The sequence below is a fragment of the Heterocephalus glaber genome, unplaced genomic scaffold (assembly GCF_053883595.1).
Source record: "Heterocephalus glaber isolate CG9 unplaced genomic scaffold, H.glaber_assembly_v1.0 deba00001126, whole genome shotgun sequence".
Classification (NCBI taxonomy): Eukaryota; Metazoa; Chordata; class Mammalia; order Rodentia; family Bathyergidae; genus Heterocephalus; species Heterocephalus glaber.
The window spans coordinates 327,036-399,124 of NW_028258199.1; the positions used below are offsets into that span (position 1 = coordinate 327,036).

At 35.5% G+C, this 72,089-nt stretch overlaps 2 protein-coding genes and 1 pseudogene across 2 annotated transcripts in view; 2 read left to right on the forward strand and 1 right to left on the reverse strand.

Annotated features, from left to right (window-relative positions):
- The first annotated feature begins 13,201 nt into the window (after nucleotides 1–13,201).
- LOC101696782 (vomeronasal type-2 receptor 116-like) lies at nucleotides 13,202–17,496 on the forward strand (annotated as a pseudogene).
- A 5,303-nt stretch (nucleotides 17,497–22,799) lies between these two features.
- LOC101697158 (vomeronasal type-2 receptor 116) lies at nucleotides 22,800–43,718 on the reverse strand. Its single transcript, XM_087210206.1, has 7 exons — nucleotides 43,713–43,718; nucleotides 41,443–41,612; nucleotides 32,470–32,758; nucleotides 31,272–32,078; nucleotides 30,347–30,574; nucleotides 29,879–30,002; nucleotides 22,800–23,722 (listed from the first exon to the last, which is right to left on the reverse strand). Exons 1-7 carry the CDS (start codon nucleotides 43,716–43,718, stop codon nucleotides 22,800–22,802), a joined length of 2,547 nt encoding a protein of 848 aa, XP_087066332.1.
- Nucleotides 43,719–69,966: 26,248 nt separating this feature from the next.
- The window catches only part of LOC101716014 (vomeronasal type-2 receptor 116), a 67,261-nt gene continuing 65,138 nt past the window's right edge, over nucleotides 69,967–72,089 (forward strand). The window contains exon 1 of the mRNA XM_087210207.1: nucleotides 69,967–70,001. Within this exon, the coding sequence (XP_087066333.1) occupies nucleotides 69,967–70,001 (35 nt within the window). The remainder of the gene's footprint in view (nucleotides 70,002–72,089) is intronic.

Genomic DNA, 72,089 nt, shown 5'->3' on the forward strand with positions numbered 1-72,089 from the left:
GTGGATATATATTTACATTATCCAATAATCAAATCAGGAGGTTAAAATATTCAACACTTACTGTCCTGATCCACTTGGTTGAATGAATACTGACAGCGATTTTGTTTTACATTCAAATAATATTAATAATATTAATTTTAAATATTTCTCATTATTTTCCTGATAGTATGAAATTGTCTCTGTATTTGAATAAGTGTATTTTTTTATTCTTTGCAGAAATGTGAGACTTTTTCAAAAACTACTACTCACTTTTGTGATGACTCATTTAGGATAATTCTTTGCTCAAACGTTTTTTGAGTATTTACAGCAAGCTCACATGAATTTTATTATAAACACACTTTAACTGTTTTTCATATATTCAGTTTCTAGTAAAAGAATTACTAGAGGAGTACACTTTTTTCAATAGTGGGAATTGAAGGCCAGGTGTTCATGCTGAGCTGGATCACTAGCCTGTTTTAATTTTTTCATTTTAAGATACACACTTGGTGAGTATTGAACTGTTCCTACTGGTTATGAACTTGCAATAATCCTGCTTTACCCACCCTCCCTATTCCAAGCTAAGATTACAGGGGTGCCCTACCATGTCCAATTTCTATTCTGACATTTTAGAAGTAACTCATCTGTAAACCTATTCACTCAGTATGTATTAGACTTTCTGTTTAAACACTGTTTGTATAATTTCACCTTTATTTTTTTAAACTTCAGTCACTTGCATAATTTTTTCAGTTTATTTTTAAGTCAAAATAAAAAGTAGCTTTTGTTTTTAATTTGATTAGTACAGGTCTGCTGTACATAATGATTGCATTCACTGTGGAAAATTGGTACATGCACATAACACATCTCAATTCTTTCTTCTTCTCCATCCCCCCTTTTTTATTTTTCCAGCACCAGATTTGCTTATTTATCTTCTCAGTGTATATAAAGTTAATTATCATATATACCAGTTCACAACCAGACTACCAGGACAAAAAAGTAAAACACATGAGACAATTATACTAAATCAAGACCACATAATCTTTTAGAAACATTGTCCATGCTGGATTGCAACTCCTTTACTTCTCTCTTTCTCTCTTTTGTTTCATCTGTCTTTTATTTCACACTTTATTTATATATTTAATATTTTACAAAAGAGAAACAATAGGATTTTTAAACTCATGTGTTTGATTTCCTTCACTTAATATCATGATCTCAATTTGCACCCATTTTTCTACAAATGACTCAAGTTGATCCCTCCTTACAGCAGAGTCATACTCCATTGTGTATGAATACATTTTCTTTATCCATTCAACTGTTGATAGGCATATATAATGTTTCCAAGATTTAGCAATGTATTATGTGACTATAAACAGGGGTATAAGATGTCTTTACTCTTTTGCTAAGATAATGAGAAAAGGAATAGCTCAGTCAATGGAATTTGTACTTTTACATTTTTGAGGAATCTCCATACTAAGTTCCATAGTGGTTGTATCAGTTTTCACTCACACCAACAATGAAGAAATGCTCCTTTTTCCTGACAGGCTTGCTAGAATGTGTTATTATTTGCTTTCTTGAAGATAGCCATTTTTTTTCTGGGGAATGATGGAATCTCAGTGCTGTTTCAATTAGCACTTCTAAAGTGGCCAGTGATGCTCAACATTTTCTCAAGTATTCTTTGGCTGTTTCAACTTCTTCATCTAAGAATTGTTTATTCATTTCAATTACCCATTTTTTGATTGGGTCTTTTAAATTTAGGGCTTTGTTTTTGAAGTTCTTTGCCTGTTCTCTATATTAGTCCATTGAGGAGTAGCTGGAAAAAAATTTCCCCATTCTGTAAGTTGTCTCTTCACTCCATTAATGGTTAATTTGCTGTGCAGCACTTTTAAATTTGATGTAATCCCATTTGCTGCTTCTTGGTGATATTTCTTGTGCAAATGGAGTTTTGCTCAAAAAGACTAGGACCACACCTAGGTCTTCGAGTGTTTTACCTATTTTGAATTCCAAGAGATTGTTTCTCTTCTATGATGAGATGAGAACTTTGATCTATTTCATTATACTTTAGTACATGGTGAGATATATATGTGTAAGTTCAATGGTTACCATGTATACAGTCAGATTTCCCAGCACCATTTATTAAAGAGGCTGTCTATTCAGTGAAGGGATTTATTCCCAATCAAAGAAGACATAGGTGAGCGTGCACAAACTTGGGGCAAGTGGAATGGATAAATTGGAACTGAAAATCTGCTCTGACTAAATCGATGTTGGGAACTGGTGAAGGGTGGGTCAGCCTGCTGCCTTTGGCTGTCCTTAGAGCTGGATGCACCCCCTTTTAAAGCAGGTTTTACTCCTTATGAAATTATGTATTCAAGACACCCCTCCCCAAGGTTAAAAGTGAGGTACTAGAAGAATTTTCTAACTAGTCCCTGTTAAAGTACCTACAGTCTCTCCAACAGGTATAGAAAACTGTTCACTCCCAGATATGAGCTACTCAGCCCCTGCCCAGATCTACACCATGCCACCCATTCCAGCCTGGGGATACTGTTTTCATCAAGGCTTTTCAGAGTGAAGGACTGACTCCAGCCTGGATGGGACCCAACACAGTCATCCTCGTGATGTCCTCAGCTGTCAAGATTGATGGAATCTCGACATGGGTTCACCATTCACATGTCAAGTGGGTGAAACTGTGGACTGATGATCTGGGACCTAATTCTTTAAAGCTAAGACTAGTCTGATCATGATTGTGACACTTGTCCTTATCGTCTTTGGGCTGACGAGGATGAACTCTGGGGAAATGCAATAAGCAGAGTTGCACTCTTTTCTCCTCACATCCTTTAGCTCAGGAGAAATTCTAGGTAATGTCACTTTTGGTACCTTCCTCCCCTGGCAACCTCTCAGGTTGCCTGAGGTTGATCTCTGTAAATTAGAAGAGACTGGGGAAGCTACTACTATCAGTTCCTAAACCTGGGAGGCCAGGACTTTTATGGGTGTACAGGGTTTGATCTATTTGGACAGCAGGGTTGTTGGTCCCCAACTAATTTCTACTGCCCTAACTGGTGCTGTGTAAAAATTGCCTTCTATAGTGGGGGCCCAAATGTCACTAATGATATCATAGTTTGGAAACATGGGAGCCAAGTCACAATTCTGATACAAAGGCCTTGGGACTCTAAATGTGGCACAGGATGGAACTTGGGATTCTGCTTCTGTATCCCTGGAGGACCAATTCCTGATGCGGGGGAAATCATTACCTTTCAAACCTGGTTGCTAAGCCAAGCACTGAGACAGCCAATAGGACCCTTAATGAAGGTAAAGGACCCCTTACTTGAGCCTCACCCTATTATCCCTCCTTTGAAGCATCTGCTCTTAGCTACCAATAAAACAGACCCCCGACATGTACTGCCTCCCTCCCTTTTCTCCATGCTGGGAGCCATCCACACTATGTTAAACCTGACTCAACCAAACCTGGCTCAGGACTGTTGGCTCTGACTAAAAGCAAAGCCTCCTTGTTATGAGGGTGTGGGGGTTGGGGCTCAATAAAAGCCTCAAATACTGCCTTAGCACGCACTTCTGCAAAGCCCTCCTTGACAATTGGTGAAGATTATGGAAATGCAACCTGTCTAGTAACTTCTTATGATATGAGTAACTCCATTTTTCATGACGTGTGTAGCCAAACCATGACTCTGGAGACCTTGAACCCTTATTTGGCCCATAACAGCACTTGGCTAGCTTGTACCTCAGGACTCACTAGGTGTGTCCGAATTCTTGAGGGAGATACTAGAGTCTTGTACATCCTGATGTGAGTTCTTCCTCAAGTTTATGTGTACAGAGGACCACAGGGATTTGATTTCATAGCACCCCTAGAACTATCGTACAGACAGAAATGAGCAACCCCCGTAGTCATTCCAATTTTGTTGGGATTAGTGGTAGCTGGATCAGCAGCACTTGGAACTGCTGCACTGGGTAGAAAAGAACTTGGACTCTCAGCTTTGGCAGAACAGGTAGACATTGACCTAAGAAGCCTGCAATATGCCATTGAGACTCTTCACTCCCAAGTAAAGTCACTAGCTGAGATGGTCCTCCAAAATCAAAGGAGAATTGATATAGTGCTCTTGTCACAAGGAGGATTATGTGCTGCTCTACAGGAGGCATGTTGTTTCTATGCCAACAAGTCTGGTGTAATCCATGATACCTTTCAAAAGGTCAAGGAAAATCAAGATAGATATCAGAAAGAAAAGGAAAATAAAAATTCATGGATTCAATTGGAGCCCTTGGGTAGCTACCCTTATCACTGGACTGGGTAGTCCCCTCATCCTGCTTTTTCTTGGGCTCTTGATTGCCCTTTGTGTTCTTAATTGGATAATCACTTTGAAAACTTTGTAGCCTCTGTTAAACTGATGTATATGAGATCCTACTACAATCCCTTGTATAACCCCCTGCCCAATTAAAAGGGTCTCATTGAGTCAATGCTTTGACGTTATGCTTAGAGGAGTTAGGAATGTGATAGCCAACCTTAGTTCATCTTATGCCTCAGTGCCATTTTGTACCTGTGCTTGAACAAAGTGCTTGTGCTTGAACAAAGCACCCCAAACCCCCACAACATGCTTGGCAGTAAACGTGCTGTGGTTGCAGGATGTTTTGTAGCTCACCTAATGTCCAAAACTTCCTTATACAACCCCCCCCCCACTAACCTGGCATGGTTCTGCTTCTGTAAGATTCTCCTTGCTCTCCCCTGAGTTCTCCCCAATTGAAAGCATAATTTAATAGGAGAAATCAAAATGCTTCCCATTGCTGAGGAAACTTCTGGGAACTAGCGCCTCCTTAGCCACCAGCTATAATAAATGGGCTGGAATCTGGCACAGAGTGTTGTGCATCTCTATTATTTGAACTAGCTCATCCATAATAGGATTAAAGATGTGTGATTACTAAATCACTCCACTGATTGGTTTGGCACCACCATGATCCCACTTGACTAGGTAGAATATAAAAGGGATAGGAAGATGCTGTTAAGGTCTCTAGTTGCTTTTGCTGTCTTCTCTTGCCATGAATGGTTGACTCTCAGTGATATGTACACACTCATGTTTATAGCACCATGGTTCATAAAAGCTAAATCTTGGAAACTGTATAGTTGCCCATTAATGGATGAATGAATATAGATGGTGATATTTTTATCTACAGCGGAGTATTACTCTGCCATAGAGAAGGATAAACATGAGACACTTTAGGGTCAATCCATGCACATTGAGACTATAATTTTAAGGGCAATATGTCAGACACATATGTTTAAATATCACATTGTTTCTCTTATGTGAGAATCTAAAAGTGTAAATAAGGCAAAAACATTGGAAAGTAGGAGGGAGGAAGGGAAAAGGAAAAATGAGAAAAGAAAGAAAAAATGCAAATAAAGCTTTTGTAAATTGAGAGTAGATTAGGGTTTGAAGGGTGGGGAGAGAAATAGGAAAAATGAATTAAGGTAAATTATGTACAGTTAAAATTCCCTATGGATGAAAATAACTGCCAAATATGTACTAATAAAAAAAGTTTTTAAAAAATGAGAAAATTGTATAATCTAAAAGGAGTACAAAGAAACTAGTATAGGTCACTCTTATTGTAACTGTCTACAACAATGAAGAAGAGAAGGAAGTGGACAAAGATGTTTTCTGGAACCTTGAATCTAATTAATTATTCTCTGAAAGGCTCTTAAAGAGTGAGATAATTAAAAGTGTAGAATGAACAAATATCCCCTTTTATCATTTCCAGCTCATGATTAATGTACTTCAAATTTGAGATTGTGCTTTCTACCAATCTCTTCATCATTTTACTTTCACTTTTCTTTTCTTTGTAGCTGAACTTTGGCTCTTTTGATCCTATGCTCAGTGACGATGGCCAGTTTCCTACTCTCTTATCAGATGGCTCCCGAAGACATATCTCTAGCCCTTGGCATGGTCTCATTGATGCTTCATTTTAGCTGGACATGGGTGGGATTGATAATTGCAGAGGGTCAGGAAGATCTTCAGTTTCTCTCAGACTTGTGGAAAGAGATGTACAGGAACAGAATCTGTGTAGTATTTGTGAAAATGATCTCAATCAGTGCCATACTACACTCATCAAATAGACCAACATATGACTTATGGACCACACAAAGAAACATTACCAGAAAATGGTGTTATTATATACTTTGATACTAATAGTGTAAGTGCTGGAGCATTTTACACTAGGCAGTATTTAGTGATGCGGAGAGTCTTGGTCACAAACTCACAATGGCATTCTGCAACCTTTGGGGAAAATTTCATAATTGACTCATTCCACTCATTTTTTCAAACCAATATGAGGAGATTTATGGTTTCAAAACTTTTATCCAGACAGCTACCCCTTCAAAATACCCAGAAGATATTTACCTCATTGTATTTTGGTCCATGAAATTTTACTGCACTTTATCTAGTTTTGATTGTGCATTGAAGAACTTCCAATCCAATGTTTCTTTCACATGTTTGCCTGCGTTGTTTTTATCCAGCCATGTGTGACAAGAGTTACAATACCTACAATGCTGTGTATGCCTCGGCCCATGCCCTCCATGAGATGTTTCTTCAACAAGTTCAGATGCAACAAAGGAAGGTTGGAGAATTGAAGGGATTATTCCCCTTGGCAGGTAATGGCTCTTGCATTAGATGACAGGTACTGCCGCAGTGTGTTTAACTTGTGAGGTTCCACAGGTGTGCAAATGACACAGTGTAGAATATTTTATCCAAAAGAACAACAGACTGTACATCATTTTCATTGCATCAGTTTCATATGTCAAACTTATAGCAATCTGAGTACAAATGGTTATTTAGAATAAGGAGAGACTAGCAAGGGGGAAATTAGACATGAATCATGATAAGTTCTGTGCACCTAATGTTTTCAACTAAACAAATCTGAAATTTTCCCATGAAGATTTAACAGACTATAGGTAGCATATTCCTTACATACTAGGTAAATATATGTATGTACTTATTAAACAATAATAAGCATTACATGGCATATATTATTTGAATTAGTATTGAGAATATTGTTTTTCATGTTTATCCTCTGGAAACAATAAGACAGAAAATGGATGTGGAAGGCTTTCACTGTACAGCTAAATTGTTTTTTGTTTTTAAATAATATTTAGTTGGGCTTTGTTGTAGGATTTTTCATGAATATTGATATTTCTGGGACATTGTGATATTTTACTTTTTCACAGCCTTTCATTCATTCTACTTCACTGGAGCATGTGCAAAATAATCATTGAAAATCGCAGACTAAAGACAATCAAGGACCTTCCCTGGTGCACTTCTGATCATTAACTATGGGCCCAAGATATTTACAGAGGTGTGCATCTCTTGTAGTTGCACCACTTTCTGAAGGAACTTCAATTTACTAATCCTGCTGAAGACCAATTCAACATGGATGAGCAAAGGAAACAGGGCACAGAGCATGACATTCTCAACTTTTGGAATCTTCCAGGGGGTCTCAGACTTAACAACAAAAGTAGGACTTTTCCCCACATGTTCCACATAGTCAACAATTGTCTTCAAATGAGGATATGATAGAGTGCGACACAGGAATTACAGGGTAGTTTGGATGAAATGGTAATGCATTTCACTACTCATAAACAGTGAAATTATGCTGTGAGTGTTTTGTCCTCTCCTTAGCTTAGGAAATGTTCATTCACAGAGATTCAAAAGTTGCAATTCAGTTTCAAATTTATCTCATTAATTAGTTTTGATGAATGGAAAAGTATTTAAGTTCTTTAACCATATTTTCAAAAAATTTATATATTCATATCGTTTAGTAAATATGAGATTTATGCCTATTAAATTTACTCTACTCCTCTATATTTGAAGTATTAGGTAAAAGTCCAATAAGTTGCTAACACATATATGATTCCCTTCAGACTCACCATTCTGTATGCAGTGACTCCCCATTCTGTCATCCTGGATTCAGGAAATACCCTCAGGAAGGACAGGCTGCTTGTTGTTTCCATTGAACCCCTTGCCCAGAGAATGAGATCTCCAACCAGACAATTAAGTACATTCCCTTCCAGAGAAAGTCTCCATTTATCACTTTATTCTGCCTTCTCCCTAGAAAATGGAAAATAATTGAAGAGCTTGCCAAAATATAATTCCTCCTTCCATTTGTATCTGATTTAATGATTGTACACAATACAATATCCCTTGTCAAAAATTCATTCTCTATTCATAGCAGAATGAGCCAATGTAAATATAGAATATTAGGTATAGAAGACAGGACTGCTGTTAGTGACCATGAAAAGAGAGATTTCTTAAAAATACTAAGGGACCATGAGAAATAGATCCAGCAGCTGCAAGATGATACAGAGAAGGATAACATAAGCCTGATAAGAGTACATGAAAAAGCAGGAGAAACTACAAATGACATTTAAAAAAACTCATAGAAGTAAAGGCAGAAAACTTCAAAAGCAGAGGAAAAGAATTTGACAGATAAGTGATGCACATACGACTCCAACTAGCCATGATCAGAAAAGTCTACACATAGACATATAATAGTCAAGCTCCCAGAAAACCAACAGAAGAGCAAAATCCTACAGGCAGTTAGAGAAAAGAAACAAATCACCTACAAAGGAAAGCCCATCAGAATTGCAGCAAACTTTTCAACACAAACCCTTAAGTCAAGGAGAGCCAGGTGCAAAGTCTTTGAACCCCTAAAAGAAAGTAACCTCCAACTTAGGTTGCTGTATCCTGGAAAATTAACTTTTAAGTTAATGGGGAAATTATATACTTCCATGACAAAGAACACCTGAGAAACCATGAATCTCAGACCAGCACTCCCAACAATTCTAAGCAATGTCCTAGAAAAAGACAATGAGGGTCACAATTCCATGAGATCCAACAGAATGAAGCCATCAGGCAAGGCAAGAAATTAAAGGGAAAAATTAAAATTAAAGTGGAAAATAAAAAACAAAAGAATCGACAACAGGAAAATATTATGACAAGGATAAGTCAATACGTATCAGTTATAACCATCAATGTTTATGGTCTCAATTCAGCAATCAAAAGAAATAGACTGGCAGAATGGATTAAGAAGCAAAATCCAACAATATGCTGCATACAAGGGGCATGCTTAATTAAAAAAGAAATTCATAGACTGAAAGTAAAAGCATGGAAAACAGTTCTCCATGTGACAGGAACCCAGGACAAAAGCAAGGGTAGCAATCTTATTTTCAGACAAAGTACATTTCAAACCAAAACTAATTAAGAGAGACAAAGAAGGTCTCTACATCCTTGTAAAGGGAACAATCAAAAAGGAAGAGATAACAATCCCAAATATATATGCACAAAATACTAGTGCACCCAACTATATAAAACAAATATTAATGGGCATGAAAGACCAAACAAGAACTAATAAAATTGTAGTGGGGGACCTCAGTACTCCACTATCACAAACAGAGAGAATATCTAGGCAGAAAATCAACAACAAAATAATAGAACTGAACCAAACTTTTGAACAAATGAACTTAATTGATGTTTACAGAGTATTTCACACCACAAAATCAGAATACACTTTCTATTCAGCTGCACATGGGCCCTTCTCCAAAATAGACCACATTCAAGCTCAGAGAATATGTTTAAGTAAATACAAAGTAAGTGAAATTATCCCCTGAATATTATTAGACCATAGTGCAATTAAACTGGAGATCAATAGCATAAGAAACCGCAAGAACTTCAGAAACATATGGAAATTGAATAACACTCTCCTGAACAACCAATGTGTCACAGAGGAAATTAAACAAGAAACTATACAGTTTCTACAATTAAATGTTAATGCCAATACAATATACAGGAACATTTGAGACACAATGAAAACAATTCTATGAGGGAAATTCATAGCAGTGAATGCCCATGCTAGGAAAACAGAGTGAGCTCAAATAAACAATGTAATTCTGAACCTCAAGCTCCTAGAAAAATAAGACCAAGACAAACCCAAAGCTCATACAAGGGAGGAAGTTATAAAGATCAGAGCAGAAACCAGTGCAATGGAGACTGAGAATGATAGAAAGAAAATCAATGAATTGAAGAGTTGGTTATTGAAAAGAATGAGTAAAATTGGCAAAACCTTCACGAAACATCAAAAAAAGGAAAGAAAAGGCTCAAATCCATGCAATTAGGAATGAAAAGGGTGAGATCACAACACATTCAGTAGAAATCCAGAGGATCATCAATATCTGCTTTGAGAACCTGTACTCCAATAAAATTGAAAACAGAAGAAATAGACAGATTCCTAGATACATATCAATTATCAAAGCTGAACAAAGAAGATATAAAAATTCTAAACACTCCAATTTCAATCAGTGAAATTGAAAAATATATAAATTTACCATCAAAGAAATTCCCAGGTCCTGATGGCTTCACTTCTGAATTCTGCAAGAAGTTTAGGGAAAAGCTAATGCCACTATTTCTCAAACTCTTTAATGAAATTGAAAGGGAAGCAATACCCCCAAATTCATTCCTGGAAGCAGCCTATACTTTGATTATTAAAGCAGAGAAAGACCCACACAGAAAAGAGAACTACAGGCCAATCTCCCTAATGAACATAGATGCAAGAATCCTCAATCACATACTGGCAAACAAAATACAGAAGATTATCAAGAAAATCATACACCCTGACCAATTTGGATTCATCCCAGGGATGTAAAAATGGTTCAACATATGTAAATCAATAAATGTAATACACTATATTAATAGAGCCAAGGACAAAGACCATATGATCATCTCAATATGCGGGAAAAGCATTCAACATAATCCAACACCCATTCATCATAAAAACACTACAGAAAATTGTAATAGATGGTCTTTATCTCAATCTAATAAAGGCTATCTATGAAAAACCAACAGTGAACATCATAATAAGTGGTTAAAAACTGAAAGCTTTCTTGATAAAATCTAGAACAAGATAAGGATATCCACAGACTTCTGTTCAATATAGTTTTGGAGACATTATCCACAGCAATTAGACAAAAAAAAAGAAATAAAAGGAATAAAGATAGGAAAGGAAGAAATCACACTGTCTTATTTGCTGATGACATGATACTCTACATAGAAGAACCAAAAAACTCTGCTAAAAACCTTCTAGACTTAATTGGAAGATGCAAAAGAGTACCTAGACACAAGATCAACAGTCGAAAATCAATAGCCTTCTTGTACACAAATAATAGACTCACTGAGAGAGAAATTGGGGAAACAATTCCTTTCACAATAGCATCCAAAAAACTGAAATAACTAGGAATCAATCTAACGAAGCAAGTAAAAAACCTCTATCTTGAAAACTGCATCACTCTCAAAAGAGATTGAAGAGGATATCAGAAAATGTAAAGACATTCCTTGCTCCTGGGTAGGAAAAACCAATATAGTACAACTGGCCACACTTCTAAAATTGCTATATAGATTCAATGCAATCACAATTTAAATCCGAAAAATATATTTCACAGAACTAGAAAAAACAATCCAAAAATTCATTTGGAACCAGAAGAGACCTAGAATACCAAAAGCAATTCTAGGTAACAGAGACATGCCTGGGGGTATCACAATACCCAACTTTAAACTATACCACAAAGCCACTGTGATAAAAACAGCATGGTACTGTTAAAGAAATAAACCTGGAGATCAGTGGAATAGAATAGAAGATGCAGAAACAATTCCAAACATACTCAGCCATCTCATCTTTGATAAAGGAGCCAACCACCCTCACTGGAGGGAAGATAGCCTCTTTAATAAATCATGCTAGAAAAACTGGATTTCAACCTGCAACAGATTAAAACTAGAACTATATCTTTCCCCATGCACTAAATTAAAATCAAAATGGATCAAAGATCTAAATATTAAAACAAGAACACTAAACTTGCTGGAAGATGGGTTAGGTAGAACTCGATGACATTAGCATAAGAAAAGACTTCATGAACAAAATCTCAGTAGCATGGGAACTAGCACAGAGAATCAATAACTGGGATCTCATCTTATTAAAAAGCTTCTTCACTGCAAGAGAAACCACCAAAAAAGCTAAGAGACAGCCCATAATGTGGGAAAAATTTTTACTAGCTGAACCTTAGACAAAGGACTACTATCTAGAATATAAAAAGAACTTAAAAAAATCAGACCCCCCAAATTTAAAGACCCAATTAAAAAATGGGCTTTTGAAATGAACAGGCATTTCTTGAAAAAAGAAGTAAAAGGAGGACATAAACATATGAAAAAATGTTCAATAATCACTGGTCATTCAAGAGATGCAGATGAAAACAACACTGAGATTCCATCTCACACCAGAAAGAATGGCTGGTATCATGAAATCAACCAATAACAAATGCTGGTGGTGTTGTCAGGGGGAATGGAACCCTTCTTGATTGCTGGTGGGAATGCAGACTGGTGCAACCACTGTGGTGATGAATATGGAGATACTCAAATAACTAGGATTAGAGGTCCTATTTGACCTAGCTGTTTCCCTGCTGGGTATCTTCCCAATATAATTATACCACAGTGATATATGTGCACCCATGTTCACAGCCGCACAGTTTGTAATAGTTAAAACTTGAAAATAGCCCAACTCCCCATCACCTGGAAACTGGATAAAGAAAATGTGTTTTATTTTATAAAATGGAGTACTACTCAGACATAAAAAATGAGAAACTAGAGACATTTATAGCTAAATGGAGCACATTGAGGTGATACTCTTAAGTGAAATAAATAGGACACACGTGTAAATACAGACTAGTTTCTCTGGTGTGAGAAACTTAAGGTGTAAATAAGAATCAAAATGTATAATAGATAATATGAAACAGGGAGGAAAGGTCTAAAGGGGAGGAGGAATCGTGAGGAGTAGGGGAAAGGAGAAAATTGAGAAAAGGAAAAAATGGAAACCAAGTCTTTGTAAATAGAGAGGAGTGGAAGGGTTGAAGAGAGGGCAGAGAAATGAGGAAAAAATAAGAAACCAGATATATCATGTAAAGTTACACATTTCTAATGATGAATATCATCACATTATATACCTAAAGTGTACTAAAAAACTTAATAAAAAAACACACTCACTGACCCTTGAACATTCTTTGATTCATTTTTCTGGAATCATCAAAAGCACTAATTTCACAATACCCCATTCCTGAATAATTTAGCTTTTTAAATTCCATCTTATTTATAGATTTCAATACACATAGTTCAGCAGTAATGAGTGTCAGTATAATGATATGACTGAGGTTCAGTAAGTGATGCTATATATATAATATTTTGGAATAGCACTTTATTTAGCTTTTCTTTGAGGCAAGATTTCTCAATGTAGTACAGGCTACCCTTGAACTCACTGTATAGCCTAGGCTGGCCTAAAGCTCACCACGATCCTCCTGTCTCAGTCTCCTGAGTGCTGTGATTATAGGCATGTGACACCATGCCCAATAAGAATAATGTTTTAAACTTCACTGAAGAAGTAATATTAACATTATATCTGATGAATAAGTAAATAAAAATTCTTATGAAGTTCAACAGAAGTGTCAAAATGGCACATTCCCACTTATATAATACTCAAGGGAACTAAGCTTCAGTGTTCAATGTTATGAAAATACTCAATGTGGGAGGGTACTTGAGACATGAAATAGAGACGGTACAGAAAGCCAATACTGAAGATTTTCTGTATCATAATTACCCCTTTGTAAATACTTGCATTTATCATATGAAATCATGACAGGTTGGAATCATATCTCTGCTTAGCCTTTTCCATATTTTTGATCACTGATATATGATTTATTTTCACCTCACTGTATGATATCAATATTTTGAATATGTGCCAAAATTAATATTATCTTGTACCTTATAGTTAATTTGCATCCTATATATACAAAATATACATATATATTTCTATAATATATATTTTTATACTTATTTGGTATATAGTAGTTTCATTGTATGTACCACGTGCACATTTAAAAAGTGTACCAAGAAATAATTATTTTGTTTTAATAAGTAACATTCTCAAAATGATTACTAGAAAAGAAATTAGGAGAAATTACAAGCAGTTGAAACTGAAAATACCATTCATTAAATCTAAGTTAAAGCTAAAATTATCTGATGAGACATATATATGTATGTATTTTACATATGTGTTTACGCAAAGCTAAGCTGAAATTCTGCATCTGAAATATTCAACACCAACAAGAAATCAAAAAGAAAAGGAAACAATGAAATTGGAAGATAGGAAATAAAGGAAATAGAAGAACATAAATGTCATAAAAATTAAAGTTGATTTTGGTAACAAAATACAATTGATAGCTCTTATAAAATTGACCACAAAGAGATCAATTGCGAAACCAAATATACAAACTCTGAAAATAGACACATCTGAAAATAATACAAAACATTTTATAAGAAAATATAAATAGCTCCACATCAATGTAGTTAGAAATCTTTGTAAACTTCATGAATTTACACATAAATACTGAACAAAGTTTTTCAAAATAACACATCTACTAAAACATTGAATTTATATGCCATTTTTTTCTCACAATTTTTATGTTGATTCAGAGTTTAACTGGTGAACTTTACAAATGTTCAAGAGAGTGCCATTGCTAAATTACTCAAACTCCTTCAGATAAACAGGGAAGGGGGAAATCAATGCATTTTACGAGCAAGCTTGAACTGTGCTACTCATGCATGACAACAGAAAATCAAACATCACAAGCAACTTTTCTCTTTTTTGTTTGGTTTGTTTGTTTATTTGTTTCAGACAGGGTCATGCCATGTAGTTCAGACTGGTCATGAATTCACTATGTAGCCCAGGCTGTCCTGGAACTTGCAAGGATCCTCCTACCTCCTCCTAATTGCTGAGATTACAGGTGTGCATGCCCACACCCAGCTTGTAACTTTCTTTCTTCCATCAAAATCACATTTCCTGTTCCTATTTGTGCTATAGTTTAAGGAGGCTACATGAAGGCCAAATTTTGCTTACTTGATGTAATTCAGGGCACTAGATTCTAGAAAAAAACATTAAAAATGTCAATAAATGAAGTAATAGATAAAGAAATTGAATGCTTATCTACAATTTATAAAAAAATGGCAACAAATTATATTAAATCAGAAATAGAAGGAAACTTTGTTAATGCTACAAAAATGTTTACAGAATCCTTCAATGTTAAAAACAAACATGAGGCAGGAGGTCTTCATTTTACATCTATCTCATGGTATGGTAGAGATGCCAGCCAATTCAATAAGGTCAGGAAAAGAAATAAAAGTAGCATATATTGGGAAGGAAAAAAAATAGCAGTGTTAATTTGGAATGATAAAGGTGTACAAGGATAAAGTCCAGGTAAATTAATCATCAATGGAACTGATTGGTGATTGAATATCAGGAAATGTTCAAACAACACTTTGTTCACCCCATTCATAATTCAGAGCATGAATTTTAATAGACATTATATCATAACTATGCAATATTTAGAAATAAATTGTAAAGTTTTCAAAAGTTTCTAACAACACATATGTAACAGGAAATCATTACAAACAACCTGAAATGAGTTGTTAGATAAAGATTTCTGAATCAAAAGGGTCAAGAATAATACGTTAATACTTTACACTGTTCTACTTATCCCATTCAATCGCAATGAAAATCCCACTATGTTGTGAGACCTAAATAATTTTATTTTAAAATTTGACTCTATCTTAGAATAAGGCAGTAAAGTGGCCTAGACATAAATTTTATTTTATTAAAGTCAACTATTTCCCTAGTCTCTTTTGTGTCTGTAAAATAATGATAAAATGTCCTTGTTCTGAGACAACAGATAAAAAAAAGACACAGCTCTTAACTCAATCTTCTGTTTGTCCAAAAAACAGATGCTCCCAGGCCCATTATCTATGTGTTGACCATAAACATTCTGTCAATGAGCTGATTGTTCTTTTTTTATAAAATCTATATATAGCCGCCCCTCAACCCCCCCATACACCCCATATTTGTTAAATATCAACCAATCATATAACTGTTAAATAAAAACTCTCCAAACCTTATTATAGCCACAATAAAAACCCTGTTGATTTAAAATTCGGGGCTCTCAATCTTGATCTATTGTGCCGGTGACAGTTGTGAGTCCCTGCTCGAGCTTAAATAAACGACCCTCGTGTGTTTACATCAAAATCGACTCCTTGATGGTCTTTAGAGACTTCGCGATCTGGACACAACATTGTTTTGTGGTAAAAGCTGCAAATACTCACAGAACTTACTGTAATTCATAGAGTGTTATGGCACATATTATTTCCCTGAAAATTAAAAACTACAGCTCATGGTGGTTTCCCAGTGAGTGCTCCCTCATTGAATGAATACATATCATATTGCTTTCACTTTTTTTAGTTTTGGCAGGTAAATCTTTAAAGGTTTGAGAGAATGGAAAAATTTTCTCAAGAACATGTCATAAAAATAAAAAGAATCAATATTAGTACCGTTTACTGCACTGTAATGAAGAAAATCAGTATTGATTTGGAACTTTGGGGTCTATAACAACACAAGAGGATAAGTATGACTCAACTATGCCAGTGTGCTACTTTGGGTGGAGGGTATGAAAAAAGGGAATTACTAAACCTACACTGAGAAAAATTTGCATTTTTTGCTAGATATAAAGTGTGAAGTGTCCAGTTTATCAGTATGCCAACACTCAGTGAAATCGCTGCCTGCAATAATCTGGTGACTTTTCTGGCTCATGAAGACCCCTTGGGGAAGGCTCTGTCTGACTGGCACTGCTCTGAGTCTCACTATTCTCACAGCCACTGTTCTTGGGCTCGTTGTGAAGCATGGAGACACTCCCATCACTAGGCCAGCAACCGGGCTCTCAGTTACAACTTGCTCCTTTCCTCACCTTCTGTTTTCTCTGCTCCTTACTCTTCATTGGCCACCCCAACACAGCAACCTGCATCCTCCAGTAGAGAACATTTGGATCTGTGTGCACTGTGGCTGTTTCCACGGTCTTGGCCAAAACCATTACTGTGGTGCTAGCCTTTAAGGTCACTTCTCCAGGCAGAAGGATGAGGCAGTTGCTGGTATTAGGAACACCTAACTACATCATCCTCATATGCTCCATCATCCAACTCACTCACTGTAAAGACTGGATGGCAAGAAATCCACCCTTTATTGCCATGAGTGCACATTCTGAATATGGCCACATCATCATCATGTGTAACAAGGGCTCACTTCCTTCTACTGTGTCCTGGGATGCCTGGGCTCCCTGACCTTGGTGAGATTCACTGTGGCTTTTCTGGCCAGGAACCTGCATGACACATTCAATGAAGCCAAGTTCCTGACCTTCAGCCTGCTGGTGTTCTGCAATGCGTGGGTCACCTTCCTGTGTACCTCAGCACCAGGGGGAAGGTCATGGTGGCCATGGAGGTCTTCTCCATTTTGGCCTCTAGTGCAGGGCTGCTGGGCTGCATCTTTACCCCTAAGTCCTACAGTATTTTCTTAAGACCAGTGAGAAATTTTCTGCATGGGCTCAGAGATGAAACACAATGACAGAACCTTTTTAAAATAAAAAAAATGTGTTTTTCTCAAAATATGTAATTAGGCTGGAGCAAAATCTATACTATTATTTTCAGTTACAAATTACATTACAGCGTGGAATTTACTTCCATTATCAAGGGTCTCATTTCTTTCAAAGAGTCACTAACAATTGTTAACAATAACTTTTTCTTTTTCTTTATTTTGGTACTGGGGATCGAACTTGGGTCCTTGTGCTTGTGCAGCAGGCAGCGAAACCACTGAGCTAAATCTCCAGCCAACTTTTTCATTTTGAATAGTAGTCTGAAATTTTTTTGTTCCTCTCATAAAATCATTAATAAATCCTTGTATTTTTGCTTGTTTCATTTCTGTTACACTTTTCATCTTGTGCAACAGTTGACCTCCTTGATTATTTTTACTCACTGTTAATATGGTAACTTTTGTCTGTAGGTCAGCATATTTCTGAATTCCCTCATGTATTTCATTAAATTTTTCCACTTCAAGAATGACCATGCCTTAACTATGCTGTTTATATTTTATTTTGATAAATGGTTTTGTATTTCCTTGCTCACCCATGCCTGAAAATTCTTCTGAAGCTATTTTTGCAGAAATTCTCTTTCTTGTTGTCTGTAGAATCCTAGGATTGTCTGATCACCTGTGATAACAAATAGTCTTGAATTTAAAATGGCACCGAATTGAATTTACGGGTTAAATTGAATTTATGTGTTAAATGTAGAGATGATTAGTGTTCTGTCAGTTAAATATTTCTACTTATCTTGTTTAAACATTCTTTTTCAATGTGAAATATGTCCATATGTCTGTTTGTTTTGTATTTACTACATATACACATAAATATCATGTGGAATATTTTTCTTCTATTTACTTTTGCATAATTTTAGTATTTGTTGATAATGTAAACATAGTTTTATCTATAAAATATGTACTAAATATTTTGTAAGGAAAGAGGTGCTTGTTGAATCAGATGGTCAAATTTTTTATCTCTATAATTGTCCTTGTTGAATCTCTTGGATTTGTAGTCCATGTGATATGGTAATAATATATTTTTCTTCTTTATTCTATTGATGTAGGTTTTTTATGCTTTTCCTTACATTGCTAATATGGTGCTTTATTTCAAAAATGACCAAAGACTTCTTTCTATTACTTATATTTTCAGTGATCAATACAAGGATTTACATCAATTATTATATGTTTATTATTTTTGAGTCTATACTTTAGAACATATAAAAATGGGTTTGTAGATTTCTAAATTACTCTTAATTTGTAACCAATATGTGGTGAGACTAATTTGAGTTTGAATTAAATTCATAATTTTGTCAGTACTCATAAAGATTAGAAATTCAATTAATAATACATAGTACTTATCAGGAAAAAATTAATATTTCATGATGTACTGAACTTTTCTAAGACTATTTTGAATATATTTAAATTTAGAATGTTTGCAAATATTTTAAATGAATTAGTAGATGTTATTTCTTTGTAGTGCCATCCTTGCTGGATTTTTAAGTTTATAAATGCAATAAAATATATTTCATAAGTTGAACATTTTTTCATATGTTATTTTCTGTTTCTACTTCTTTGCCTAAGTGAAGAGAGGAACTAAATGGAGACATGGACTGGTGGACAGAAGGATAGGTAGATGGGTGGAAGAGTGTTAAAGGCAAAATATTGGGAGGAGTACAAGGAAAAAAATGAATGGAAGGTGGAGGGAAGGCAAGCACATGAAATAAAACAGAGAAGTGGAGAATTTTTAAATTTTTGTATAGGTTTTAAAGCTTTTAATTATTTTCTATCTAAACTTTAATACAGTTGACATTTAAAAATATTTAAAACTGGCCTATTTGACCTAAACCTACAGAAGCATAATTTTCTTTGTTAGCTGCTAAATCTTGCAGACCTCTCAAGTTTGGCCCTGGTCTGACTGACTCATTTGTGGAAAATAAGTTTCATGTTACCCAGAAATTTATCTTCCACTCTCTTCCTCATCTTTGTTTTCTTTTTGTCAAAAGTTAAGGCCACTGTTTGCATTAAATTAAATATTTAATTGTGTTTTTCTCATCACATTTGGTCTAAGGAGAAAAAGGCAAAGGAAATTCATATTTCTAATCAATATACTTTTAATATGGCTGGGAACCAATCAGAATGAGTTGTACAAAACCAACTATGTGTGTATGAATCTGTGGCACACTAATCATCAGAGTGCTGGAGAATCCTACCAGGAGGTCACATCCTTGAACATTTCTTGACCACATTGGATGATTCCGGCCAAGAGAACAGACTTCTCCATCTGTTGGCCATAGAGATAATTTTAGGAAACATTCTAGGTCCCTCCTTACTTGGGAATTGCTTGTGAAGAACTCATCTCCATCCACTTTCCTCTGCCTGAGCCACAGGCAGAGCTGACCAAGAAGGAAGAAGTGAAATTCAGTTTTGTCCACTATTGCAGATGCTTCAGTTCTGAAGACCCAAATCATCCTCTGAGATTGGCCCCTCCAAACCCCAGCCTCTGTACTTTCAGACTGTTAAACAGAGGGGCCCTCTTCTCTTCCATGGAGCAAATTCAAACTTTGGCTCTTGCTGCTCATAAAGCATATGTTCATCAATGCCTGGATGTACATGACTCCATTGACAGATTGCTGCCATGCTGAGGCAAGAGGATCACATGTTGGAGACCAGCATGGGCAACTAAGTGAAACCTTGTCTCAAATTAAAAGAAAATTGGTGCTGGGGTTATAGTTCCATGGTAGAGTGCCATCGAGTTTTACCTTAGGTACCTATAAATGTGACACATTTGTATCACCATTTTACATTTAAAGAAATGTAAAGTATACTTTTATTCATTAATTTTTCTTATAGTTCTACCTTTCCTCTTGACACTAAATCCTAGGATAAAGTGATGTGTGTGGTATATAGCTATTGTTCTCCAAATGCAAGAAGGAATTTTTTGGTTTTCGCTCAAATTTATTTATTCTTGGTTGGACACACAAGCACTTTTCCCCCCTCACTCATTCGAGAAGCTTAGACCTGGTACACTGTTCACACTTTAATGTTTCTTTGTGGACAACTTTAGTAATTTCTCTCCTTTCAGGTAAGACATTCAGACAATGTTGTTTCTTCTATCTCACATATACCTATTTCCATACCACTCTGTATACGGATTTCTACCGAGACTGGTACAGAATCCACTAAAGATTAGGTGGAACCTGTTGTGGGAATAGCAAGTCCCAAGGGGCAAGTGTGCTGTAAAATATCTTTCCAGTAAAGTCACATCTATGACCAGGCCACAATGTCAGTGTTGTGTGCCATGACCCTGAATGGCAGCAAGAATCATAAAATATAAAGCAAAGGAGCCTGGAAAAATTTCTTTGGCTCTGATGCACTAGGAAAGTAGTGTTTACTTCCTGCCATTTGTTAATAATCCTTATGAAGAGCAATGGTCCTCCATTCACACTTGTGTACATGAGACACTTATAAGCTACAGTTCTAATAAGGTTAATAATTAAATATACTGCATGATAGATAAAGGATGATAATGTGTCATAATATGAAGTAAGATTAACACAATTCTTTAAACCTATGGTATCTGAAAGAAAACAAACACACGAATGATTCTAATAATTGAGAATATGTTCATGTTTTTACATAAGGAATATTTAAACCTCAATATAAAGTTCTGCTTAGGCATTAGTTGCCTATTTCCAAATGAAGATGCCTGCATTTCTGAAAATGTAGTAACAGAGTAAAATTCATGAGTATAATAGGACATATGTCTCCTTCTGAATCTAAAATTTCTAAACATGTTCCATTTCGATGGCCCACACAAGGCCTGTTTGTCCTGGAATGTTTTCTTCTAGATGATTCCCACAATTGCTGTGAATGATTCATTTTGATCACCAAAAGAAAACGTCATCTATCAATCTCACCATCCCCTCCTTCTTACCCTCCTGCTCACTCCAGTTGCTCATTATGTACGTGAACTGTGATTGAAATACAGTGAATATTTAATTTAAAAGTTTATTAGCATAAAAGACACATGGTCATTAATCCATACTTGCTCTTTCTTTAAACAGTCTTGTGCTATCATTTATGTGACTATCTGAGCAGCTCTGGAAGTCATCTGCCCTCAGTGTCTTTACAAGATGTGATTAAAAAATACAATGAATGTTACTCCTTAGTGTCATCTGATGGAAATATAGGCTCAAAAAATTACTCTATGTTTTCAGAAGTCTTACTCACCAAACATGGCACCATTTCAACTCTGGCTCTCACCCAGAGTAAAAATAACCATGAAAGACAAAAATTTTTATTAGCCAGTGCAGAGCAGATAAAGACATTCATAAAAAAAAGGCCTTCCAGAACTGCTTCAGAAAGATGGAAGAACAATGCGGTGTCCCTCAGATGTGGTAGAGTCTATGGGGTAAAATTAATGGCAAAGTATCTTCTATTATAATTTGTTTTAATTTAAGCATTGACTACAGGTTTTTATCACACCATATTTATAAATCCAAATAAAATTTATGACACATATTCACATAATATATATGACACACACATATATAACACATTTTGTGTGTGTTTGTTATTTTTTAAATACAAGTGGGTTCTCAATATGGTTCTCAGAATACTCTTCAATTTATGAGCTCAAGTGATTCTCACATCTTAGACTCAGAAATACCTGAAATTACAGAAGTCCACAACCATGCCTATCACATTTAACCATATTTTACCAAGACTGCATATTCTTGTGTCCTTTAGTTTTTCTTCACATACACTAGTTAGAAAACCTGCTTGGGTTCCTTTCCCATGTCTACATCTTTCATAGCACTTGATTAGGATATTGACCCTAGAATAATTAGATGTACTATTCTCTCCATGATTTTGAATTGGAAGGATTCAAGTTCAAGGCCGCCCTTGGCAACTTAGACTTTACAAGAATTTTCCTCAAAATAAAGAAGGAAATTACAAAGGGGTAGGGATGTATTTCAGTCTGGAGTCCTTGGGATCAACCCCAAGTACTGCAAAAAAAATAGTTTCAAAAATCAAAGAAGAGACTAAGCAAACATAATAAAAATGCAATTAGATATTATTGGAGGAATAAAATATATCCAGAAGAACTTTACATTATAATGATGATGGCTATATGTTGTACTGAATGTTAAACTACTACACAAAGAAGTAAAAGCCATTGGTTCATTAAAGTGAAACCCATATTGCTATTTAACATTTCTCTAAATGAATGGTGCTGATTAACCTCAGGGTCCTCCATGTATTTCAGAAAAAAATACATTATTAAATTAAATTTAAGAAGGATTTTTACTTCTAGTATATATTGTATCTTTGAATTTAGGCAAAGAAAGTCTATCTTCCCTTAATAAAATAATATAACACTTGGGGGCAAAAATGCAGGCCAGCAACCCTGCACCAGAGGCCAAGATGGAGAAGACCTCCATGGCCACCATGACCTTCCCCTTGGTGCTGTGGTACACAGGGAGGAACGTGACCCACACACTGCAGAACACCAGCATGCTGAAGGTCAGGAACTTGGCTTCATTGAAGGTGTCTGGGAGGTTCCTGGCCAGGAAAGCCACAGTGAAGCTCACCAGGGCCAGGGAGCCCAGGTAGCCAAGGACACAGTAGAAGGCAGTGAGTGAGCCCTTGTTGCACACGATGATGATGTGGCCATGTTCAGAGTGAGCATCTGTGTCAATGTAGGGTGGATTAGTGCCCATCCAGACTCCACAGAGAGTGAGTTGGATCAGGCAGCAAATGGGAATGATGTAGTTAGGTGTCCCTGATACCAACAACTGCCTCATCCTTCTGCCTGGAGCAGTGACCTTAAAGGCCAGCACCACAGTGACAGTTTTGGCCAAGACGGTGGAAACAGCCACAGTGAACACAACTCCAAATGTGGTCTGCTGGAGGATGCAGGTGGCTGTGTTGGGACGGCCAACAAAGAGTAAGGAGCAGAGAAAGCAGAAGATAAGGGAGATGAGCAGGATGTAACTGAGATTTCGGTTGTTGGCTTTGACAATGGGAGTGTCTCGGTGCTTCACAAAGAGCCCAAGAACAGCAGCTGTGAGGACAGTGAGACTCAGGGCGGTACCAGCCAGAGCCTTCCCCATGGGATCTTCAAAAGTCAGAAATGTCACAGACTTTTCAATGCAATGGTTTTGCTGAGTGTTGGCATACTGATGATCTGGACACTTCATACACTGCTCCTTATCTAGTGTGGAATGCAAACTGTTAGCATTCCAAGTTTATTCTTTCACATTATTTACATCTCTTCCCCAATGCAGAAATTCACTGGAATAGTTGATGTGAACTGTCCTACTTTGTTGTTCTGGGCATTAAGTAAAAAATTACATAGACCGTAATTTGCAATTAGTACCAATCAGCTTCTTCATGGTGAAGAGAACCAAACAAATTTTTCCTCATTGTATATCTACTTTAGCCATCGCAGTATTTTTCTCTTCAAGACCTACCTTTCTAAACTAAACCTCTGTAAACAATGGTCTTGGTATTCAGTCAAGGAAAAAAATATAGGGAGGATTCCTCACCATATTTTTTATTAAGATCTAGGGAACCAAATATTAGCAATTCTGCTCAAGGTCAAGCATAGTAAATTCCTTCACTTTCTACAATTATCATTTTTATTCCAAGTATAATGGAATTTTTGATTACAACTAGATTGAATTGCTAGACAAATTGGATGAGCACATACAAAAATCTTTTCATTATTGAGTCTTCCATCATAAATATACTTTTACAACCACAAGTTTTAGTTCCTTTGGTCTAAACTCTTTTCAATAATTTATTGGTAGAATCATTCAAAACCTTAATAGACTTTATTGATGAATATTTCTAAACTTAAGATATAATAAATATCATCTTTTAAATTTTCATTTTGAATAGCTTATGAGTGAGATATAAATATAGTATTTGTGTATTAACCTTGTATTTGTTCAGCACTAAATTCAATTGTTTATGTTTGTTTACCTATTTCTTATCCTTATACATAAGTATAGTCACAAAATAATACATCATATTTCTTGGGTAATGGAATTAATATGAGGAAGTGAAAAAATGGAAACAAAGTCTTTCCATTAAATATTTGTTTTATATATTTTATGACAATATTTCTTTAGTCAAGACCTCCAGCATATTTTCAAGTAGAAGTGATGATATGGAACATGCTTGTCTCATTTTTTATTTCAATATTAAACCAGAATACATGATAATTCCTTTAGCATTGTTTATATCTAATTAATGTAATTAAGACACTTTCATTCTGCTCCCATTTTAGCAATGGTTGATTTGCCATTTCTTCTTTATAAATCATGGAAAGATGTTTGATTTTAGGATGTTTTCTCATTTCTGAGATTATTGCTTATTCCACGTACTATTACCAGAAGTTATATTATGTACATTAAGTATGGTCACAATATAACCCCCCTAAAGACACCTCTAAGCTAAGATTTAAAAATGTGAATTTAGTAAAAGATGGAAAACCTATAAGGGTTTTTTTTCTGAAACTTGCATTGTAAAGTGTGGTTAGCAAAGTGTATCTTGTTTCATAAAATAAAATGAGTTTTCCAAAGTTTTATTTTTCCAACTTTCTAAAGTAAATTGATATGATATACCACTGAAAGCTTCTAAAGTTCAATGATAAAAATATTTACAGCTCAATAATTGTGGAAAAAAATAATTGGGAATTCAATTTTGATAACTGACATGATGCTATGGGAGAACTTATTTTTTCTTTGGAAAGTTAACTGTCTTTAAATTTGTAAGTTTTATTACATTTTCAAATAGCTTAATGTGAAATTATTTATATTATATTTTTGTAGAAGATTTTCTCTGTATCTGTAAAACAGACTATGTATTCTGTTTTATGAATTTGTGTTGTTTCTCTTTCTACTTGATGCATCTTTTTAAGGATTATCTAATATTTTTTACTAGAATAAACATTATCTCTTATTCTATTTCTTTTTGTTTCGTTTTCTCTTTTTATCCTTTGCCCAGATTTTTTGAGATAGTGGTTCCTCTGAATGTTGGCTTACTGATGATCTGGACATGTCACACACTACTCCATGTCTAGTGAGAAATTCAAATTATTATCACTGTGATTTTAGTTTTTCCTTCCTATTCCCAGCCCTTACCATAAGATGCTCATGGTTAGTTGAGGCAAGTTTCTCTGGTTTTTTTGTAAATATGTAAAAATATTATGTAAGAATCAGTTACTTATTGATACTGGCCATCTTATTTATGATCTCATGGATGACACTTTATTGTCCTTATTAATCTGGCACATTCATAACAGCATTTCTTTCTTTTCACAAAGTAGAATGCCTTCTGTACCTAAAATAAATCTCTGTAGGTGTTGTCCTAGGTTTTCTTTCAATCTGCAAGAAATTATTGACAAACCACCATAATCTGACAAGTTCTGTGAAGCAGGTATTGCCAATAGTACTTAACATCAGGATGTGTATGAATTGTCACCCTATAAAAGGTTGTGAGTTTCACTAAAAGACATAATTGAAGGGCTGGGGATTTAGCTCAGTGGCAATGTGTCTGCCTTGCAAGTGCAAGGTCCTGAGTTCAATCCCCAGTACCACAAAAAAAAAAAAACACCCCACAAAATTGAATATTTACCAAAACTGCATAGATTAACACATCAACTTGGTAAGTACTGACATTTTTCCAACATTGAATCTTCTATCCATGAGCATGTTTTATTCACAATTTATTTCAGTTTATTTAGTATAAATTTTTTTCTTTCATTTCTAAACACTAGATATCCAAACATTACAAGAATCTTTGATTAGTATTTATTAGTATTTAACACTTTAAATATAGTTTAAATTTTTTGAATGTTTTGTTAGATTCATAAGTATTTTAACATAAATCATTGTCATGGAAAAGTAAATTCATTAATTTATTAATTCATTAATATCATATACATACTACTAATATTGAAAAATAATATCAGTTATACTAAATCTTTACTGAGAATTTCATATTTTAATTTTCCCCCCAAAATTGTAATTGAGTAGAAGAAGTCAAATGAATTCTTATCACATTCTTGATTTCATCAATATTATGTTTGCTTTGCATTCTGTACATTATTTATGGAACTAAGATGGTTTCCTCCTATTTCTAATTTTGTAAGCATCATTATTGTCATTGTTTATTTCTAAATTATCAAAAGGTGCTCAATTTTATTGTATTTTTCTTTAGTTATTTAATTTCTATTTTATGGGAAACAACTGTATTGAGTTATGTTGCAAAAACCAAATCTAGTCATGATGTAGCCTCTATCACATATTGGAGTTTTCTTTACACAGAGTAGCGTGAAATTTGTTTTATTAGTGACATTTTTGGCTATGACTGCCAAACTACCCCATCATACAAAATGAATATTTTTTCACTTTTCCTTAATATGCTCAGTATTAGTATGTTTTTGAATGCTTATCAATTTTTCCAATGAGGCTACAAGTACCGTAAAAATTCTAGGAAAATATTAATTTATAAGCTCATATTGCTAACAGATATTATACTGTGGATATTTTTCATTTTTTCCTTAGGATTATTTTGCTATTTTCTTGTGAATTTCTAAATTTCAAGCACATTTTCATAGACTGAAATAAACAAATTCTTAGTAATTAAATTTTATTATTCTGCAATTCTTTCTTTCTGATCAAATTTATTAAAGGTTATAAGGGTTGTTTTTTACTAGAATCAAGTTAGATTTTTAAATTTGTTTTCTGCATCTATATATTTTCTTAAAATTTCCTGTCATAATATTTTTTGTCTCTCATTTTAGTTTAGTGGAATTAGTGCTTTTTGGCTAGTTTCTGATAAAAATCTCTAAATGTAGGATTTCATCCTTTATTTAAATGTACATAATAGCATATAAGTATATATCAGGTAAGTATTTCTTTCTAATGATAGTTTTACCTTCAATCCAAGAGTTTGGTAGGTAAAATTCTCAAAGACAGTTTCTGTTTTAGTATTACATGCTATATTTATATTAGTTTATATAATAACTATGTAAATTTATATGATATTATTTTTATATGATATATATTTTTAATACTGAAGACTGCATTTCTTAATCCAGAAGCAGATAATGTGGGCGTATTCTTCTCTATGTGTGCACATGGAATATATATATCTGAAAACACCATACACCCAATCTGAGTATACTGCATGTTACACTATATAATAGATCTCATTATATTTGAAAATTAATTCAAAATTATGCTAAATATTGTGAAATTAAAATATGTAACAGTTAAAAATTTAAAATATGCAGCACAGAGGTGATTTTACCATGCCAAGGTTTATTATCAAAAATTCAACTATTTCCAAAGTGACAATTTTGTTGTTCAAAAATATTCAATATGGATTTTCTTTACCATTTCTGCATCATGGCCCAAAACCCATCTGCATATTCTCCATTCTTTAATAATACTGAACCTCATTTTATGTACTTCACCTATTATACAAATTAGAGATATTCCATGGTCTCCATTTCTGTTGATCATATCAAGAATTTAACATACCCTACGCCCATCTGATATAATACAGAGGCTAAGGGCTTTGTGAAAAAAAGTTTATAATACACAGATAAAAATGTAGACTTGATCATTTATTACATCCTACACTCTATGCAGATATAAATCTTGAAGCTCATGGCCCTAACCATAATTCATATCCATATGGAATTATTAATTCAAAAGTATGGACAATGTTAAAATTTTAAACATTGTGACAGTAAAAGACAGATTGGTATTAATTTCCCTTAATATACCCTCCTTTACTTTTAAAGCACTTTTCCCATAATTCTTGCAGCTTTCTGAATTGGTTCAGGAAGTCTTTTTTTGTGTCTCTATGAGATGTGGTCAAATATTCAGTGAACTCTGCAGTTAAGTACAGAAAAGCAGGCTGTAGAACACTATGGTGCATCCTCATCTACCTGTTCACTGGATTTGCCACACAGTGCTCCCTCTGGCTCTTCCCCAAAGTCACAATGACAAGAAAGGTAAACATTTTGAAGATGTTACAGCCTAACAGTGCAAATAAAGATGCTTATTAAAACCTGTTGCAAAAAGTGGCAGAAATTATGGGATGTGGTCAAAGTAAGCAAGAGTGTTTTGAGAGAAATTAATTACAATGCATCTTTTACAATCCTTTTTTAAAATTAAATGCACAGGTTATGCAATACACCCCAAGATGCAGTCTCCCTTAATCGCCTATAAATTGCAGGAGAGCAAGGATAAAAAGCCAAGGTCCCTCTAGCACTTGTGTCAAGAGACATGCTAGGTACTGAGAAACTAAGGATCTGGAATTTCATTGTCTTTGAGAAGATCTAAATGAAGCTTCAAAAAGAAGTGTTGGTACTTAATAATATTCTGTTAAAATAGTGATGGAGGTGAAAGAGAAGCAACTTTGGGGAGTAAAAGAGGGTTTTCTGGCACTTATCTCATTATTTATTCTTTTAAAATATTTTTATCTTTGCAGTTCATGGAGTTTACAATCATCTTTGGGAGCAGTGACATGTACATACCACAGCTAGTTTCTTTTTTGTAATCACCTTCCCCTTTCATGTCCCTCCTCCTTCCTCATCCTATTGCCCTACCCTCTTTTTGGTACATGTTGTTATTATTTGTCTTAGTTCATATTATGACATATAGTGTTTATTAGGATCCTGGGCATGGCATGTCTTTATTCTTCTAATTTCCTGTTGAGAGTACAGTACTTTCTTTTATTTGTGTTTCTGTGGAACTGAAGACAAATCCCAGGGCCTTCACACTGTATTAGATTCCAGCATTTTGTGATTTTTGATTTTGTAAAATTATCTCACTAAATCATTAAGCTGTCCCAGATAGAGCTCAAACTCAACCATACTGCCCCAGCCTCTCAGAGTGCTGGGATAACAGGCATGCACCACCCTAATGGGCTGAGAACATCATGCTTTCAATGAGTCTAGAAAAATATATAAAGGCACCAGGTGTGGTGGCAAATGCCTATATTCCCAACTTCTAGAAGCTATAGTTGGTGGATCAAAAGTTTTAGGTGAGCCTGAGAAACTTAGTGAGATTTTTTTCTAAGCATAATAAATTTAAAAGAAATGGGGATGTGGCCCGGTGGTAGAATGTGTCTATATCTCATTCCCTGGAAAGCAAAAGAAAAAATCTCAGAAATAGCTCAGGGGATAGAGAGTGTGGTTTATGAAAGGGTAATATTACAGAGGTAAATTGCTCAATAAAGGAAGAAAGAGTTTGCCTTTGCTCTTCAGTTCAAAATTATATTCTTTTCTTGGAGTTATGTGAAGCCAAAGAAAGCATGACAATTGGTTGAGAAGTTTTACTCTTACCTGTTTCATTGGCAATCTCATTCTCTGGGCAAGGGGTGCAATCAAAACAACAGGCAGGTTTTCCCTCCTGGGGGGATTTCCTGAATCCAGAACTGCAGCTCTCACTGCATACAGAGCGGGGAGTCTGGGGAAAATCAGATGAGTGTTGGCAACTTCTCTAAATTTTACTTAACCTTTCACAACCATAGTAACAAACATTTTTTATAAATGCATAAAGTCATATATTTACTTGAATCCCATACTTATGATAAAAACATGAGTATTGACTAAAATATGGTTAAGTAAATGACCTTTATTCCCATTCAACAGAAATTAGAGAAATAAGAAAATGCTTAGCATTGAAAGGTGAACTGTTATTCCAATTGTGACTATTTGTGACCAGGGGTGGGGCACAAAATACAGAGAATTTCATTTATTTATGTCTAATGAAATAAGTTATGGAATGAGTTATGTGCAGATCCAACTTACCTCAGTAATTCCTGCAGCCCACTCTATCATCTCCTCAGACACAGACAGCTGTTGACCAAGTGGAGCCTGAGGGGAAAACCCTCCAACTTTCACCCTGAGTCTAACACCTTCTGGAAAGTTCCACAAGTTGAGAATATCATACTTTGTACCCACTTTATTTGCCTTGCCTAAGTTTACTTGTTCTCCAGTGGGACTGTTGAACTGGAGGTCCTTCAGAAAGGGGTGGAGCTGAAAAGGATGAATAATCCTATGATGAATTGCATCCCAATGTTAAGAAACAAAACCTGAATGTGGGACAGTTGCTAATTTTCTTTACTCCTTGTTTCATAGTGGAAGCTCAACACAGGCAACAAATGAAGTGGAATAAATTAAATATCACAATGTTTCTAAATTGTCAGCTTGAAGAGAAGATATTTAAACAAAATCCATGTAAATATATGATTTGGATGGGTGGCAACACTGTCTAATCAGAATTTTGTGATTGTTCCCACAGTATTGATGTGCAAAATGAGGTTATCAATCCAAAATGGTTATAGAATAAAATGCAAATTTTATATAAAACATCCACTGCAATATTTACCACATTTAGGTACATAAGTAAATTATATATACAAATATTCATATGTATATATTCATATATAATATATAATATTCATATATATTCATGTTTTCTCTTTTAAACTGCAAGGGTAAAGTTTTCATCTTTTGATGGAAAATATGATTAGATAGAATATTAACATCTTTTCCAACCAAAGCAATGATCTTGATTCATTTCCAGGTCAAAATTTTATCTCAAAAATAAAATTAATACAGAATCTTTGGGTTTTTCAGGAAAAGATTTTTGTTTACTGGATTTGAGCACTTGTAGAAAGTTCTATAAGATGATCATGATACCAGGGCCTGCCTTACAGTAAAAATACATTACCTGCCAGGGGGAGAACACCGTGGTGTCCCCACTTCCGATCAGTTGCATTTCACCTTGTTGAAGAAGCATCTCTTGCAGGGCGTACGCTACCAAATACACAGCATTGTATGCGTTGTAGCTCCCTTCACTCATGGCAGTGTCAAAACGATTTGCAGGCAGCCATGCCAGAGAAGCATTAGGTGTACAGTCCTTCAGTGAACAGTCAGAATCAGAGAATGAGCAGCGGAAATTCCTGAACCAATACAGAGTGAGGAAAGTGTCTTCTGGGTATTTGAAGGGGGTAGCTGTCTGGATAAACTCATTAAAACCGGAAATCTCCTCATAGTGGTGTGTAAAAACGAGACTCCCATGGAATGAATCAAGGATAAAATTTCTCCCAGACAGTTCAGCATGCCATTGCGTGTTTGTCACCCAGACTCTCCATGTCACTAGATGTACCCCGACCTGATAGTTTATATCATTAAGACTGTCAGTATCATAATAAATGATAACCACATTTACAGGTGATGTTTCTCTGCTCAGGAAATCTTGCAGCTTTGGACTCCAGAGGTATGATGCAATAGCATTTTCGATCATTTTTACAAATGCTACACAGACTCCATTCTTGTCCATCTCTCCCCTCACATCTGAGAGAAATCGAAAACCATTCTGACCTGCTGTGATGACCAGTCCCACCCAGGTCCAGTGGAAATGAAGCATCAAGGACACCATGCCAAGGGCCAGAGATTCATCCTTTGAGGCCATCTGATGGACAGAAGGAAACTGACTAGTTTCACTGAACTCGGGATCAAAAGCGCCAAAGGTAAGCTAAAAGGAAAAGAAAAGTGAAAGTTTTGTGAAGCAAGTTGACGCAAAGCACAACCTTAGACCTGAAGAGTACTGAAAAAAATCTGAAAATTGTACAAGGAAATATTCATTATCCCATCTATTTAATCATCTCACTTCATAAGTGTCCTGTTTTAGAAAATAACTGAGCAGACTCTGAGTTCAGGAAATCCTTAATTTCCTCTGTACCTCCTTCCTGATGTACATAAAGAGAATATGGGTAATTGAAAAATCTCAGTGTGTTACATTTTGAGGTTGTACAATTTGTGCATCACATAAACCCAGTCCATCCATTCACCATCCTTAGGAACTCAATCTGAAACTGTCCACTAATGTGGCATGATTTGATCCTGCCCTATTTACCCTGTCTCACCTGTGGAAATTTGTAGAGTTCCAGCAAAGGTCCAATTTGAGAAGAAATTACCCACGGTGATCCTGTGAGTAATGCTACAGATTTAGTCTCTCTCCCACAGCTATAGTTAGGTGTCCCATTTTGTCCTGTGTACAAAGTGATGATACTTTCTAAAAACTTCCAGTGACTGTAAATTAAATTATGGTACTCATATCCCAGAGATATGTTGGGTAAAAGATGAGGATTTCTGTTGATCTCTTCAATGGCAAAACTGATGGCTAGAACATTCTGGTAACTGTTGTGGATAAGGCTGAAAAGAGAGCAAGTAGTCCTTAGAGAAAAGACTCAATACATAATTGTCTTCCAGTCCAGGACAATACCACTTGTTAATTGAATGCTGTGTCTCCCCATAATTCGTATCCTAAGAGCCTAAACCTGAATGTGCTGGCTTTAGGTTGACTTTTGGAAGTTGATTTATGTTAAACTAGATTCTGCCTGTGGATTTATCATGGATGAGATTAATGTCCTTATAATAGATCAAAGAGAACTTGCTTCATATTTTTGTGATAGAAGGAAACATTGACACATCTCCACGCAAAAACTATCAATCAGGTGCTCTCTTAATTTCTTAGCTTGAAGGCTTATGATAAACAAATCTTACTTTAGACATTGCTTGTGGTACACTTTTATACAGAAATCTGATTTAAGATCACATTCTAAATCAAGATGAATAACCAGACATTATAATTTGTTTCTGGAAGAGCTTGTGCCTAGAAGGTTTTAGAACTTATACTAAAGTAATGGCATAACTTAGGGTCTTGGTGATCCTTACCACTTTTTACATGCACAAAGGAAACTGATTCCATTTACAAAGGAAAGTGTGAAGGATGGAAAAGCAGGAGATGTTTAGGATGTGGTTATAAATATTTTGTATTATAAAGAACTAAGTTGATCTCAAACAGTAATATACCATTTAATAGTTCATGTTACAGACATGACATCCATATGAAGCTGAAATAACAAATAGGGGAACAAAACATTGAATGGTGCACACATGCAGAATATGTTGGCATCTGTGGGGTGAGTATGATGCAGCAGAAGGATGGCTCTACCATTGAAACCCAAGAAGCTCCTGTTACCTTTAGTTCTTCACAGGAGGGGAAACCTTGAAAAGGCAAAGACATTTGGAAGAGAAATAAAGGATGGACAAGAGTGAAAATTCTCAGGATACTAAGAGAGGTGGCACTGTGCATGCATAGTCCCTTTTCACATTAAAAAGTGAAAAATAATTTCAATGCAAAATTTGACATCTGTTGTAGTGCTTATCTTAAATAGCATCTGTGCTCCACATTTTCTGATATCTTGTAAATGGTTTCCCAACAAGTGACATTTTTCATTAATACTGCCTGATATTTGATTTTGCAAGACTATAGCACAGAGTCTTTTTGTAGTATTCCTGATTGTTCTACCTGTTGAGGCTTGATGAAACTAGTTCATATGCACATCTTTTTAATACTCCTTGTTTGAGGGGAAAGAATATGTTTTTTTTTTCTTGCACTGATGTAAATTGACCCCAGGGACCCTCCCTCTATACTAGTTCTCTACTCCTCTGCCACATTCCAGCACAGAATACGTATTTTTCAGTTGTGCCATACAGCTATCTATATATGTCTAATAAATACAACTTGCTAATTTAACCTTTATTAATTTAACTAATTTAACCAGACTATTATTGCAGAAGTGTCATCTTTCTCTCAGACAGAGTTGGAATTCCCCAGAATACTGCCATATGTTTTCTTATTGGTATTTTTCCTTCTCGTCTTCATCATTATAAACTTCATTTTCTTCTTTTTATTTTTTGTATCTACATTATCTTAAATATTAATGTGTGTAAGATCATATTATTTATTTGTGATAATTTGAAAATCCACAGCATTATAAATTAAGCATACATTTTCTTATTATTTCTATAAGGCATTTTATCTAATTTGTTGGTATTTAATAAAACTACCAAAGATTTATTCTCACTGTATTTTCCAAGTAATATTGGCATAATAACTGTGACATTTTGTCGGTGAAATTTTTCAAATTAATTTCGTTTCTACATATCTTTCACAAAGAGTTAACTAAATTTGTTGTTTTCTCATCAAATTTCACAAATTGTACAGTATTCAAGTGAAAAAATAGGTGGAATTTTGTAATAATTAACAAATGTCCTTTCTTCTACTATGAATACTTTGGTTTCTATTTTCACATTGCTTCTAACTCATATTCTAGGGTTTGTTTTTCATGTATTTGTATGTATTTGCTTTTGTTATTCTACCGTATCCCTTCTATTTGGGTAAGTGCTATTTTCTACCCTTCTAATTTACCATGCATTATACAACTAAACACCAGTTGCTGAACTGGACATATTTTCTCATCTCTTTAAAAATTAATGGACCTTTCAATTTTCAGCTGTTTTTACATCATTCACCTATTTTTGTTTCAGAATCTTTCCTACATCTGATGTCCTTCTTTCATATTGAATTTATGTTTGAATACACTCAAGTTCCTTGTGTGTTTGGGGGGGGTTGGGGGGGTACTGATTTATGTTATCTTCTAAATTAAAATTGAGTATTCCATTTTCTATCTCCAACATAACTCATGTAGGAAACTTCGAATTTTTAAAAATCTACATGTTTCTTTGTAAATTTGTCATTTTGGAGAATTTTCTGGTTAATATTTGTTGTATAATTCATTTCTATGAATAATTTTCTAGTATTTTTATTTGCATGTTGGTATGTTTGAATATTGAGCAATGAATTATCTAAAACCATTATTATTTAATTTGTGTTTGTGTGTTGCTGACAATAATAAACAGTTGTAGATTTTCTAAAGTGTTGATCTGCTTCTTGTGCCATTGCAATGTGAAGTGAATTTAGGATCGTTATTTAGACTTTTTTTCCTCAGAAGTTATTAGTGTCTGCTTCAGTCATGTCAACTGACACATTACTGATTGTCTTTATTTCCTCTTTCGTGACTTTAAGTTAATCTGTGAATATCTAATTCTTCTCCTGTCAGTAACTGGTAACTCAAAGCAAATACTTCCATAGATAACTGGAAATAAAGAAAAAATGAAATTGTCCAAAAAAACCTATGTTAATATGACCAAATACAAACTACCTAAAAGCTAGAAGAGAAAAATTTTAACTATTAGGAGCAAAAAATTTAAATTATAACTAGATAATATGTATTTGAAGGGAAAAAAAGAAATGAAAGCATATTAAGATTTTCATCTAGCACTGGGGAGTCAATCAAACATATTTTGCAAAGTGGTCTTGTAATAACTGTTCCCTTAAAAATGAAAAATTTAAACAAAATTCCATAATTATCATGCTTACCTTTTCTCTAAAGACACAGAAATAACAATTAAGAAAAGCAAAATAATTAGTGACTTTGAGCACATTTATAGTAGTATAGTGTGGTACTTTTAATGGAGATTTTAGCACTATGAAGCAATGGATCTAAACATTATTATAAGATCAATAACAGCTCTTAATCTTTAAATGAGTCATAGATTAAATAGACATATCAATAATGATGATCATGAAGATAGTGATGTTAACCCTGATAAATCACATATTTTATCATACATATGATTCTCTCTATATAAAACTCAAGCTATTTATATTGAGAATGGAGAAAACCTATTAATATATTTCCAGTTTGATCCTGACAAAAAAGTGAGCTCTTTATTTGAATCAGTTGTGGAAATGTCCACAAGAGAGAAATCTTTTGGTCAGTCATAGAAATTCTGATTCAGTGATAAACTAGGTGAGCAGTCAGACTTGAATTCACACCCTCACTTCCACTTACACAGACACAAATCCAAACTTCTTACCAAAGTTTAGTAAATATTGAGACAATGTACAAATCTATAGTGACTCTGATGAGTTAGTCTTAGATACTAGACAAAGTCAAACCAGTGATTAGGATGTAGCAACTTGATGCAACATAACCAGTGAAGGAAGAAAAAGAATGAGAAAAATCTTTCCTTTGAGATAAAATATGCAAGCGTTGTATTTCTTGGCAAACAAAGAAGCATACTGTATAAGAAAATAAAATTATTCTGCACTTTAAAAACAGGAAAAAAGATAATAAACACATGTTTAATAGTATACAGTACTAGGGATAAGAGATTAGAAAGCAAGAGTATAAAGTCAATATCAAAGAATGGGTAATAAAATAGTCATCACTCAAAACTTCTAATTAAACAAAATCAGGAAAATTAATTGTAAAGAAAATCATATAAGAAAAGAAATAATGTGCAAATTCATGTAGCTAGATTTAAATAATTGTATTTATCTTTGTGAAAGACTTATTTAATTAAAATATAAATGTAATTACACAAAGGGACTGAAGTAAAATATAATGTAAAATTATAGGAATATACCTATATATTTTTGCAGAGCTCTGAAAGAATAAAATTTGCAACATACAGTGAGCCTGGATGTATTTACAAATTAATTTCTTTCTAAAAATTAATAGGTATTCAGTCTACGAAAATATTCTTCTCTAAAACAAAAATATAGACAATAAATTTGTGATTTTATAAAGTTTATATTGGCTTTTTATGAGTACAAATATGTGCAAAGAATTATTCTGGGTATGTATTTAAAACTTAGTCTTTTTAATCTTATCTTTCCTTGAAGGAGAAAAATATTATCTTTACCAAAGGATATACATTTTGTACTAATCACTACTCATTTCCTGTCACATACACTACTTATAGGAAAAGATATTTAGTTCACATTGTGACTTTAAATGTAATTAAAACAAAATCCCTGTCCACATTTATCCATGTGGAGATGTGCGTGAGGGTATGGATATGTTAATTTGTGTTATTTAATTATTGGAAAATTTAAATAAAATCAGCACTTCCCATTTCATTCCATAAAAATACACAGTTTAAAATTGACAGTCTTCAGTGAATTTAAAGAAGAAACGTTCAATCAAAACACTGATCTTCCTTAAATGCAAAAAAAAAGTCTCAGAGCAGGTGTGCTGTGTGCACCAGGAGCTGCTGTGTGCTCCAGCCACTCACTCATCTTCTAGAAATCTCACATTAACAACAAAATCCGCTCTGCGCATGCGCTGTGATCTGCTTTGGATGCTTTGTGTTGATTATAGTTAAGCACTAGAATTGGTAACTAATTCTATGGTTCTATGGCTCTGGAATTTCTAATCCATAAAGTTAACATGCAGTAAAACAGCAGAGAAAAAAATAATTAAAGAAAAGTGCCAGTATTAATAGCTCATAAAGTAGAAAATGACTCACTTTAGAAACTTAAAAAAATCTGAAGAGGATTCATGATTCATAAAGTGTACAATGCCCAATCAAAGAGTAAATATATGAACAGTTGTCAAAACTTTCCAACCTAAGATCACTAACATCAAGCATCATGGGGGAAATGTATGTAATATACAAACAGAATAAAATATTTTGCCCTGGATACTTGAACTAAACCATACAATTCTATTGAAGAAGATGAAAACATTAAAGAACATATTGCAAAGATGTCAATATTCACCACTGAGTTCCATCGAAGTTCACACCACTTTCATTAAAAAATGAAGACAAGGGTTTTCGTGGCAATAGCAAAACTTATCTTAGAGGTTTTTAAACATAAGAATTATTTGAAGTTAGTGAAAGTAATTCAGATTAAATGATAAAAATATAGAGAAAAATTACTTCTAAATATGTACAATATTTTAAAAATATTTAAATTCTAGAATTCAATCCAATAAGATAGAATAAAAAAGAGAAATTACCTGTGGGTAAACTTTCAATTTATTTAATACATATGGAAATAGATATGCTCCTTGTATCAGATAACTGGTATTGGAAATCAATAGATCAATATTAAATTATTTTGCTGATAGTGAATGTTAGCTATTGTGAAAGATAAACTTAATGTACTCAATACAAAATGAAAACAATTTCTAGTCACATACACTTGTAATTGCAGTACTGTAGGATGTTGAGGCAGAAATCTCACAAGTTTTAGCCCAGCTTTGACAACTGGACAACTTAGAGAGATGCTGTTCCAATACTATGAACCTAAACAAATTTTTAGAGGATTGAGGATGAAGCTCAATGGGAAGCCACTGGGTTCAAAACACAAAACCATAAAAAAGTACTAGAATTAACACAGATGTATGTGTAAACTTACACAGTGGGATGATTGTATTTTCTCTACCTACAAGTTGATATCCACTTTTTATATATTATTCCCAAACTACTTAATTCAAGCAAAAATCTCTTAAAATATTTTAAATACTTTGTAAACAAATATTTGTTTTCTTAAATATATGAAACATTTTAAATGCTGAAAGTCTATAATATGATAGAAAAAGGAGTAAAAGGCAAACCACACAATAAAATATTGTTAAGACTACACGGAAATAAATAATCCATCTCTTAATAAAATTTAAATATATCAATGACTATCTGCATACATCAACTCATGTCACATTTGGTGTAAATATGAAGAAAATAATACTCCCTTATGTGGCTACTGGAAGTATTTATTATTATTTTTCTCAAAGGTTCTTTGATCATATGCACAAAATGACTTTTAATTATACATAGCTTAGAATCCAGCCATTCTTTTGAAACAATTCTCTTATTTTAATTAAAAAAATGTACAGCTAGCTGCAACAAACTACCTCCCTCAAAGATCTATATATTATTCTCCCTATAGAAACATGAAATTAAAAACCAATTTGAAAATTAGGAACATCCAAATTTGGTGAAAGTGAACCTTGTTAGTTTTATAAGATATAATGTTGTATAGGCATATGAATACTCATGATGATATTGAGGTTTATACAAACATATATACTATCTTTTCTTATGTAAAATATGTTGACAGAGACAGAATAATCCTACTATTGATATACATATATATAATTATAATCTCCAGAACATTATAAAAACTAATGTATAACTATTGTGGTTATTGCATATATGTATATGCTTGGGCCTTATCCTTCTTTACACTATTAAAATTCTATTTTACAATATAATCTTGTAAAAATAAATATATGTTTTATATCTCTACATATTTTTATTTTCCAAAGTTCTCTTCCTTTTCATTTTGATTTTAGGAAATCCTGAAGCATTTTCACGGGCACTTCAAGAATTTTAAGTCATAAGATAGCCTGGACATTAAAAACTCCCGGAATTGAAAGGCTGTTATTTTCAGTCACAGACACAGTACACAGTGCAAGGTCAGGGAAAAGACTGACTGCCACAGTGATCAGGTGAACATGGGCAGAAGACAGAAAGAGAAAGAGTAGGTGGCCTCTCTTATTCAGGAAGAGAAAAAATTTTTTTCTCTAGCACCTTTGAAGTATCCTTGAAATTGGATCACACTTGTTATCTGACCAGTTCTCCATCCCTTACTGTCCCCAGATTATGTCCATTCACACTGAGATTATTTCCTCTAGAATCCTTTCAGTTTGATTTAGCCTGGTCCTCATGACCCTTATGTTGTCTCTGAGTAATTTGCCATCCTGAGGTCCATGCTACATTTTGGTCATAAACTCTCAATAGCACAGGCAGTATTCAGGATCTACCTCAACTCTTCTGTAATTCACTACAGTGGTCAATATATATACTGATGATTCTTTCCTGATAAGATAAAAGTCTTCCTAGCTTTTTTAGTAAGTCCCATTAGTAATTTTTTACTTTAACAGATTGCAGGATATACAGACCAGACTTCCTTGACTCATTCACCTAATGATTTTCCAGACCTCTTAATAACTAGTAGAAACAATAAACACCAACCATCACAATTAAAATATTACCTTAAAGAAATTGACCAACAACATCAAATATATTTTGCAAAATTATCTCAGGAAATGCCAGCTGTAATGACACATGATTATAGTCTCTGTTAATTGGGAGGCTAAAGCCAGATTTCTTAAGTGCAAAAGATTTGGGCAACATTGACAACATAATAAAACTTTGTCTCAAAAATATATAAACATCTTAAAATTGCCTGAGAACAATAATATGAGTAAACATCTTATATATGATAATGAATATGCCATAGGTAAAACACTTACTGTGCTCAGAAGGTGACCTAATTCTTAACCCTGCCATCCCTACTTCCAAGCATGGACAACTAGTAAAGACAACACTAGTGTCTCAATCATCAGACAAGAGACATAAACAAACGTGATTCTGGTGACATGTCCATGTACACAGGAGCACAAGTTATCTAGAATGCTCTGACTCTATACAAAATGTATTTATTAATGATAACATTAGCTACAGAACTGATGTGGGGATGTCAGAAAAGCAAGAAAATGCCTGTGAATAAGAAGCAAATTAGATGGTGGCATTTCATAGAATATTACCCCATTATTCCTGGCTTGAGTTGAAGATCCAATCTTAGACAGGCACTGAAATGAAACTAAAACACGCATAGTATTGGAAAGTGTAACTGAATATCTACAATATCTACAGTAAGATCTGCTTCAGCAAGTGAGGCATAAATAGCTGTGGGGATATATGATATTTTATGCATAAGGAGAAATATTATCAGACCCTGGTCTTTAGGAAATGGATATTTACTTCAGTCTTATTCTATTGAGTTCAATCTAGGGCTTTGATTGAGTTTATAATAGAGACCTGTTAATGTCACACAGTGGTGAGTCAGGTATAATGAAGACTATATATAATACAGTAGGTGCAAGATAGTGTCTCCCTCGTGATCTAACCTTTAGGAAGAGAATATAAAATATGAAAAAATTATCTTCTATTTTCAAAAAATGAAAAAGGGAACAGAATAAAAAAGAAATTATAAGCAGTTCTGAGCAAGTGAGCATGGAAAGAACAGAATAGAGATTCAGAGAGTATTGATCTCACATTCATTCACAAACCCCAGGCATTATTGATCCTGATTATTAAGAAGAAAATAAATAAATGAAAAAGACACTTACTCCATGATAACGAAGTCCTCGCTGGGTTTTATATGAGACATACCAGTGAAGTAAAAAGAGTTGTACAGGTAGAAGAAACCACCGATCACCACATCTCCATCCTTGTACAAACTGGTGCTCCTGCGTTGAAGACAGTCATCCTCAGACAAGTTGCACACTATGAGAGGAAGCTGCAAGAAGAATAAGAGAATACTCAAAAGGGGCATCTTATAAGTATCTACAGATGTTTATGTCTAAAGGAAGATGGCATCTGCAATGTCAGCCAGGTGAACTGGGAACCTATGTATGTGTTATGTATATAGGTGGGTATATACATATAAATGAATGTGCATGCCATGTGGTTTATCATTTTACAAAAGATAGAGGCTTTAATAATCCTGACTTCTTTCAGCCAAGCCTCCTCCATGTCCTTGGAGATAGTTTCCACCATTTCCCCTGAAGCTCTGCATCTGAGGTCTGGTGTCCCTATGAAAACACAAGTTGAGAAAGTTTCAAGATGAGCTTGTGTACCTCCAGGCACCATTATGCCACTCTCGTCATTTCTACCAAGTTCCCAGGAGCCTCCTACTCCTGTGTGGATTTTGTCCCAAGCCTCTACCAACAGGTCATTTGCCTGGATGCCATTTGGGGTGATTCAAATGGATAGCACCAGAAGATTGACTGTGAGGTGCTTTTGAAATGACCTCAAGAGACCCACATTCATTTATGAAGATTGATGCACTATGGCCCCAAGGCTCAAGAAAAGAAGTTGCAGCCTCACTCATCTAGGAGTGAGTACAGCCGCAGAACCTTCCTTGTATTGCCCATTCTTGTCTGAGTCATGAGTGCAATAAAAAAATACTCCCCATTACATATTTCTGCATCCCCTCAACAACCAGCCATTGCACCATATCTAGAAATTCCCAGTGAGTTGCTCAAGGTTAATAAAGTAATATGCTGCATTTCTGAAGTCTAAACTTTGACCTTCTTTCTACTTTTTAGTACTTTCCACATGCTAATTTCATGCCTTAATATATTGTCCTAATTCATTTCTACAACACCAAGCTGGGGCTACATTACTAATACTTTTCTGACAACATGTGAATTTGTTCACCATAAAGTTAAGCAACGAAATTGAAAAGTACTTCTGCATTTTTCACCACCAAATTTATTGATTATGAGAGTCATACATGCAGACCTTTACAACACCAGAGTTCCAGGGAGTTTACAAAGCAGTTTTATTTATGGTTCTATATGTTTGAGTAGATAGAATTTTGCATTTCTCAAATTTTCAGTAATATCCAACACACGTTGTGAGTCTTAATGTAAACTTGGACTTTATTTTATTGTTAGACCAATGCTGCCCTATGAATTGTGATATGTGTAAATAGTTGAAATGGTGAAGCAAAAAGGAAATATATTTTCACATTACTGTAAACTTAAAACATTAAAAGCTAAAGTCACTAAACTTCAAGAAAAAGTATCTTTCCCAATTGGATAAATACTATCCCACATCACAATCGAGGATTTGAAACTACTTAGTCCAAATAAAGATGCACTATAAATGCAGTCTCAATATAAAATATACAAGTCTCAAATCTTTTGTATAAAAATGAAAGCATAACATCACAATAATAATTTTAATATCAAATATATATTAATATATTACTACATTGAATCTTTTAGTTACAGTATAATATAAAATTAAGATTTTAAAATTAAGGGCTTACATGAATATTCTCTTGGGCACTGCAGATATACCCACTGCACACACTCACATACAGACACAACACACAAAGAGCAAGTCTGAGACCACTACAAAAATCAATGACCTAACATACTGAAATGATCTTCTCTTATTTGAGGTCATATTGTTGTAAATTCACCTGTGTCTCCTTAAAGTTATGGTAAACCTAATATCTGTGAATATGACCTTATCTGAATAGAGGGACTTCACAGATGCAATAAAATTAAGACAAACACCATTACAACATAAATGTTGTTTTGTAAGTATAGAAAAATACCACATGATGATGGTATTAAAGACTGGAGAGGATCCCACTACACACCATGGATTGGAAATGATACACTGTCATGAATTTTTTATGAATATGTGTTTGCAGTACATGCAGTTTACAATCATTTTGGGGAGTGGATAGATGTAAATAGTACAGCTTGATTCTTTTTTAAACTGTTCCCTTCCCTCCCATTGCCATCCATCCTCTCTAAATTGTCTTTCCCCATTTTCATTTTTGTTGATATTATTAATATAAGATTAATATAAGATTTACCTTCATTTAGCCTTTCTAATTTTAACATTATTATTAAAAAGTCAGGGCTGGGGATTTAGCTTAGTGGTCCCACAACTGCTTCACAAGTGCAAGGTAGTGAGATTCTGCGTTTAATACTGAGTACAGCCAGAAGAAGAAGAAGGAAGAAAAAGAAAGAAGAAGAAGAAGAAGAAGAAGAAGAAGAAGAAGAAGAAGAAGAAGAAGAAGAAGAAGAAGAAGAAGAAGAAGAAGAAGAAGAGGAGGAGGAGGAGGAGGAGGAGGAGGAGGAGGAGGAGGAGGAGGGGGGGGGGAGGAAGAGGAAGAAGAAATAAAATAAAAAGAAAGTTTTCCATTGCTCATTCCATTGGATCCAATGTTGCATGTTCTGGAATATAAAGATACACATAAATAATGAGTAGGAGTGGTCTCATAGAAGATAAGAAGACACTGAGATTACTTCCTTAATATTCCTGAATCAAATAAATGGTTTGTTTATCAGAGACTGTAAGTATTTTAGTAAGGGCAGGTTCAATTGCTTAAAAGGAAATTATTTTACCAATTCTAAGCAGGTTTAAAGAGGAAGTATGCACTGTCATACTGGTATATACCCCATACCAGAAATGATTAGGCAAGAAGAGTTCTTCAACCAAGGATTTAGATGCTGGCCTCAGAGAAATAATGACTGTTTCTGTCTTCAAAAATAGAAAAATATGTAGTCAGAAGGCTACTTCTTAGCATTCAAATTTTATGTAATATATGAAAAAGCCTTGTTTGGTTAGAGAAATTCTTTTTTTCCCTTAAATTCTTTTATTGGTACATTTTAGGTATACAATACACTCACATTTCGCATTGGGAACTTGTACCTTAACATGATGTATCTTGGTTCTTATTTTCTCCCCATTCCCTGCCCTCCCTTCACCCCCTCCACCCTTCCGTATTTATAAAGACTTTGTTTTCTTTTTTTCCATTTCTCATAATTTTTCCTTTCCCTTCTTTCCTTTCCCCTACCCATTTGGACCTTTTCTTCCTATTTCTCATTATCAATTATTCAATTCTAACCATTGATACATTTTAGGTGTACAATATAATGACATTTATCATTGGAATTTTGCACCTTTACATAAACTCTCTTGGTCTTATTTCCCCCACTTCGCCTGGTCTCCTTTGAACACCTCCACCCCTCCCTATTTACAAAGAATTTGTTTCCATTGTTCCATTTTCTCATATTAATTCCATTCCCTTCTTTCCTTTCCACCACCCCTCCCACTTCCCCTTCCCCTTTCCCACTTTTCTTCCTTTTTCACATTATCTATTATACTTTTTAGGCCTTAATTACACTTTCTGTTTCTCACACTAGAGAAACTATTTGATATTTACACGTGTGTCCTATTTATTTCAATTAAGAGTATCACCTCGATGTGCATCCATTTAGCTATAAATGTCTCTAATTTCTCATTTTTTATGGCTGAGTAGTACTCCATTTTATAAAAAGAAACACATTTTCTTTATCCAGTCTCCAGTTAATGAGGATTTGGGCTGCTTCCAAGTTTTAGCTATTAGAAATTGTGCTGCTATGAACATGGGTGCACATATATCACTGTGGTATGATTCTTTTAATTCTTTGGGGAAGATTCCCAGCAGGGGAATAGTGGGGTCAAATGGGACTTCCAGCCCTAGTTCGTTGAGGTATCTCCATACTGATTACCATAGTGGTTGCACCAGTTTACACTGCCACCAGCAGTGGAGCAGGGTTCCTCTTTCCCCACAGCCCCACCAGCATTTGTTATGGTTGATTTCATCATAACAGCCATTCTTTCTGGAGTGAGGTGGAATCTCAGCGTTGTTTTCATTTGCATCTCTTGAATGACCAGTGATGCTGAACATTTTTCCATGTATTTATTTGCTATTTCTACTTCCTTGTGTGAGACATGTCTGTTCATTTCAGATGCCCATTTTTGGATTGGGTCTTTACATTTGGGAGGTCTGATCTTTTTTAAGTTCTTTATAGATTTGAGATAGTAGACCTTTGTCAGAGGAACAGCAGGTGAATATTTTTTCCCACATTGTGGGTTGTATCTTCACATTGCTGGTGGTTTCTCTTGCTGTGCAGAAGCTTTTTAATAAGAAGAGATTCCACTTTTTTATTGTTTGTGCTAGTTCATGGCCAACTGAGGTTTTGTTCATAAAATGTTTTCCTATACCAATGTCTTCAAGAGTTCTACCTTACCTCTGTTCCAGCCAGTTCAGCGTTTCTATTTTAATATTTAGATCTTTAATCCATTTTGATTTTAATTTAGCATATGGTGAGAGATATAGGTCTAGTTTCAATCTTTGGCAAGTTGAAACCCCGGTTTTCCAGCACCATTTATTAAAGAGGATATCTTTCCTCCAGTGAGGGTATTTGGCTCCTTTGTTGAAGACAAGATGGTTGAGTGTGTCTGGCGTTTTTTCTGCATCTTCTAATCTGTTCCACTGGTCCTCAAGTCTGTTTCTTTGCCAGTACCATGCTGTTTTTATCACAGTAGCTTTGTAGTATAGTTGCAGGTTGGAGATTATGATACCCCCTGCCATGTCTCTGTTACCTAGAATTGCTTTTGCTATTCTGGGTCTCTTGTTGCTCCAAATGAATTTTGGGATTGTTTTCTCATGGTCCATGAAGTATGATGGTGGGATTTCGAATTGGGATTGCCTTGAATCTATATAGCACTTTTGGAAGTATGGTCATTTTCACTATATTGACCCTTCCTAACAAGGAGCAGGGGATTTCTGTCCATTATCTGAAATCATCTTCAATCTCTCTTTTCAGAGTGCTACAGTTTTCAGAGAAGGAGTCTTTGATTTCTTTCCTTAGGTTGATTCCTAGGTATTTCAGTTTTTTGGATGCTATTGTGATAGGAATTATTTTCCCTGTTTCTCTCTCAGTGGATCTGTTATTCATGTAGAGGAAAGCTATTGATTATTTTGTGTTGACCTTGTATCTAGCTATTTGACTGAATTTGGTTATTAAGTTTAGAAGACTTTTGGTGGAGTTCTCGGGGTCTTATACATACAGTATCATGTCATCTGTAAATAATGACAATTTGACTTCTTCATTTCCTATCTTTCTTCCTTTTATTTCTTTCTCTTGTCTCATTGCAATGGCTAATGTTTCCAAAACTATACTGAACAAGAGTGGTGATAGTGAACATCCTTGTCTTGTTCTTGATTTTAGTGTGAAGAATTTCAGTTTTTGGGCATTTAGTATGATACTGGCTGTTGGTTTTACATAGATGGTTTTTATCAGTTTGAGGTAGAACCCATCTATTCCAATTTTTTGTACAGTTTTTATCATAAATGCATGTTGGATTTTGTCAAATTTTTATCTGCATCTGTGGAGATAATCATACGGTTTTTGTCCTTGGCTCTATCGATATAGTGTATTACATTGATTGATTTGTGTATGTTGAACCATCCCTGCATACCTGGAATGAATCCCACTTGATCAGGGTGTATGATCTTCTTGATGATCTTCTGCATTCAGTTTGCCATTATCTTATCAAGGATTTTTGCATCTATGTTCATTAGTGAGATTGGCCTATAGTTCTCCTTTTCTGTTGCATCTTTCTCTGCTTTGGGGATCAAGGTGATGCTTGCTTCCAGGAATGAATTTGGTAGTATTGCTTCCCTTTCAATTTCAGTGAAGAGTTTAAACAGTACTGGCAGCAGTTCCTCCCTGAATGTCTTGTAGAATTCAGCAGTGAAGCCATCAGGGCCCAGGATATTCTTAGTTGATAAGTTTTTTATTATGTTTTCAATTTAATTCCTTGATATTGGGTTGTTTAGAATTCTTAGGGTTTTTTTGTTCAACTTTGGAAATTCATATGTATCTAGAAATCTGTTCATTTCTTCTGTTTTCCATCTTATTGGGGTATAGGTTCTAGAAATAAGTATTGATGATCCTCTGGATTTCTGCTGGGTCTGTTGTGATTTCATGCTTTTCATTCCTAATTGCATGGATTTAGGCCTTATCTTTCCTTTTTCTGATAAGGTTCTCTAAGGATTTGTCAATTTCCTTGATTCTTTCAAAAAACCAACTCTAGTCTTCATTGATTTTTTTTGTATCATTCTCTTAGTCTCCATTGCATTGATTTCTCCTCTGATCTTTATAATTTCCTCTGTTGTATAAGCTTTGGGGTTGTCCTGCTCTTCTTTTTCTAGAAGCTTGAGGTTCAGTATCAGGTTGTTTAATTGGGCTCATTCTGTTTTCCTAATATGTGTATTCCCTGCTATGAATTTCCCTCGTAAGACTGCTTTCATTGTGTCCCATAGATTCCGATATATTTTATTGTCGTTGCCATTTAATTGAAGGGACTGTCTGATTTCTTCTTTAATTTCCTCTGTGACCCATTGGTTATGCAGAAGTGTGTTGTTCAATTTCCATGTGTTTATGAAATTTTTCCAATTTCTCTTGGTATGAATCTCCAATTTCATTGCACTATTGTCTGATAATATACATGGGATAACTTCAATTCCTTTGCATTTACTTAAACATGTTCTATGTGTGAGTATGTGGTCTCTTTTGGAGAATGACCCATATGTAGCTGAGAAGAATGTGTATTCTGATTTTGTGGGGTGGCAGACTCTGTAAATATCTGTTAAGTTCATTTGTTCAAGAGTTCGATTGAGTTCTAGTATTTCATTACTTATTTTCTGTCTAGTTGATCTATCTATTTGTGAGAGTGGGTTATTGAGGGCTTTCATTACACTTGTATCAGTGTATATATGATTTTTCATGTCTGTTAGTATTTGTTTTATATATATTTGGGCACACTAGTGTTTCTGCATCGATATTCATGATTGTCATCTCTTCCTCTTGGATTCTTCCCTTTACAAGGATGTAATGTCCTTCTTTGTCTCTCTGAATCAGTGTTAGTTTCAAATCTATTTGATCTGCAAAGAGGATAGCTACTCCTGCTTTTTTTCAGTTCCCATTGCATGGAGTATTTTTTTCCACCCTTTAACTTTCAGTCTATGAGTTTCCTTTTGAATTAAGTGTGTTTCCTGTATGCAGCATATTGTTGGATTTTGCTTCTTGACCCATTCTGCCAGTCTATTTCTTTTGATTGGTGAATTGAGACCATTAACATTGATGGTTATAACTGAAACATATTGACTTCTCATTGTCATGACTTTTTCTTTTTGTTGGGTTCTCCCCCTTTACATTTAATTTCTTGTCATGCCAGATGGGTTCATTCTGCTTTGCTTCCTGGGGTTGTGATCCTCACTGTCTGTTTTTAGGATATTGTCTAAAATCTCTTGAAGTGCTAGTTTGGTATTCATGAAGTTCCTACGTTGTTCTTTGTCATGAAAGTATGTTATTTCTACATCACTTTTAAAAGACAGTTTTGCAGGGTACATCAATCTGGGTTGGAGGCTGTTTTCTTTTAGGGCTTGGAATATGTCACTCCAAGCTCTTCTTGCCTTGATGGTTTGTGTTGAGAAGTCTGCTGTGATTCTGGTGGACTTTCCTTTGTATGTGATTTGTTTCTTTTCTCTAACTGCTTGTAGAACTTTGTTCTTCTGTTAAATTTCTGGAATCTTAACAATTATATGCCTATGTGTAGATATTTTTTGATCGAGGCTATTTGGAATCTTATATGCCTCACTTATCTGTATGTCTAATTCCTTTCTCCTGCTTGGGAAGTTCTCTGCCATTACTTCTGTGAAGAGTTGTTTTTTTTTTATGTCATCTGTACTCTCTCCTGTTTCTTCTTTGACTCCAATCAGTCTTATGTTATTCTTTTTTGCATCATCTAGCAGCTGCTGGATTGATTTCTTGTCTTTCTTTACAATTTTGAAGCAATTTTTCTTTTCCTGGTCACTAATTGCAATCTTATCTTCTATATCTGAAATTCTGTCTTCACATTGGTTCATTCCACTGTGTAGACTTTGGATGGAGTTTTTGGTCTCCTGGAAATCTATTTGCACCTGTTTTAAGGATTCCATTTGTTTCCTATGTTGTGATTCCATCATGTTCCTCAGCTAGCTGGGTCAATCTTTATAAATTTGAGTCATATCATGTCCTTTTCTGCTTGAAACTCTGAAATGATGCCTCATCATCCTCAGAAAAATGCAAGTCTTCCATGGCCCTCTTTACCTCTCCCCAACTGCTCACCTCCTCATCTTACCTCTAGTACTCTCCCCTTTCCTCTTTTCACACAAGTCACAAGGACCACTTTGCTGTTCTATAAATGTTCATGGGCATATTGTTGCACTGGGGACGTTTTACTGGCTGTACCCATTGCCTGGGACCATCCACCTAGAAATTTAACGGCATGAAGTCCTTCCATCCAAGTCCTTGCTCGATTTTACTTTCTACTTAAAAGAGTAACCGCTTTTACTGACAGAAATCATGATTCTCTTTCTCTAATTTTTCCTGCTCCTTTTTTTTTTCATGTTTTCTTCATAACCCTTCTAAAACACTAGAGTTTACCTACTTGCTCCATCTATCCTTTGTCTGTCTCCCTCTAATACAATGTAAACTCTATAAAAATAGAGGTGTTTTAATTTTGATCATTGATGTATCTGATGTGTCTAAAGTTGTGCCTGCCACAGAGTAGATGTTCACCAAGCACTTGTGAAATGAAGATGGACCTCATTCAAATCAATGTTAGCTGCTTTATACTTCATATCTTCTTACAAAGAAGGATAAACAGGACCAGTTTCTGTCCTAAGAACCCATGACATTTTCTATAATTTGGGCTTCTGAATTATTTCTGTTTGAACCAGATAGGGATGTCATGCACAGACACAGAAGAAACTCTATCAATCCCAAGTAGAGCTCCAGGACCTAGCCTGTCAGAATTATTTGGGCAGACAGTAACAGAAAATCCAAATAAGAAAGGAAAAACAAGTGAGGTATCATGAAGAAGAAGAAATCTACTGGCTTTCAGAATGTAAAAGCCCAGAGTTACATTGATTTCAAGTCTACCTTGATCTAGGCACATATACAGTGTCAGAAAGCGGTGAGGCATTGTGGCATATGCCTGTAATTTCAGCACTCAGGAGGCTGAGGGAGGAGGATTTCCATGAGTTTGGAGTCAGCCTGGGCTATGTAGTGCATTCAAGGCCAGATTGAACTACAAAGAAAGACTGTCTCAAAAAAAAACAGTCAAATTTTTCTACATCATTGGGCTCCCATTTTTTTCTGACCTGGCATCATTTCCAAGCTGGCTTTCCCCAGATATGGCCTTCAGCATTTCTAGGCTTATATTTTCTCATATTGGCTGTCCCATCAGAAAAAGTCTCTTTGACAATCACCCCAAGAGAAGTTCCATGCCTGTTTCTCCTTGGCCTGACTGTGTTCTCTCCCTAAACAAATTACCATGGCCAGAAAATGAGCATCTCTTGTCTAGTCCTGGGTCTTCCTATGTCCATTTCCGTACCCCAAAATAGAGTAAATCCCTATTTTGTCTGACTATGGAGAGGATGATTCCTCAAAGTAAAATCTGGAGAGAAAAGGTGAAATGGATACTGAGCATGCTTCAAAAACATGTGAGTGTTTCCCAAAGCTTTATAAGCAACAATCTCACTGCTTATGTAACAATTATTTTAGGAATATGTAAAAAGTAAAAGCCAAAAATTATTTCTCTTAATTTAAAACATTCCTACTTTTTCAAGGGTGACTTATTTTCATTTATTGCCATGGTTGAAGACATTTTTTTTTTTCAAATAATCCTAACATTGGTGAGTCCTGCATTACCTTCCCTGTTAGCAGCTGTTTAATATTTCCTAGATTCAGGTCCAGATATTAGGTAAATACTGATTCGAAGGCTTTCTTAACCTTTTTCATCCTTCTTCTTAGGAGCCCCATCAAATTGAATCACCTTGGGCACTCTTTTTCCAAGTCTTTCACCCAGCCCAGCCAGGATAACCATGGCTGCCATTATCAGAATCAGTTCTCCCACCAGAAACCTCACCCCTTCCTGCTGGCAGTTGTGGTCATAAAAAGTCAATGGAAATGTTTTGGAAGAATTGAGAATTTCAGATCCTGCCTCATAAATCTAGAACTATCTCAGAAGTTTCCATCTGTATTAAAAGAATCATACCACAGTGATATATGTGCACTCATGTTTATAGTGGCACAGTTTGTAACAGCTAAAACTTGGAAGCACCCCAATTTCCCATCAACTGGAGACTGCATAAAGATGTGGGGTTTTTTTTATAAAATGGAGTACTACTCAGCCATAAAGAATGAGAAACTAGAGACATTTATAGCTAAATGGATGCACATTGAGGCAATCCTCTTACGTGAAATAAATAGGACATACATGTGTAAATACCAAATAGTTTCTCTGGTGTGAGAAACTGAAAGTGTAAATAACAATCAAAATGTATAATAGATAATGTGAAACAGGAAGAAAAGTTCTAAAGGGGAAGAGGAAGTGGGAGGGGTAGGGGAAAGGAAAGAAGGGAAAGAAACTATATGAGAAAAGGAAAAATGGAAACAAAGTATTTATAAATAGGGAGGGGTGGAATTGTTGAAGAGAGGCCAGGGGAATGGGGAAAAAAATAAGAACCAAGATATATCATGTAAAGGTACAAATTCCCAATGACGAATCTCATCATATAGTATACCTGAAATGTAGCAATAAACTTAATGAAAAAAAAAAAGAATATACAAAACAAAACAAAAAAGAAGTCTCCATCTATGACTACTCCCAATTCCGAGTCTTGCTCCCCAGAAATATGTCTGAAACCAAACAAGAAAACCTATAAGTACCAGCTTAGGGTTTTTTGGTTACATTTAGACAAAAATGTTATATTTAGAATGGGGCAATGAATCCCAAAGCTAGAAGTCAATGCAGTGATCACCTACTCCAGTCCTATATTTTCTTAAGTAGGAAAAAGAGGCTAGTAGGCAATTGGCAGCAGTAAAGATGGCATTCCCTATTGCTGCTAAGAAAGCCCACTTAGTGGTGATTGAGAACAGTAGCAGGAATAGAAGGGAAAGTTAAATGAGAAATCATCTCTCCCAACCAGGTTTCTACCCTTTGTTACCCTCTAATCTTATTTTACTCTTTCATGTATTCATTTATTCCCCCAGCAAATTTGTTTGATGCCTATCATGTGCCAGGTACAAGGCAGGTCTCATATGAAAAAGATCCTGTCCTTCCCCTCAGGGGAGATAGACAGGTAGGTACTAGACTATGCCCAGGAAGTGCAACAATAGAAACATTGACATTGACATAAGAGACTAAGGAGGAAGAGTGTGGAAGCAGGGCTCCTAATCCATTTCAGTGGCAGCAGGAGAACAGGTGGAAGTGGGGGTCTCATAGAAGTCTCCATGGATGACACAAAAGTGAGTCCTAATCAATAAGTTGGGAAAGAGGGACAGCACAAGAGTAAAAAACCTCCCCCAGTAAAAGAAGGACTATAAAATTGAGGCAACCAAGATGTAGCTGGGTGTGCAGAAATGCTGACTAGAGAATTTAAGAGAAACCAGATCATGTAGAATCTTTTTAGGACAAATTCAGGAGCGTGGCAATGCCAAGTAAAGAACTATGAACACATTCTTTGCAGGGTAGTGTGTGATCTACTTTTCATTTTTGATAGGTCAGTCCAGCAGCTGCAGGTTTTAAGAGAACAAGATAAGTCAAGGAGAAACATGGGGAAAGACTGAACCAACAAAATTACTGCAGGGGAAGATAAGAAGAAATGTATTCGGAAATATTTAGGAAGTAAAATCAGAAACTGGTTGGATATGGACATTGAAAAAAGGGTAAAACAGAGACCAGAGTCTGTTTACCAGCTAGTGAATGTGAAAAGCAGAAGTCTGGCTGGAGCCACTGCCATGGAGACCAAGCACGGCAGCAGCTGAGGCACTCCTTCAGTGGCACAGATGCAGGTGCTTCCTGTGGCCTACATGGGTGCAATGCAAGGCAGGTATGTTCATGCCATCTCCATGGGACCCATCTAAAAGGACACCCAGGCTGAATACCCTGATTTGATCATTATACATTGTATACATATGTCAAACCACCACAGTGGACCCCATAACACACATTTTTTTTACATAATGCACAGTTATTTTATGTCCAAAAAAAGAGGAATCTTAGGAGTTAGCAACTGACTGTGGGATACACTGTCAAAAGCAAGAGCTGAGTGGGCTGCACTGAGAGATCAGCAGTAGAATATGTCACACACATCACTCTGGAAATCCCCATGGAAGGAATTCCAAAGAATATGCAAGCATCCCATGACAGAATCAGCAGTGTTAACCAAATTAGAGAATAACAGCACTCATGGGAAGAAAAAAAACACAACTGTTGCTTCTCTGCATCTCACTGAGAAAGATGGAGAAAGAAGAGACTCTTAGGACACTGTAGCTTCCCTGAATGTGAGATTGATATTTTGATATTACACTGGACTGAATCTTTTTAACACCAGAAAATGAGTTGCAATTACCTAAAGAAGGACTTTTTACATAGCTGAACATGATCAGAATAGAATGTGCCCAAGATTTTGTTTAACACTGAGAAGGTAGCAGCAATGTCTCATGGTTGAAAATAATGTTTAGAGAAAAATAAAGCCAATTTCTATTATCTTGCTCCCCAAGCTTGTTCCATCAAATTCATTCCATCCTCTAAAACAGTTCCAATAACATCTTGGTGCTCCATATTCATATAAGGTAAAACTATTTTTTTTGAGACGTGGTCTCACTATGTAGATCAATCTGGCCTCCAACTTGAGATCCTCTTGCTTCCGCCTCGAGCATTAGGGTTACAGTCATGTATCACCATATCTGGCTTTCTTAGTGGGGGAAAAATACACACACACACACCCACACACATTACACAGTCATATTGATCATGACAATTTATTTTGGTTAGCCCTGTCAAATCTAATTGGATCATCAACATTTTCACCTCATAAACAAATGATGGAGAATTTCTCAGACTAGAAGTGTCATTTTTGCTTTCTGGCTTGCTTGTGCTTTCTTTTAGTATAATCTTCATAACAGTCTGCTTAATACACTTGTTCATTTTGTAAGGGTTACTTTAGCTAAAATTAGGTGTAGTAATTCATAAATGCAATTAAGATGGTATGAATAAACTACAACATATCAATCATGATGCTCTCAAAGCACATGACTGAGGTGCAAAGCCAGACCCTCCCCTATGTACACTCTTACCTTAAGACACACCAAGACCACATGCAGCCTCTCAGTATCTGACATGCACTAAAGGTACCAGTGTTAATGTGTAAATTAACTTTAGATTTAAAAAAATGGGCGCTCTAACATTTTCTGCTCACTTCCCAATGGGTCATCTCTCATACAGCTGCAAGTATGCCCGGTATCTGGAGACCATTAATGAGATCCACCTTCTGCTCTTCACATCCATTATGGAATTCGTCAGGCAGCTAGGGGCTTGACCTTCACTCCTTTCTGCCCCTTCGAGGTTGTAGTGCCTTAGGAAATCTCAGGATATTCAGGAGCCATGTCGCATGGCAGCTTTTCCTTTTTTTAACCCTGAAACACAAAATTCCAATTCCTTTCCTTGGCTGGGGAAAATGAAAAGCAGGGAGAAGGATTTGTCTATCACTGGCCTGTGAGCCATTCTTTCAAAGGGCCATAGGTGTTCTTCGCTGAAGGGGAGACCAGAAAGCAAAGGTGACCTCTGATTGAGCCTTGTACAGCATGTACAAGTGGTAGTCCTTGGGAGCCCCAGTAAAGGGTCCAGTCTAGGGAAGGATTGCTTATTTATTTATTACTCATATTGAGCAAGCAGCAAGAATTCTGGTGAAGCTGTGATCTATAGGAGGGCATTCAATGGCAGCAAAGTCCTTTTAAACTTTCCTTACAAGTTTTTGGACTCTTATATTTATGGTCTTCTTGACCTCATGTTCCCTCTTTCATACAGATATTTCTGTCTACTAATTTCCTGAGGTTATCATTCATAATTGTGCCCACCCTAAAACACCACCATTGTTGTGTTCTTTTCTATGATCTTTATGCTGGGACTCTGAGTGATATTTTATATATCCCAGCTGGCCTTCAAAGTCTTCCTCCTCTTCTATTACCCTATTCTTGAGGATATTATTGTAACTCTCATAAAGATATATATTGGATATTTTCCCGTAAGAAAGTATATTTTTCATTCTGGACCTAGATATGTATATATTGGTCTGTCTTAATCTTTCCATGAGTATACAGTATTTTGGATTATATTATATATATTTCAGAATTGGGTTTGTTTCATACATATAGCTCTTTCATAGTTTTTTGTTGACATATGTTAACAAAAATAATTAATGGAGGAATAAAAAGAAACAATAAATAACAAATCTAGAGATAACAAATTAGTGGGTTTTTTTACTGTACAGCAAAAGAAAAGGAAAGGGTTTTTTGACATTTTAATGAATTAAAAAAGGTAAAAGTAATAAGGATAATGTGTAATTATGGCAAATTTCATCATATTATCACATGCAAATGTAGTTTGAATTCTAATCTGCTTTTCCTTTAACTCTCTTTGGGTAACAAATGTTATTTCCAGTTCAGTGCTAGAAGAAAAATAGATATAAAATGAAACAATATGAGTATGTGTGTATATATATATATATATATATATATATATATATATGTATATTCTATTTTGCTGTAGAAAAAAATCTGATATTCTATCCCATCATTGGTACTACCTCATCCCATGCTCACCAGTGGCTCTTCTAATGCTGAAATAATACTCACCCACTGTATTCAAATCAGAAGTTTCACATGATACTCAAAGCACTCACGCTAGTAGAATTTACTAGATACCTGGGCTGGGGATTTAGCTCAGTGGTTCCAGTGCCTACCTTGCAAGTGCAAGGTCCCAGGTTTGATCTCCAGTGCCAAAAAAAAAAAAAAAAAAAAGAATTTACTAGATACCTATAATATGGTGTTTGTTATATTGATTAGTAACATGTACTCTGTAGGCATCGAGTGAACTGCTGTCATCTCTTATGCAGCAACCAAACCATGGATTATTTTTAAATTTGAAAACTTATTTTTTTAATATGAACTAAAAAAGTGAATATGCAAACTCAAGTTTCCAGTTGTCTACGCATTGCAATTAGTTTCTATGACTTCATTCCAGAGTATGAATATGAGTAATATACTTTAATGTATTCAATTCTTCCACATCTATCAATTTCTTTTTAGAGAATCTGAAGAATGAGAGGCTTTAAATATTATTTCTAGATTACTTCAATAAAAGAATATACTTGAAGAACAGAAATTCTATTTTCAAAGACAGGAAATCCTTTGAGTTTCTAGAATCCTTTCCTCTCTCATCTGATTTTTTATTGGAAGAATGTAGTCAAGTAAAAGGACTGCAAAATTCTTCTAACCACTGGAAAGGAGCCATGCAGTGGAGCTTTGGTGCCCACCATGGCTGCTCTCATTGTCCAGCTGCAGAGCACTGGCTGTTAATAGCTCCCAACTGGTCTCTTCTCTGAGAATTGCCCTCAGCCAAACAGGAGCTATTTGACCCAGAAGGCTGTGGCCTCTACTTCCTACAAGGACAGCCGCCAATCAATGACTGTGATTAGGGTACCAAAGGCTGGTTTCCTTGCTTCAAGGGGACTTAACTGTGTGGTGTAGTTTGTGCCTCAGATCTCTCACAGGATCAGGCTGAAGGCCATCTCCAGCTGAGACCACGTCCTTGTTTAGGTCCTTTTCTTACCCTGTCCTGCTTCTGTCCTTCCCTTCACCTGGGAACAATTTCCCCAATAAGTCAAGAAGAGATTCTTATTTGGATGATTAAACAAGAGACTTCTCAAAAAGAAACATTCCTGCCTGGGCCACCTGAGTTAAGCCTCAGAAACTGGGTACCATCAGTATTATATATAGGACATATGAAATTTATTTAATAGCTATAAGATTATTTAATAATTATAATATTGATATCTATAGCACTATGGTAATAATATATGGTAATATATAAGATAATATGTTGTAATACTTAATATATAAGACACCAGAGTATCATCTGGAGAAACTTCTTACTCTACATTTTTTTAAAGCAGAGGAAATTATTTTAAATTAAAGGGTTGAGGAGGGATGTGGCTCAGTAGTAGAACATTTATCTAGAGACCCTAGGTTCAATCTTCAGCCCTGCAATAAATTATAAATAAATAAATAAATAAATAAGCAAGCAAAAGATTTCACTGATACATTCAGAAGCAAGAAAGATGGACCCATTAAAACTGTTCTCATTTGTGTAGCAATTAAATTATATACAAGAGCAAGACTTCTAAGACCAAATTAAAAAATATATCTCTGCAAAACTTTTAGGCAACAGCAGTGGTTTCTTAGGCCACTCTTCAGCCTGTTAGTAGCTTCTAGCAGTATGCTATCTGTACGAAACACTTAAATGTAGTGAGAGAATCTGGTCAAGCCAGAGAAAACAGGATGATAATTAATTGCCTCAGACCTGGACTGAATTCTCAATGTTATTTTAATGGCTCAGTTCTCCTCTGAGCCAACAAGTTCTTTTACAGAAGGAAAGAAATATCTATAGCCTACTCTCATTTTTTTTAGCTGTAATGGAAGGATTATTCATTCCACAAATATTGAGTGTTTTCTATGTGCAAAACACTTTGTTAGGTGCTGCATGAAACACAGAGGAGTAATTAGGATTCTAGAATAGCAGCGATACACACAAAACCATGCAGCTGTATTTGGCTTAAAAATGTCATGCTATGGAGGACAGTGCCCCATATCACTTTGGAAACACATCTACTCCCTCTGCCCTTCTCACTCCTCTGCTCTCTGTTCTATTTTTTATTGTATATTGGTTTTATTTCACCTTCTCAGCTAAATTATAGGTAAATATCACTTCTTAAAAGGTGTTTGTGGCAGCCTGAACACCTGCTTCTCCTTTCATTCTATAATGTCCTGTCTAACTCCCTTCTGTTTGTTTTTTAGAGACAAGAGAATCAACAGGAATTGGGCTATTTTGTCTAAAAATATGTTATGGATGGTCTAGCTCAGACGAAGCAGTTGCAAGACTAGCTAGGATTAAAATCATTTATTTGCAATAAACCCAAGAGTTCTTCCAACCTTCCTAAACACAGCAACTGTCAAAGATGGATCAATCTCATTGGCAAGCTGAATGAACTTAGGAAATGGTCCTTTATATTTATCTAGTTATATAAAGTTTATAAAGTTCTTGAGCATATATACTGTATTTAATTTTTACAGCAATCTTGTGAGTCCAACCTCAGAGAAAAATGAGGTTCAGAGGAGTTAATGGTTTGTCTGAACTCACACTGCTATAAGAGAAAAGCTAGGACTTGAACCTAACTCCTTCAACTCTCAGTTCTTAGTCCAGGCTTTCCTCCTTTATGCTTGTGAGAGCACTGGATTCCATAAAGTGTTTTCTGTCTCATCCCCAACCCACTTCAGCCACTACCTAAATCATCAATAATTGTCCTTCAGCATGGTATGGTGGTGCATGCCTGTAATCCCAGCACTAGGGAGGCTGAAGCAGAAAGATTGCCATGAGTTCAAGGCCAGCCTGGACTACACAGTAAGATCCTGTCTCAAAAAAACCTTAAAAATATACCAGTAATAATTTTAAAATACCAATAATGGCAAAATTGTGGAATATTATAATTTACCCTCTATTATCCCCAAATCTTTAGATAGATAATATATGGACCATTACCTGATGGAAGTAATTAACATAACTATCTTTCTCTCTCCACTTGTCAGGTAATGATGCTGTAGAAAATATATTTCACTGACCCAACTGATAGAAGAAACTATCAGATATAAGAGAAAAAAAATTATGCAAACCATATCTTGCTAGGAGTCATATACTATTTTTTTAAATACTCCTGTACTCTAGAGGAAGAAGGGCAAGAAAGTAGCTACAGACAACAAGGAAATGAATAGATGCAATTTATAGTGCATTTAATTTCTTTCTTTTTTTTTCTAGTACCAGAGATTAAACTCAGGACTCTATGCTTGCTAGGCAGGCAGGCACCACTGAGCACCACCAAACAGGCAGCAGAAAAGATTGAAACTGAAGGTAGTAGTTTGCTGATCTGTGACAAAAGCTGCCTTTGCATTTTTAAAGACAACTTTTAATTTTTAAGTTTTTATGACAGGCAATTTCAACCATATACAAAAGCTGAAAAAGCAGCAAAATGAAGTCTCATGTATTCATCACATCTTCGGTTATCAACTTAGAGCCAATCATGTTTCATCTAACTTATCCACCTATTGACCTTTGAGTTATTTCAAAGTAAAACCTTTTATTTTATTAACAAATATTCATATTCATTTCATCCATAAATATTCCAGTGTATCTAAAAACATAACCACAATACAATTAGTACACCTAGCAAAATTAATAATACTTAAAATCTGTGATTGAATCAAGAGCCTAAGACAAATTTTCAATTGATATATCACTGAAGTCTTTTACTCAATACATTTCTGTTCTGTCTTTGTTCCTCCCCATGATATATTTGATGAAGAAATTGGATCATTTGACCTATACAGTTTCTCAATGTGCATTTTGATTATTGAATCCCAATTGTGTCATTTAGCAAGCTCTTCTGTCCTTTATATCTTCTGTGAATTGAAAATGAGTTATAGACCAAAAAAGACAGCTGCATACATGTTTGTCATGACACTATTTACAATAGCTAAGTTATAGAATCGGTCTATATGTCTGTCAATGGATTAATGGATAAATAAAATATGTAATATTAATATATATAATATAATATCTACATGAACACATTAAAGCATAATATAGGCATAAGGAACAAAATCATATTATTTGCATAAAAACTGATGGAGCTGGAAATCATCATGTTAAAATGTCTCAGTTGCTAAATGGATGCACATTGAGGTGATACTCTTAAGTGATATAAATAGGACACACGTGTAAATACCGAATAAGTGTCTCTAGTGTGAGAAATTGAAAGTGTAAATAAGGACTAAAAGGTATAATAGATAATGTGAAATAGGAATAAAAGGGGCAAAGGGGAAGGGGAAGTGGAAAGGGTAGGGGAAAGGAAAGAAGGGAAAGGAAAAATTATGAGAAATGGAAAAAAAGGAAACAAAGTCTTTATAAATAGGGAAGGGTGGAGGGGTTGAAGGGAGGGCAGGGAATGGAGAAAAAAATAACAACCAAGATACATCATGTAAAGGTACAAAATCCCAATGATGAATGTAACTGTATTGTAAACATAAAATGTACACATAAAAGAATTTAAGGAAAAAATGATTACTACTATAAACATTCATATACAAGAAAAAAAATATCTCAGTTGGTTCCACCGCCTGCCTCCCAAGCACAAGGTCCCAAGTTGGATCCCTGGTACCAAAAAAAAAAAAAAGTCTCATAAAGGCAAGTACTACATATTTTCTCTCATATGTGGAATCTATAAAAAAAAAAAAAAGACAGACGAAAAAGTAGAAAGGAGACAATTGAGGAAGAGAAAGGAGAGTAAAGTAGTGATCGTGTATGTGATCAAGGCCATGTTATACATATGTATATGAAAGTGTCACAATGAAACCTGTTAATTTGTATAGCTAATATACACTAATAATTATTTTTAAAAAGTATAGAGACTTGATGAAATTATAGTTTAATTTTTTAGTTGTGTTGTATATTAACATCAGGGGGCCCTCTTTGTATTATTCACAGCTATTGATGATCATTGCCTAGATCAGCTGATTCAGTAAGTTACAAAATGGTGATATTCTAATATTTTTTCCTTGCAGTACTTCTTTAAAGAGACACTATCTCTAAATAGTAAGATGATTTTTATAGGGGTGGTAAATAAAAAGTAGAATGAATGCATGATCTTTTCCTCTTTATTGGTCAGATTTTAAAATAATAAATTGTGTCTTTACCAACCTCCAAAGGTATCCAATGAAATTCTTTTTAATAGCTACTCCTTAAAGTACAGATGCTCAGATCCTACCATAGACTGACTAATCAGTCTCCAGAAGTAGCACTTGATTTCCACATGTTGAAAAATCTTCCTCCAAGATTTCATTTATTGTTGAATGCCTCTGAAGCATGGTCTATTGCACAACTGTTAAAAGCGTCTGAGTCTGGGTAACTTAGCAAGACCATATCTCAAAATTTAAAAGAAATAATTAAAAGAACAAATGTGAGCCTGGGATTTAGCTCAGTGGTTCCAGCACCTGACTCACAAGCGCAAGGTCCCGAGTTCGATCCCCGGTGCCAAAAAACAAAAAACAAAAACAAACAAACAGATGTGTAGCTCGCTGTGAAGGTCCTAGGTTCAATCCCCAGTATGGCAAGTGAATGCTAAAGTCCAGCTTAGCACTACCATTGAGTCTATAATGTGCAATTAATTATAGATTGCTTACATTACCACTCCTTGATATCTCTTTGACATGGTTAGTAAAATAGAGTCAACCAGATATTAAGACAATAGCCAGACATTCCCTAACTATGCAGCCAATTCCTTCAGAAAGCTGCCCAGCTGACCAAGGATACTTTTATTTTCCATATAAAGGGTAGTAGAAGTTTGTGCCTTATGAGTTATAAGAACTTCAGGATGTCCCTGATGTTTTTCAGTTCTCCAATTCCACTTTCCCAGAGATCATGAGCATGTGGATCAATGTCTGAAATACACCCTGAGAACTGGCTCTTCTTGCCATGAAGTATTCATGAAGACAATACACATGGTGGGATTCAGGAGCAAGTCACCAAGCCATAAGTCACTATTGTTATCTGATCATTGACTTCTAGGGGCAAATTCATTCAAATCCTACCTCTCACATTTACAATGTTATCTAATCTCTCTGTGTTTTGGATTGATTTCCTTTACAAAGGGGATAATAATTGTAACTATCTCATTGAGTTAATCTGAGGATTAAATAGGTTAACTACATATAAAGTGCTTAAAACATTGTTTTGGTCTTAGATTACTAAACAATATTATTATTTTGAACCAGCAATGTCACCTGTTTGGTAATTTAAAATCAGTAACTGAATGGCTAGATATAAACATACTATAAATTGTGGCTTTGGAAAAAGCTTGTAGTCATCATTTTAAGAACCAGGAGATAAAGAACAGAGTGGGACAAGTTATCAAGTTATGAAAGTGGTCACATGAATACTGTGAGCTGAGAAGGGGCATTAAAAATCCACAAGACTTCGCACTCCTCTAGTTCCACAGTTTATTGCAGTTGAAAGTCCCCCTTACACAGCAACAATTCTTTCTGCAACCTTTTGTGACCACATTAGATGAGAGCCTTTTGCTTTTGAAGTGCACCTCATATATCATGTCATACTGACCTAGGTGAGAAATGCAGTGCTTTCTTCAATTTACACTCACTCCTGGGAGCATTCATGAAATTAATGAGCTGTGCAGGCAATTTAGAGGAAAGAGGTTTCCCTTAAATCTGTGAAAAGCACCTCCTGTGGTCACATGGATACAGCCATCCTTGAATATCCTTTGACTCAGTGCTGTCCAACAGAACTTTCTATGATGGTGGAAATATTGTACTTCTGCACTGATTCAGTCACCACCAGCCACATGTGGCTTCCAAACACTTAAAGCATGGCCACTGTAAATGAGAAATTGAATTTTAACTTTACTTAATTTTAAAATATTTAAATATAAGTAGCCATGAGTGGCTACCTTATTTATAGCACAGATCTGGTTCTTTACTGTGGCCTCATGAGCTCTGTACCATGTAAAGTCCAAGACTCTCTCCTTCTTTCTCACTCTTCTCAACATCTTTTCACACTTTCCCTTAACTTATGGCAAGCAATTTATCCTCCTACAGCACTGCCTTAGCACCCGCTGATAGCTATGGGGATCTCACCCAAATGATCTCTATTTACTATGGGATTCTTGGTAAGTTACTTAATATCTCTGTGCCTCAGACTCTTTGTCTCTACAATGAGTATAATAAGCAGAACGTGGAAGCCCATACTGTAATCCCAGCACTCCAGAAGGCTGAGTCAGGAGGACTGCAAGTTAGAGCCCAGTCTGGGCAACTTAGTGACTTAGCAAGATCTTGTCTCAAAGTTTACAAGAGATGTAGCTCAGTGCCCTGGGTTCACTCTCAGTACCTCAATCAATCAACAAAATAACTATCTCACTGAGTTACTCTGAGAATTAAGTAAGTTTATATGTACATGGAGATTAACATTCCAAATGAACTTAGCATAGGTCATCCCAAAGAAAGGCATTTTCATATCTAAAAGGAATTCTGATAACAAGTTGTTAAGAAATAAAATTTACACCTTGCTATGTAATAGGCACACCTTTGAATTCAGGAGCAATTAGCCACATGTGACTATTTAGTTTTAATTAATTAAATTAATTAATTAATTACACATATTGTAAGCACTTAATAGCCACACTTGGCTAGTGACTATCACAATGAACATAGTAGATACTGTAAAGTTCTGTCTGGCAGTGGCAGAATATTACCTTCTTGAAACCAAGCAAAAAGAATTGCTACAGTAGGTCAGAAAGCCAATTGAGAAAGCCAATTGATAACACGTTTGGTCCTCTCACCTAGCTCATTCTCTCATTCTTGCTACCCATCTGTATTATCACTGTACATTTTTCTCTTTTACTACTTTCTTTCCCATCTTGACAGTACAAATGAAATATATTTAACAATTATCAGTAATAGACCTAATTTTATAATATAGACCTAATTTTAAATGTCATCAGGAATACTGTCTTCAGAATTTATTTTCCTTTAAGGCCTTAGAGCAGATATTATGTCTTTGTTTTTATTAGCACTATGTCATATCTGGCAAAACAACAGTTATAATCTTACCCATTTTCTGCAGCGATAGCACAGATAGGCACAATAGATAACTTAATGAACATTTTTATTAAGTCCTATTTCCCTCTTAGGTTGGCGGAGCCTGATATGAGATGGTGAAGGTAAGACAGTTCAGATCCACTGTGTGTGTGTGTCTGTTCATATCCAAGTATTTCTTTTGTCATTAATTGTAGTGGGCAGGAATTTGTCTGGGCAGTTAATGAAAGTCCTACCATTATGCTGCTATTCTCCTGGGCATCTGCTCCAAGGGAAATGTTATCATTAGTACATGATGGAAACTTCCTAACTTACAGAAGCTTACCCTGAGAGTTCCCCTCAATACCGCTGTGAACATTGTTCTGAGACTTGGCTGCCAGAACACTCTTGTTTTAATCTTGGTGAGAGCACAAATAAAGAGAAGTATATTTGCTAGAGAAAAGGTTAAAATGGTCCATCATCCTTAAGAGTATCTCGAGTTTGTTTTCATTAAAGAAAATAAAACAAATCAAGAACAATTTGGGGGTTTAGCTCAGTGGTAGAGCACTTGCTTGGCATGCACAAGGCTCTGGGTTCTATACCTGATACCACAAAAATTAAAATAACCAGGTAAATAAAATATTTTAAATAGTACTAAAGGAAAGATTAAAAACAACTCACCATTGAGCTATGAAAATAAAAGCTAGCCACAAATTTTGGGCATCTGATGTCCAAAACAAAAGGGAAGCAGTGAGACCCAGGTAATCTGACTTAGACTATTGATCTTCACAAACTGTGGGACTTCAAGCAAGTCACAGCACTTGTTTAGGCCTTTGTTTCCAGGCATCTCTAAACCTCAGATTTCAGGTCTCTCGGTTCTTTCTCTGGACTAAAGACTATTTTAGATTAGTTTTGGTAAACAGACTCTAAAACAGAGATTTACAACAGGAGCTTTATGGGAAAATCTCCTTGAGAACAACATTTGCATGTGTGTAAGAAAAGCAGGATTGGCCCCAGGGAGAAACTGGGTTGCCAGGAATAGCAGCAGAGCCTCAGCGGATGTTGCAGGGAGTTCTGACAAGAGGGCCTAGACTTTAACTCTCAACAGCCATGCCACAAAGGGTGTCCTCTGACTACTGGCAGTTCACAGCAAAGGATGTGAGCCCCCAAGCCTCCCATCAGCAGCTAGGAATGAGAAATCTGAGCAGTATCCACCAAGAAGAGGATCTCATTTCCTGATCCAGGGGTAGTATCTATGTCATTCAGGTATGTGGTCTGATTTCATGATGCAGGCAAGGCAACTGCAAGGGTCCACAGCAAATCACCTGTCTTAGGAATGGTTCCTAGAATTAAACACTAAGATGAGGATTTGTGTGCAAGTGATTTATTAGGAAATATTCCTAAAACAAACTAGCAGGAAATGAAAGAATCCAGGAATGGAAGGAGGCCAATGAAGAGTATTCATGCAAAGTACTTCAGCTGGTAACTTTGGCTCAATTCATTTTTTATTGTACCAGGGATTGAACTCAGGACCTTGAGCTTGCCAGGCAGGCTCTGTGTTGCTGAGCTACACTCCAGGCCCTCTTTGGCTCAATTCTACAGGAGAGCTTTGAGAACAGTACATCTCCTCAGAGTTGTCCCCACTAGGGCACAAGGGAGCTAGTATATTTACACCCCCACATCCATCAGCCATTAGCTAGGGACTGCCCCAGGAGAACCAAAATTCCCAGTCACTTCCAATTTCCTACGTGAAGGCAAATTTGGTTCCAGCCACGTGGGAACAACTCTTCAACAAAGACACAGATGCTACCTGTACTGAGAGTGAATGTGTAGAGGGCACCCAGTGCATTAAAATGGCAAAGCAAGACTGTGGGTGGAAAACTCACAACTCAAAGTCTGACTTCTCTGTCTCTAATGAGCCCATACACAGCTTTTGTTAGTTTCTTGTCACGTCTATACTCCAACATGAGAAGAGAAGAAAATCACATTTATTAATTACTCCTTTCTTAGGGTAACACATTGTCCTGAAAGAAAATGTTGATAAAAATGTACGTTAACAAAAAAATATACATTAACAGGTCTCCCAAGGACAAGCATTGATTTTTAGGTCAGGGCAGTCCTAATCCAGATTAACAAAATACAAAAATACAGTTATCACTGTCATGGCTAGGACTAACCATAGATTCACCAATACTTTTTCAGAATACGTCATCTTCACTTCAACTAGATTTTGAAATACAGCCCTTTTAAAAATCTATATGTATAATTGTAATTAGAGAATTTGTCCTGAATCACATTTACCTGTTTACATAATATTAGGAAACTTTCCTTTCAGTTCATCCTATTAGTGTGTATAAAGGGTCTCTTCAATGCAATAACTTTCTGAATTGAACTTTAAAGTAATTGAAAAGAGCTTTTTGCAATGACATTCAGTATTTGTGAGGTTATAGCTACAGCAATAATTACCGTATATCTATGCTGAATGGTTTTGTCTCCTTTTAAATGTAAGTTATTTCATCAGATTACTCCTATCAGCATCCAAGTCTTATATTAAAAAGGCTACTATCTCAGGCTAATATTTCATTCCCAAATACTACTTGTTAAAAAAAAATCCAGAACCCCATAATAGGAGACACATTATAAGGATTTGGATATTTGTCAACTCCCTCTTTTATGGAGTATAATTTGAGGATGTAATCCTTGCTTTATAATGATAAGCAAAATGAGACGAAACCAACATTAACTATACTTAAGTGTTGATGCCCTTTTGCAAGGAAAAAAGTGTAGCTTTTGGGAAGTCACACAAGCTTTATTAGACCTTTTGTAAATAGGCTTTCTTTCTACCTTAGGATCTTCTCTGAATTTCTTGATCCTGTCTCCAAGGATAATACGTACTAAATGCATTGCTATGCACAGGGTAGGGAGAAAGGTGCACTCTCTCACTATATGACCATTTTGAGGAAGTGACTCACATATGACATCAAGCAGCAACTTTGATGTCACACCAAAGGTAAAATACTGTATTGCTTGTTTTACTAATCCTAATTATAATCTACTTCATTATGTAGTATCTATGTGATAAGCACACAATTTTATAAATGCAGATGAAAGGTCTATATATGTTATTTAAAAAATAAGATTGCAAAGAATTATAAACTATTTAAATTAAAATAAATTTATGAAATATTTTTCAAAGATTGTTCTATGAGGCAAGCAGTTTTAAAACAGCTAACAAACTAGCTCTTTATATTGTCCCAAAGGTAAAGAAGGTGAGGTATGCAAAGTATAAATATAGTTAGATCTCTTCAAGCATATGCAGCTTAATAACAACTAGGGATTTAGAAGGAAGATTGTGATCTGAATTTGAAACATACAGGATTGCCTATAATTTGGGGAGAATTACATTTTTGTTCAATTTTCTTAACATTCTATTGATGGAATATTGATTTTGTTTCTAAAAATCTTATGATCAACTTTGTAAATTTCTATGGGAGGCACAAAATCCTCTAATAACTGAAAAACTGCACTGGGCTCAGACAATTTGGTCCTGTTACAATTCAAATTTTTTATCTGCAGACAGGAAAGACACAATGTCTTATCACTTGTGTTTTATTTGATTTTGATTGGGAATTCAAGCTATGTTTCTTACTGTGTTGAAGACATAGTGAAGCCAGACAAAGGATCTTAAGGTAAAGAACAGGAAACAGTATTGATTACCTTTTTCTACCCCAGTCTCTTCATATCTTTTTGTATTGTGCTATGCTGGGTTAGGTGGACAGGCCAGCAAATGTTTCATGTTTGGAACCAATTTCATGGGCATTGAGACAAAAAAGAATTTGAAGCATATGCTATTTAAGAGAAGAATCTCTAAAACTGGGTTTTGGTCCGTGTGATTAGTAGCAAGGCATTATGTTCCCTACATTCGAAGGCCCCAAATCTTCTACTTTAATATCTTATTTGGCTTTCTTGTCTCCTTTTACTATACACACACACACACACACACACACACATACACACACACACATTAGTAAAATAAATATAGATGCTTTTTTTTTTTTTTGAGATAGGGTCTCACTGTGTTGCCCAGGCTGGCCTTGAACACTGCTTAAGCAATCCTCCTGTCTCAGTCTCTCAGGTACCTAGGTCTACAGATGCACCCCTGTGCCCATCTTCTGATGCTTTTTTTCTTTCTTTTTTTGCAATACTGGGGATTGGACATAGGGTCCTGGCACTGAGCTACATCCCCAGCCCAATACCCCCACAAGTGTCTTTGGCACACTTAAGTTTGAAAGTCATTGCTATAGGTAAGTATCCAAGATTTGCATAGTAAATTAAATTAACTAAGGAATAGTCCTTCCAAGAGCTAGTTGATACTCATAAAAAAATACAAGATTAAGCAGTATTAGTACACAGGCTTTTCTAGCCTCTGGCACTCTGCAGGCCCTCCTCTCTACTCTTTGAGGGCTCTCCCATTCTTCCCTCTTTGAACAGTAAATTACTGTCAGCATAATTTAGTAATCAGTGTTGGAATGTTTCTTCCCCCTCATTGTATCCCACTCCACTTTTTTATCTTCTCCTGATTTCTCTTTCTCAATCCTTTTAGGAGGGAATGTGAAGTTCAACAAATTGAAAAACTAAACCAAAATAATTATAGTAGAGTATAATAACAGAATAAATAGCTCTCAGCCAGATTCAATCAGGGGCAACAGTGCAGTGGCAATCTGTTTTAGTCTCTAACAGCTCCCCACGGGCCACTCTTCAACCTAAGGCTGTGCATAAGCTGGACTTAGTGGCACACACCTTTAATCCCAGCTGTCTGGGAAGCTGAGGCAGGAGAATGGTAAGTTTCAGCCTAGCTGGGGCAACTTAGTGGCTTAGTGAGGCTGTCTCAAAAATAAAAAATCAAAAATACAAAGGGGTTGGGGATCTAGCTCATCGGAAGTGTGGGTCCAGTTATCCTCAACAGTGAAAAAAAAAGTTTCCTTTAGGGGGACAGACCCAGGGAAAGAAATCCAACCAGTTGCTAGGAAAAAAAAAAACTGTAATGGAGGCATTTGGGGAAGGGAATTACATAGTCCTGTTTACTTGGAGCATGGTCTACAAGCAGAGAATTGGACTTCTAAAGGGCACATCCACTTGGTCCTACTGACTCCTTAAAGGGAAGCCAAAGAAGTGTCCTTTGAAGTAATGTTTCTCAAACTTTAGTACGCAAACAAATCACTGGGAATCTTGTTAAAACGTAGGAATAGTAGGTCTAAAGTAAAGCCTGGTGATCTGTATATCTATGAAGCATGCAGGTGACAACTGGCAATTGGTGTGTGGGTCACAGTTTGAGTAGTAAAGTTTTAAAGCATGAGGCCCCCTTTAGGGGCTCCACTAAGCTGGCTCTAAGGGCAGAGCTCAGCTGTGAAATAGAACTCAGTTGTGATATCAGTGGGAGTTAAAGATTGCTTTAGACTCTCAGGACTTTATCAATAATAACCGAGCATGTTGGTGATGGAATATGAAGCGTCCATAAACAGGTGGGTTGGTAGCACACACCTGTAATCCCAGTACTCAAGGAGGACAAGGCAGGAGAAACACAAGTTCAAGATCAGACTGGGTAACAACTTCATGAGACTCTGCCTCAAAATATTTATTAGATAGATAGATAGGCAGACAGACAGACAGATGGCTTCCCAAGAGCCAGATGTTTTACTCAAGTGGAGCCCGAGACATGGATGGAGGGAGGAAGGAGGAGGCCAGGTGAGGGTGATGAAAAGAGAATTAAGATGTGTTATGTACATGTACCAACTTCCCACAAGGAATACAATCATTAGGTACTGCAAACACATACTAGTAAAAAGATAGACACTGGGGGGAAAAAGCCAGTACTGCCAACACTGTTCATTCTCATTCTCTCCCCCTCCCCCAGTTCCCATTTGTGGTGCTGGGGATTCACAATAAGCTACATTTGTGGCCCTTTTTCATATTTTAAAGCAGGGTCTAAATCACTACATTGCTCAGGTGTGACTTGAATTTGCTATCCTTTTGCCTCAGTAAGACACTGTATAATGGGGAATAATAGAGGTATGTATAAGGCACATAGTTGACACAGCAGAGGTGGTGATTGACACTTTTCTAGGAAAATGTTTCATAATGAAAATAATGTCTGAGTAGAACATTGAAGGGTGAACTGGGTTTCACAGAGAACCAAAGAAGGAAAGAGGATTTTGGGCAAAGGGAATAGCACATGTGTGGCAGAATGTATTTTTCCAAAGATGCCTGCAACATTATTTCTAGCTGCATAACACCTTCTAAAAATGTTCTACTCCCCTATCAATGGGTGAAGTGTAATTCCCTTCTATTTAAATTTGAGTGAATTTATAGTACTGCCTTCATGAATACAATGTAAATGGACACTATGTGATTTATGAGACTAAATGAGAAAACGCTATGTATTTCTTATCTAGTTTTCATGGGATGCTTGGCTTTGGAATCCAATAACCATGCTATGAAGAAGCCAAGCAGGCCACAGAAAGTTCTGATGGGAAGGAACTGAGGTCCCTATACAGGATTCCTGCTGAAATACAACTGACAGCCAGCACCAACTTGCCAGCCATATGAATGAGCCATATCAAAAACAGATCTTCCAGCCTTTGGTCACTGCATCAGGTGACACTGTGTACAGTAGAGATAAGTCTTTTCCACCAAACCCTGACCAAATTTCAAATTCATGAGAAAATTAAATGATTGCTATTATTTAAACCATCATGTAGTGGTATGGTTTGTTATGCAGCAATATATCCCCAGATCTTTATCTAAAGGTAAAGAGGTGTGAAACAACCTGGTGTTTAAAAATACTACACAAATAAGGGCATGTTCATGCATAACTCAGCCGTTAGAAATAAAAATATCAAAATATAGAACATGTATGGATTGTTGAATTTGTGATGTGGAAGGAAATAAGTTTAGTAAACAAACTATTAGTAGTGTAAATGTAATGAAATTGTATTGTGTAGTCAACCATTCTTGGATCAATTATTATTCATGGCTCCACCAGAAAAATGTTCTAGATATAAATGTAAACATATTCATACCACAAAGTTTTCTTGCTGTAATAAATTCATACTGAAAGAAAATACTAGGGCTAGGGGTGTAGCTCAGTGATTCAGCACTTGCCTAACATGTATAAGGGCCTGGGTTCAAGTCCCAGGACAGCAAAAGCAAGAAAAAAGAAAATATTAATATTCTGCTCCTATATGTATTTTGTAGTTGAAACCAAGGAAGGAAATTTCAATAAATCATTTTATTGTTTTTACTACCAAAGTGGAAACATAATTTCAGAAACAACAACAAAGCTACTAATTCTTCTAAACTCCTTAGCAGTTTAGGGCATTGATTCCAAAATTTGGTACTACTTAAAATATTCACAGCACAGAGTTATAATAAACCAGGATCTGTAATTAACCTGGAAAGATTTGCATATTCTTCTTACTCATACAGTTCATATTATGGTTATCTAGTTTTGTAAAAGTAGGTTGATTATTTGAGAATAGACATATTAATTGATGGGAAGTCTTGATTTGCAGTTGGTGTGATGTTATCTTTTAACTTCGTTGGTTAAAATT

Bases quoted from the DNA above. Each gene is read 5' to 3' on its own strand.
- LOC101697158 (XM_087210206.1), bottom strand. The intron at 30,575-31,271 runs GTAATGTATTTT...CATCCTTTTCAG, and splicing joins CGGTGTTCTCCCCCTGGCAG to CTCCACCCCTTTCTGAAGGA. The intron at 30,003-30,346 runs GTAAGTTGGATC...GATTTTCCCCAG, and splicing joins GGGCTGCAGGAATTACTGAG to ACTCCCCGCTCTGTATGCAG.